Source organism: Henckelia pumila, chromosome 2 (genome assembly GCF_033568475.1).
Source record: "Henckelia pumila isolate YLH828 chromosome 2, ASM3356847v2, whole genome shotgun sequence".
NCBI classification, from domain to species: domain Eukaryota; kingdom Viridiplantae; phylum Streptophyta; class Magnoliopsida; order Lamiales; family Gesneriaceae; genus Henckelia; species Henckelia pumila.
The window spans coordinates 49,459,191-49,531,279 of NC_133121.1; the positions used below are offsets into that span (position 1 = coordinate 49,459,191).

The 72,089-nt window shown below is 39.9% G+C and overlaps 2 protein-coding genes across 2 annotated transcripts; both read left to right on the top strand.

The window, feature by feature from the left end:
• Positions 1 to 10,799: 10,799 nt before the first annotated feature.
• LOC140877590 (uncharacterized) lies at positions 10,800 to 23,052 on the top strand. The gene is made up of 5 exons (XM_073281122.1): positions 10,800 to 10,941; positions 21,467 to 21,627; positions 21,976 to 22,198; positions 22,343 to 22,562; positions 22,701 to 23,052. Exons 1-5 carry the CDS (start codon positions 10,800 to 10,802, stop codon positions 23,050 to 23,052), a joined length of 1,098 nt encoding a protein of 365 aa, XP_073137223.1.
• Positions 23,053 to 23,106: 54 nt separating this feature from the next.
• LOC140877591 (uncharacterized) lies at positions 23,107 to 23,442 on the top strand. The gene has a single exon (XM_073281123.1). It carries the CDS (start codon positions 23,107 to 23,109, stop codon positions 23,440 to 23,442), a length of 336 nt encoding a protein of 111 aa, XP_073137224.1.
• The last annotated feature ends 48,647 nt before the right edge of the window (positions 23,443 to 72,089 follow it).

Consider the following 72,089-nt stretch of genomic DNA (forward strand, 5'->3'; position numbering starts at 1 on the left):
CAATTCACGATTGAGTATGAATCAACGAGCTAGATCAAATACTCATAGCTTCTAAAATCTCTTTCTGAACCTAATGATGCTCGAAAAAGAAATTCTTAACTGATCATTCTATTCAGGCTTCACATTTCTATCTGTTACTCATTTGCTCATTCTGTCTATGCTGTTCTGTTCTTATTCTGTTCAAAGCCATCTTCACATTCGCTATCATTTCGTGACTCATAGCTGGTCTGATAGCTGATATTTCTGAAATTTTATTTCAATATAAAGACAATTCTGTGTTTCTGATCAATCAATCATCAAAATACTATCTTTATCTCTATAAAATAGCTGTCACAAGAATCATGGTAATCAAGTGGCAAATAATATATCAACTAGTACCGAATCTAGTACTATAGTTCTGAGCATATCATCGGAAATCTGGATAATCACATCTGATAGTCCACTAATCAGAGGATGGTATAATGAAATCTCATACAACCAAACACTCAGAACATCTGACAATCAATGCCAAAATCTAGAAAACAAATCTAAAGTCTTTATCTTGACAATAGATTTCCATAATTCCTGTAATCTGATCATCTTGCTAAATGCATGACAAGTATCTTTTATGTTAGTATCATATCTAATACAACATATTCATAAATCTGTCGAAATCTACTACACTCTAAACCGCAAAATCATGACGATTCGAGTAGATTCAAACTAAAGTCGTTCATAAAATTGATCTGTTTTCAACTCTTATGTAACTAATCTGTTACATAAACCACTTGCGTTCTTCTTTTCTGCTTCTTTTACTAGAATTTTAGTATTGGTACTGTCAATTCTGTCGTATCTGTTTCCATTGCTTTCACCAATACTGATTTCCAAGTAATGACTACATGTAAGTCATACATGTTTAGACAACTGAATGGATATTAAATCTGTTGTCATATGCTTCTTTCAGAATCTGATATTCCATATCTAGAATATCTGGCATAATCAAAAGATTATTCACCGCAAAAATTCATCTGTTCTGCTCTGCTGTCTTATCTCTTATCTTAATCTAGCATTCTCAATCAATATTCTATTGCTTGATCTTAGATCAATGTTACTTTTATCGTTCCAAACCAATCGAGTTTAGCTTGGATCGCAACAATTCTGATCGTTTAAGTATCTGTCAAGCATAAACATTCAACAAGTACAGATCTGTACCCAATAAATCTATCACTTATCTAAAACACATAAATCGTGTTGATGGTTTGAATCTGAATTTCTATGAGTTACGAGCCAAATTCTTCAAGATACACTGAATAAACACATCAAATAATCAATAATTCTCAAATTTCAAATCAAAGGAACTCGCTCAAGGAAATGTCAGTCAAAATCAAATATTCTGAATGACAGCGAGTAAATCAATGTAGACTCTAGCAAAGAATAAGAATCAATCAACATCAATCGAGGTCAAATAACACAACCTCTGAATCGATATCAAGAAATTCAAGAATCATGATTTCTATGATGTAATAGCTTCAGCAAAATTGAATATAAAGCTCAACTGTAACTGATTTTTCTTATTCTCTCTTGATATGAGTTCATTTATTAATTCTTAATTCTCAGTTGACAATAGCCAAATATACTCTTTTCGATTTAACTTATTGTCATAGAATTAATCATTATTTCGGTACTATATAACTCTTTTCTACTCAATCTTCTAGCTGTTTCTGGAGTTCTTCAGTTCAAGTAATGCTCTTCTATACAAGTTGTCATAATACCATCGTACTAGACACGAATCTATATAGAATTGCATTCATATTGTAGAAAGGTCGAAATATGTCATTGAACTATGTCTGTACATTCTAACCACTGACATAGCTGTCAATTCTAGGTTAATTCTGCACTAGTTCAATATATCGACTAGACTTCTACTGACATTCTTCCACGGTCAAACGTGATATAACCAGTACCGAAATAACAAAATCTAATTTCTAAAACTCATATCATAAATTGCTAGTCATGTCTATTTCTTTATCAGTGCACGGATTCAATTAACTGGTAACTGGTACTCAGTTATTGCATTAATCTCTATATTGCATTCTCGCTTAATATCTCACATCTGATATCAGCACATTCAATCTTATTTCCTCAATTATGTATTTCATCTTCTATGACTACGCAAAGGCAAAATCCCAGCAAATACGATGAATAAAGGCTCATCAGATACAGATTATAGCATAACAAATCACTAATCTATGACTGTATTCTATGCAATTAATATACAAACGGTTAACTATAATTAACTCACTTACCTGTAATATTCTTATCTGATACAACTTGAGCCTCATTTTCTGTACTTGCTTATTGCTTATGACATTATCTGTCATTCAAATTTTCTCTTGATCTGTTTCAGCTTGGGGAGTTATGCTTATATGTCTTCATCTGCTGGCGTTTAGACTAACTCGATCTTTGCTGTTGTTATTGTCACTATCGCTTGCTTCATAGCTATACTGCTATGAAAGTTTAGTGAAGGTGATGATTATAGTGTTTCCACAATTACAGAGGCGTGAATAAAAATTCAACTCTGCCTCGCACTATCGGTTCATGATTTCGTTCGTCTATTACTGTCTTGAAATCACCTTATGCTTCTAGTCTGCAAAGTCTACTGTTCTATCTTTTTTAGCATATACGGAAAGAAACAATTCTGTTTACTTACCTGCCAAACAAGTTCAGTACTTCTTCTGGCAATTTCACCAACTTCTTGCTAAGTCCTGGAGTTGATATAAAATCAAGCTGATTCCATGTTCATCTGAATATTCTTCTCTTGAACAACTGATCCAGCTCTTCAAATCAACCCCTTTCTAGACATAGCATATTTTGTATCTTTCTGAGTTGATGATTCATAGCTTTTGAGTTGTTCAACTCACATACTCCTCAGTGCATCGGCTCAAAAACTTACCTCAACACTGTTCTGTTCTATCTGCGGTTCTGTTCTGTCTGAGGTTCTCATGCTCTCTGCATAATCTATCTTATTCAATAACAGAAGAAATATATATGGCAGAGATTATAACATACAATGTCAGTATATCATACATATAATCTCATGCTTCTGAATAGAACACTTGCTTGCAAATTCTCATGAGTTTTCACATAGTACATGCTTTCAACGAATTACTTATTCTAATGAATTAAATAACTCAGGCATACATATCAGCATATAAGCATGTAATTCTATCAGTAAAGCAAGCAGTGGCAATCAATACTCATCGTCGCATACAATGCTGTAAAGCAAGTAAAGCATACTCATGCAATACTATAAATGCATGCAACTCAATCTACCCCGCTCAACTTCTATCTTAGTCCAAGACTTTACGTTCTGATACCACCTGTTGTGGAGACCCGGGTTGCTAATCTCATCTTAGGGCAATTAACGATTAATAGACAATTAATCGAACAATAAAAGAATATTCAAACCAAGAGCTAAATTTTTTTTATTTTTTTTTAAAACTGAGCACCTCGCTCGATCAGGTAAACTTGCCCGATTGAGCGAGCAAGAATATCCTGCTCTCGGTCTGAACATAATTGGCCTCGCTCGATCGGTGGAACTCACCCGATCGAGCGAGCCCCAAATCCTTATTTCTCTGTTTTGAACAAACACAGGCCGCGCTCGATCCGTGGAGTTTACCCGATCGAGCGGGCACCCTGTCCAGAAAAATAAAAATGTATCTTTGCTATACAAGGTGATTCAAAATCTCATACAAACTTCAAATAAACTTCTCAACATCATGCTAAATACTTTACATGCATTCAAACTAATAGCAAGTGATCTAGAATACATGAACTCTCAAGTATAAATCAATACTTGGCAAAAACAACATATACAAAGGTTCTTGCTTTCTAACATGTTTATCAAATCATAAATAAATGTCATCTGCTTAAAACCCGAGTCACTACATTCTATGACTCTTCTCGAGCTATCCAAGCCAACTCTAGCTTGATCATGCCCCAACCTGATGCAATGCACACATACAAACAAAGCAACAGCCGAATAACTCCGGTGAGAATAAATCTCAGTATGAACAACATGCATATACATCAAATAAACATATGATAGTATATTTGTTCATCTCAATAACAAGCATATAAACTCATTCAAATCCTTAATGTCATAACATAGCATGCTAGAATTTATAAACACATATTCTAAACCATAGAAATCTCTAGGTTAATGCATAAATGCAATGCATGTGCCAAGGAATAGGCTATCAAATCTGATATCAATAAGCTTAGTTCTTGGGATCCCGGGGAATAAAATCTTTAACTAACCACCGACTCTCCCAATCGAGGTGGTGTTAATATCTCAATTTCCCTGACTTTTGTGCAACTATAGTGAGTCATCTAGCTCTGGATATAAATCTATATTCCGTGCCATGAGTCATCTGACTCTGGAAGTAAATCTACATTTCATGCCACTCACTACAGTTCTCCAAACATCATCTGCACTCTAGGCCATTCTGCCCTCTGTGCTATTCAGGCTGGAGTTCAAGATGTATGCAACACAATCTGGATGCATTAAATATACTTAAGCTACAACAACATCTTGAACATATCAATCAAAAAATCATATGATCATATAGTCACTCAAGGATACCAACATATCTGTAAGTATCACATCATATATTGAAAACATATTCAATACAGACCATAATACAAATCAAAGAAGACAAGTAAACATTTACATAAATATTCTGGAAATTCAAGAAAATAGCTATCTTGAATAATCTATCCCATTTATGTAAACGTAAACCATAACATATATGAAAACATGCATGTATGTGATTTTAGGCAACTCGATAATCAAAAATAATCTCGAGTTATTCTGCCCATCTTATTAATGTCTATTCATACCTGTATTCTGAATAACATATCTGACACTCTTGCACTTCTTGATCAACTACAAGCTGCCCAAATCTGTCATCAACTGCTGCTCATTTCAATCTTTGCTAATTGAAGGTGTTCTTGATTCAATCTTAAACACTTCAAGTCATTAGAACTCGAACTCGTCGATTCGACTTCGATAATCTGTACTTCAAATCTGAAATAGATTATAACATAACTAAAAATCAATTTTCAATCTGAATCGATGTTTCTTTAAAGCTTATACAGTTCAAATTTTGCTAATACAATCAGAATTCAAACCGACATCGCAACTATTCAAGTCCGATAAATCTTTCGATTCTAATATCATTATATCTTCATTCTAAACATAATCTCATATTCAATTCATCCACAATAAACTTGAAGATGAGCTCTAGACCTTTAGAATGCATATCAATTCAAAATCTTGAACCGACGGCGTAACAGTATGAAAACCGGAAATTGCAAAAGCATAAACATCATCTTGTTAATCATTTAAACTCAATATCATCACCAATTCAATAGCATAATCTCGAAATCATCAGCCTCATAAATTCAGAATTTCGAAAATTGTTTTAAAATTCCAAAACATGTCCAAACGACAATCTTTTCTCGATCCGTCTTAGATATGCTATCGTCATATATGCTAGAACATGTTTATACAATCAAATCTTAATTCTAACAACAACTTAAAATTCAAACATGGTAGAACTTCATAAAACTTACGTCAAAATATAGCACTCAGAGCTGTGATTGCAAATATACGATCAATCGGAAATTCTACCGGGCGGATCAATTTTTATCGGGACTTGAAAGAGCAACATTGGCTTGGAACCCTTTCTGCCCTCTTCTCTCGTTCTTGGCTGGGAATATGATCCCTTTTCACGTTTTTAATGACCAAGTTTCAAGGGAATTACATTTTGGTCCATGAACTTTGGCCTAATTGCAATTCAGTCCCCGGACAAGCGATTTAATTCAATTTCAATCCTAAATAATTTAAGAATATTAGAATTTAATTCTAAACTCTAAATATTCTCAAATTAAATATTCTCGGATTACAATTTCGGAACTTATCGCATTTTAGTCCTTGAACTTCTCAATATTTGCAAATGGGTCCTTGCTCGGATTTCATCCTCAAATTCAATCTTTGATATTTATCATCTTGGAATTACATATTAAATTCCATAAATATCAATTCAAATATTTTTAGTCTTTTAATTTAAAAATTCCGGATATTAAAATCTTAAAATCCGAAAATCCTCAAATTAAATATTTATGACCCGAAATTGAAATTTCTAATTTCCATAAATTCTTATATTCATATTTTCACTTTTATTTGGAATTTAAATCTTAAATCCCATAATTAAGATTTTAATATTTTCGGGCCTTACAGGCGAGCTACTGAGTCTGCGACAGGGAGCCATGTCTATTGACGAGTATCAGCAGAAGTTCTTCGATCTGTTATCCTATTGCCCCGAGATTGCTGACAACTCTGAGATGAAGTATAATCTGTTCCTTTAGGGCCTTAACCCTGAGATTCATGACCGTGTGGTGGTTGGTGATGAGATGACCTACGAGGGTTTGGTGAGCCGTTGTCACCAGGCGGAGGATAGCATTCGGCGGAACAGGTCTTTCTCTCAGTCTAGGCCTGCGAGTTCTTTGGGTCCCCGTGCTCAGACTTTCAAGAAGTCTGGATCTACTTCTTTTTCCTCTGGTTCTGCTGGTGTTGTTCGTTTTGGGAAGAAGGACAAGTGTGATCATTGTGGGAAGAACCATCCGACCGACCGATGTCGCAAAGCTTCTGGAGCTTGTTTCCGATGTGGAGAGGTTGGTCATCTCCGGAAGGATTTTCCATTGTCTGGGGGAGGCGGTTCTGGTTTTGGTTCAGGATCGGGTTCTTAGGCCACCGTTCAGCAGAGGTCGCAGGGACAGGCTGCTGGGAGTAATCATTTGAGGCCGCAGGCTTCTGGCCAGGTGTTTGCCTTGAGGCACGACCAGGCAGTGGAGGAGAATGAGAAGGTCATCGCAGGTACATTTCTGTTATATGGCATACCTGCTCTTGTACTTATTGATACTGGTGCATCTCATTCCTTCATTTCTGAACGTTTTGTTAAGAGGCATAAGTTACCATGCATTGCACTAGACGTAGTAGTTTCGTTTCTACTCTGACGGGCCAATCTGCTTTGGCTAAGCGTCTAGTGATGGGTTGCCCTTTAGAGTTCGAAGGGAACATTTTGATAGCGAATCTCATGGTTCTTGCGATGGATGACTTCGATTGTATTCTAGTGATAGATATGCTGACTACCTATCGAGCTTCAGTGGACTGTTATCAGAGATTAGTACGCTTTCATTCGGATAGGAGTGATAGCTGGTTTTTCTATGGTGAGGGAGCGCGACCCCCGATGCCTTTGGTATCATCTTTGAGAGCCTGTCGAGCTCTAGAGTCTGGCGGGGAAGGCTACCTTATCTATGCAGTTGATTTGTCCGCTGAGAGCGTTGGGATAGTGAGAATTCCTGTTGTGGATGAATTCCCTGATGTATTTCCAGATGAGATTCCGGGTTTTCCTCCTGCTAGGGAAGTCGAGTTTGGCATAGAGTTGATGCCGGGTACTTCGCCTATTTCTCGAGCACCGTATCGTCTGGCTCCGTCAGAGATGAAAGAGTTGAAGAATCAGTTACAGGACCTTTTGGACAAGGGGTACATCCGTCCTAGTGTATCTCCTTGGGGAGCTCCTGTTCTTTTCGTGAAGAAGAAGGATGGGTCTATGCGGCTATGCATTGACTATCGTCAGTTGAACTGAGTTACTGTGAAAAACAAGTATCCTTTGCCTCGTATCGATGACTTGTTTGATCAGCTGCAGGGTACTTCGGTTTACTCCAAGATCGACTAGCGGTCTGGGTATAATCAGATGAGAGTCCGAGATCAGGACGTAGCCAAGACTGCATTTCGCACGCACTATGGGCATTACGAGTTTTTAGTGATGCCATTTGGTTTGACTAATGCACCGGCTATGTTTATGGATCTGATGAACCGTGTCTTCAGGGAGTACTTGGACAAGTTTGTCGTGGTCATCATTGACGATATTCTGGTGTATTCGCATAATGCGGATGAGCATGTTTCTCACTTGCGGTTGGTACTACAGACTCTTCGGGATGAGTAGTTGTACGCCAAACTGAGCAAGTGTGAGCTCTGGATGGATCGAGTGGTCTTTCTTGGCCATATCATATCCAGGGAGGAAATTTCTGTTGATCCGAGCAAGATTGAGGCTATGCTTAATTGTTCGCGTCCGACGACAGTTGCTGAGATCCGTAGTTTTCTGGGTCTAGCAGGATATTATCGTCGTTTCATTCTGAACTTCTCTCAGTTAGCTCGACCATTGACGCAGCTTACCCGCAAGGGTGTTGATTTCGAGTGGTCCTCAGAGTGTGAGGAAAATTTTTGTGAACTTCGACGATGGTTGACTTCTGCGCCAGTGCTGGCATTACCGTCAGGATCTGGAGGGTATGTGGTTTACACGGATGCTTCTATTCTGGGGTTAGGTTGTGTCCTGACTCAGAATGAGCATGTGATCGCATATTCTTCTAGACAGTTGAGTTGCACGAGGGCAATTATCCAGTCCATGATTTGGAGTTAGCAGTCATTGTGTTTTCTCTGAAGATCTGGCGTCATTATCTGTATGGCGAGAAATTTGAGATCTTTACCGACCATAAGAGTCTCAAGTATTTGTTCACTCAGGCGGAGTTGAACATGAGACAGAGACGTTGGATGGACTTGCTTAAGGACTATGATTGCGAGATTAAGTACCATCCGAGAGCTGCTAATCTCACTGCTGATGCCTTGAGTCGCAAGGTGCGACTATCCGCACTTCAGACTTGTTCGATGTATAGTGCGATCGAGGAGTGTTGTTCTAGGGAGGTTTGACTTACTTGCAAACAAGTCATGGCAAATTTTTTTTATTTTTATTTTTAAAATCCGTACTTTCATTTATTATTTATTTAAGTTTAGAGGTTAGGGTCATTTCAGTTGGTATCAGAGCACGGTCTTGGTTTGGGCTGAGCCTACTGCCGGTTGCTGAAACTCAAGGAATCTCGCCTCGAAGTCTGTAAGATTTATGTTTTGCTTATTACTATTTGTTTAGATTAGTAGCATTAGTTTCTTAAATTATTTTAGCATGTTTTAAGTTTAAATAAAAAAAAATCTTTTTCTTAAGGCATGAAATTTGAATTTTTCAAATTTGAACTTGCGTTCAGATGGCACCTCGATGAGATCCCCATGCACCTCCGCCGCCACCTCCTCCACCCCCTCCACCAGTTGATGTTGGGGCTCAGGTGCTAGCTGGCCTGGCTCGTATCTTAGAGCAGCATGCCGAGGCCCCGAGGGCTAGAACTAGCGGTCTATGAGAAGTTCAGGAAGATGGATCCTAAGGACTTATCTGGTACTACGGATCCGATGGTAGCGGAGGGATGGAAAAGCTTGCTAGAGGCAATTTTCCGCTACATGGAGTTGGGAGATGCGGACCGAGTTCGCTGTATGACTTTCCTTCTCAAGGATGACGCCACCTTGTGGTTTGAGGGAGTGGAGAAGAATGTTGACATTACCACGCTGAATTAGGAAGCATTCAAGACTCTCTTCTATGAGAAGTACTATACAGCTGAGGTGAGGGCGCAGTTGAAGAAAGAGTTCATGAGTCTCCGGCAGGGAGATCTGTCTATATCCGAGTTTGTTTGGAAATTTGAGAGGGGATGCCACTTCGTGTCGTAGATAGGGAATGACGAAGTGGAGAAGTTGCAGTATTTTGTTGCGTGTCTGAGGCCTACTATTCGTAGGGATGTGATGATGGCTGAGCCAGTGGATTATGCAGCTGCCGTCAGGAAGGCTATGAGGTCCGAGCAGTCCTTGAAGGAAATCAGTGCCGAGGTTCATGGCAAGAGGGCCTTCACTCATCAGGGTCACCAGCAGCAGCATGGCAAGAAGCCATATCAGGGATAGCAGAGGTAGCAGAGGCCCAAGGGGCACCATCAGGCCCAGAGACCTGCTCCTCCTAGGACTGAGGATAAGCCTATTTTCCAGACATGCCTCCATCCACACTTTGGGAAGTGCTTGAAGGAGGCAGGAGTTTGCTTCAAATTCAAGAAGCCGGGTCATGTAGCTAAAGACAGCCCGGAGTTGAGGAGGCCCATGCAGGGTCGAGTGTTCGTGATGCAGGCCGAGGAAGCCGACCCAGACACCACACTCATCACAAGTAACATCTTAAGTTTTCTTGGGATAGAGCAGTTGATCGATTTACTGATGCATGTGGTTTTATGTTTTCTTGTTTGGGGTCAATAATTTTGTAGCATGTTGCATGTTTGGAGAATTTGACTGTATTAGCATGCGTAGTATCTTGTTTGGAGAATTTGACTGTATTAGCATGCGTAGTATCTTGTTTGGGAATTTGATGACTTAGAATGAGCCAAAGTAGAACTTGTGTTATTTAACTTCAATCTTTTCTGTGGATGTATACACCATTAATGCAGGTAGGATTGTAGTAGCTGGTGTAGCCATTAGAGCCTTGTTAGACTCGGGAGCTACACATTCTTTTATTTCAAAGGCATTTACCCATAAGCGGAGTATTGAGTATGAACAGTTGTTGGGTGGTTTCACAGTGACCATCCCATCAGGGGAAGAGCTGTCCACGAGGAATATAGTGAGGAATCTTGAACTCTTGTTGCAAGGGAAATCAGTGAGTGTCGATCTGATAGTGCTGCCCATGCCTGATTTTGACATGATACTTGGGATGGACTGGATGACAAAGAACGTTGTGGTGATTGATTTTCAGCAGCGATCAGTGATGGTTAGACCGGAGGGAGAGGAACCATTCGGGTTTGAGGCTACTAGGAGTTCGAAGAGGAATTAGCTTATATCTCTCATGCAAGCTAAGAAGTTGGTGCATGATGGATGTGAGGCATTCTTAGCCAGTGTATCTTTGTCAGAGTTGCCAACACGTCCAGATATTTCAGATGTGGACGTGGTCAGCAATTTTGAGGATGTGTTTCCGGATGAGGTTGCAGGTATTCCACCAGATAGAGAAGTCGAGTTCTCTATCGACTTGATACCGGGTACTGTGCCAATCTCTAAGGCACCATAAAGACTATTGTAAGAGTGGGTGCCCAGTGAGCCAACTGTGTGGCTATGGGCTTTGTTGACTCTTTGTATAAACAATCTTTTGTTTAATATTATTTACACTTTTATGGCAATGACTTTATATTACTTCATATTGTTATATTGTGATATACTATTGTTGTTTTGATAAAGACCTTGAATATACTATAGTGTATGTAAGATGTGGTAGAACATGGAGATGTCTATCATGAAATACATCTTATAGTCACTGTATATTCTAAAACCGTTCCTAGTCGATTGAGCCGTCCGATAATAAGGATAAGGATCGCTCGAGTTTGAGACTAGCATTTGCGATGCGGAGTACCACGTTTCATTGGTAGGGAACATGGAGATGTTCGAAGCATGCAAATGGATATTCATAGGATGAATAGTCGAACTACCCTATCCGGACTTTCCAAGTGGTTATCACTTATCGAGTGGATAAAGTCCGCGGTTTTGGTTGTACACCATTAGTCCTTACGACTTGAAACATCATGGAGACTCTATATGCTAGTACTGTGCTTTGACTCGTTTACCGACTCTGAGGGGGTCATCAGGTGTCGAGATTGGGTACAGTTACGACACATATAGGAGTCAATGCATTGTTGTCAAGGATTCACCACATACTTGCGAGTGTGGATATCCTATGCGATCTGAGGAGATATTAGTGTGACAAATCTCTGGCCAGAGTACTTGATGTGATTTAAGAAATGGTTTCTTAGTAGCACATGCGATGTCACTAATTTGATCTTCAAGATGCATTGCATAGTTATCGAATCTTGAGCGACTCTCGATATACCAATGGTTGTTGATTCGATCGGGATATATGGATGAAGGGACCGTACTGTACGTTAACCAAAATCTACTGGTTCTTGTAGGCACTATCAGTGATACCTAGGGAATCATGGGGCGATGTTGCTAGGCGCTTTACCATGATTCGTTGGGCAAGTCGGAAAGTGTTGTTCCGAGTCACAAGGAGTTGTGAGCCCACGGCTAGCTGTATCCCTGAACCATTGAGGGTCACACAGTGTAATGGAGTTTTAATCCCCGTTGAGATAGTTAAATTTAAAGAGTTAAATTTAATGAACTAAGGAGTTGGACTTCTTAAATAAGAGTAAGGGAGTAGGATTTCCTAAAATGACATAGGGATGGACATTTTTGGAAACCACTGAATTCGGATTCAGGAAAATTTATTTTGACTTTAAAACATGCAGAAATAGTTTCTGTGCACATTGGTGAAATCGTTTCATCAATCGGAGTCACGATGAATTTTATATTAATTTCTGAACGAGCGGGCTTTGCTTGTCGGGCCCCAGCTTATGACTAATGGGCCCTAAGGTGTTAGTGGCCTGCATTATAAATAAGTTATTTCAGTACAGAAATTACACACAACAGGTCATTATTTTGAGAGCAATTTTCGAAAACCCTACCCTCTCAAAACCGATCGGCCGTCCCCTCCCTTTGCTCTGCCCGAGAAAATTCCGGTCTGTGATTTTGAATCGCAGTAAGGAATAACGAATCAGATTCGTGTAATCTCTTCGCAGAAAACTTCTGATAGATTTTCTAGTGCAATCTATCAGAGGGATTAAACCTCTGTTCGTGGACCTGATTGAAGGCGTTCATCGGTTCCAGGGAGAGACAACAAGAGCAGAATTGTTCTGTTGGTGTCCATTAATCTCGTTGCGAGATTTGAGGTAAAATTTATTTAATTGTTATTTAAATTTTACACATACAGTAATTCAATCGATGAACGGTTGATACCCACACCATGGAATCGTTCCATGAGAAAATTTTAAACTTCCGCTGCACCGGGTATCAATCGTAATTGGTCTGGGAACTCGCCAGTTTTCCAACAGTGGTATCAGAGCCAGGTTGCTCAGATCAATCGATTGAATTAATCAATTGTACAAAAATTTTTGAGTCTCGGTTTTTGAAACAAAATAAATATTTTTAATAAAAAAAAAATTTTTTTTTCCGGGGGGCGAAACCCGGGCAGCGATTGGATCGCTGCCCGGAGGGGGCAGCGATGGTCGCTGCCCCCAGGGGCGGCGCACGGCGCCGCCCAAAGGGGGCGCACGGCGCCGCCCAGGGCGGCGACCGTCGCCGCCTAGGGCGGCGCACGGCGCTGCCCAGGGCAGCGCTGTGCGCTGCCCAGCGCAGCGCTGGGCGCTGCGCAGGGCAGCGCTCGGCGCTGCCCAGGGCGGCGCACAGCGCCGCCCAGGGGCGGCGCTCGGCGCCGCCCAGGGCGACGCACGGCGCCGCCCAGCGGCGGCGCCAGGCGCCGCCAGGGCAGCAAACGTTGCTGCCCTAAGGGGGCAGCCGGGCTGCCCCGGCCCGCGCCCCGGGTGCGGGCCGGCCCGGGAGTGTCCCGGGCGGCCCGCGGGAAAAATTATATTTTTATTAATTTTAATATTTAAAATTTTATTTTTGGTCCGGTCAAAAATTGTTTTTGATTGGTTCACGAGATTTCGGATCGAATTGTTCGAGTCCGTAAATTTTAAAATTGATTTTGGATAAATTTGAATTTTTGGAAAATTTTAATATTTTATCCGTAAATTGAATTTTGAAATCAATTATTTTGTTACAATTGATGATAAGATATGATCTTATGATATATTAGATAAAATATGATTTTATTTGTAAAATTGGATTTTATAGATAAAATATGATTTTATTTGATATGGAGATAAAATATGATTTTATATGTGAAATATGATTTTATATATAAAATATGATTTTATCTTGTTTAAATTTGAATTGCCACAGCATGTTATCCAATAAATTAATTTTGAATTAAATGTTATTGGATAAGGATGATCGATTGCCATGACCAATTTTGTAGGTGTATGTTAGGAATTTACATTTTGTCTTTATTGTTGTTGGTTTTATTAATGGGCCTGGTTTATGGCCCGATATGAATGTCATATGTAATAAAAGTGGGCTTGGTTTATAGCCCGTTCCCACCCCCTAAAATGTATCCCCTACTTGTCATTGTTATTTAATTGTAAATACATTAGATTTAGTGGGAGATCAAGATTTGAAGATGGTGGGCCCAGCAGACAATGAAGACTGAAGAAATGTAAATTGGAAGCATATGTAATAGGATTGCATTTGCATACTGCATATTACCTAGGATTGGACTAAGACCCGTGATTGGCAACCACGGGTCAATTAGAAATGGAATCGATCATCCTATATAATATGTGATATTATGATTGTATGCATGTTTAGACATAAATTGCGTGAATCCGGCAATGCATGCAATAAATTAAATATGATGAGACAAATATTTTTATAAATAAAATCCCTCATTTTAAATATGATTTAAAATTTATATCAAGATAAATAAAGGAAATTTAAATATTGTTTAAATGTTCCTACCTTCCATCAACGGTCAATGTATGTGATGCTACCCGCGGATACGGTCCGGCTCATATTATTGGGGGGGCCCGTCCGTCGGAAAGCTGTACATTGGATCGACAAATGTTGTAAGTTGGGTGGAACTCCCATGGGATCGGCTCATATTATTGGGGGATCCACATGGCGACCGTCCATCACAACTTAATATTGATGGGTCATCTTGACATGTCACTTTAAACGGCGTCATATTATTGGGCCCTTATTGGACATGAGGTAAATACATGGGGGTTGCTTTGGAAGCAATTGGGCTCTACCTTTTGAGAATTATGGTTGGCTGATATTATTCGGGACCATAAGTTTGTCAATTGGACTCCATGTTCTCACTAAGGAAAAAGTTTCCCGTTTTCACTAGAGGGTGGTGAAATCGTTAAAATAGTGGGAGTGAGATTCATAAAATTAAATTCGCCTATTTTATGTCTTAGTAAATTGTTAAACAATCATTGATATATGTCTGTTTTTCCTTTTCAGTATTTCATACAATGAATTCGCGAAATCCTTTATTCTCGATCCTCGAACAAAACAAGCTGACTGGCGCCAACTATACGGAATGGTTCCGGAAGTTGAAGATTGTCTTAACTTCGGAGAAAATGCTCTACGTGTTAGAGAAAGCACCTCCGAAGGAAGCACCAGCTGACATAAGTCCGGAGGAATTGGCCAAACTTGATGCATGGTGTGACCATGACATCAAGACCAAATGCTATATGCAAGCCTCGATGTCTGATGAACTCCAGAGGCGATTTGAGGACACGGTGAATGCTGCTGACATTCACACGCAACTCAAGGAACTTTTTGGGGCTCAGTCGAGGGCTGAAAGGTTCTCTACTGTTAAGGAGTTGATGACGTGCCGCATGCGTGAAGGGACTTCGGTCCGTGATCATGGGGTACGAGTGATTTGGCTCATACAGAAGTTAGCGACCCTTGATTTGGTGTTGGAGCATGAACTCAATGTGGACTTGCTGCTTCTATCTCTTCCTTCTTCATTTGATGGATTCGTGATAAATTTTAATATGAACAAGATAGAGGCCACCCTTGAAGAGATGGTCAATATGCTCGTTACATATGAATCCACACTTAAGAAGGATAAGCCAGCTTTCTTGGTGGGCTCCTCATCTTCTGCAAAGAAGGGGCCAAGTATGAAGGGCAAGAAACGTTCTGCCCCACCCAAGAAAGTGGAACCCGAGAAGAAGCAAAAGACAAAGGCTTCAAACGATGGAAAATCCAAGGATGTTTGCCATTACTGCAAGAAGCCGGGTCATTGGAAGCGCAACTGCAAGGAGTATCTTGAGCAGTTGGGAACTGCAAAGGGTATGTTCTATATCGAAATAAACATGTCACTTAATACAACTTCTTGGGTATTGGATACCGGATGTGGTTCTCACATTTGCAATGATTTGCAGGTGATGACAAGAAGTCGCAGGCTTAGAATGGGTGAGACCCAGCTGAGGCTCGGGAATGGTTCCAGAGTTGAAGCTACGGCCATTGGAGATGTTTGTTTGATTTTGCAGAATGGTTTTAAATTATTGTTGAGAGATGTTTTATTTGTGCCAGATTTAATTAAAAACATTATTTCTATTTCTATGCTTGATAGAGATGGTTATTCTTGTAATTTTGTGAATGGGATTTGCAGTATTTACAAGAATGAATGTTTAATTGGAAATGGACAACTTGAAAACGATCTATATAATTTAAAACTAAAAGACGTTCCAGTGAATTGTATTGACAAACCGGCAACAACAAACAAAAGGAAAATCGATAGTCAAAACCCGGCAAACCTTTGGCACGCTAGACTAGGTCATATTTCCTCAAGGAGGATGAACAAGCTAGTGGGAGAGGGCATGTTTGATATGTCTGATATTAACTCTCTACCTACTTGTGAATCCTGCCTAAAAGGGAAAATGACTAAATCTCCTTTTAAGGGGAAGCCTGAACGTAGTCAAAATCTGTTGGATTTGATCCATACAGATGTTTGTGGTCCATTTAGAGTAGGGACTCAACATGGCCACACCTACTTCATTACCTTTACTGATGATTATTCTAGGTATGGGTATTTATATTTAATGAAATATAAGTCTGAAGCATTTGAAAAGTTCAAAGAATTCAAGGCTGAAGTAGAAAACAAGCTAGGTAAAAGTATTAAAGCACTTCGATCGGATCGAGGTGGAGAATACTTGAGTACCGAGTTTTTGGACTATCTAAAAGAGAATGGGATTCTCTCTCAGTGGACTCCTCCTATGACACCACAGCTTAATGGTGTATCGGAGCGTCGTAATCGAACTTTGTTGGACATGGTTCGATCTATGATGAGCTTCACTGAGCTTCCACCTTCGTTTTGGGGCTATGCGCTTGAAACGGCGGTATTATTGTTGAATAACGTCCACACTAAAGCAGTGGACAAAACACCATACGAGTTATGGAATGGCAAAGCTCCTAAGTATTCATACTTGAGGATTTGGGGATGTCCTGCTTACGTGAAGAGGACAGTGGGAGATAAGTTGGATAGTCGATCCAGCTTGTGTTATTTTGTGGGGTATCCGAAGAATTCAATCGGATATTATTTCTATTATCCTGCTGAAACAAAGGTGTTTGTTTCACGGAATGCCACCTTCTTGGAGAAGGAGTTCTTATTGGATAAGAAAGGCGAGATGATGGAACTCGAAGAAGTTCGAGAAGAACCCGAAATACAAAATAACGATCCCACACCTCAGGAACCATTGCTGGACACGCCTGCACCTAGAAGATCCGAGGACTTCTAGACCTCCAGTTCGATATGGTCTTCTTCTTGAAGAGGGTCAAGATGAACCCGACATTGGATGTGATCCAAGAAGCTTCAAGGAAGCAATTTCTGATGCGGATTCGAATTTATGGCTTGAAGCTATGCAATCAGAATTGGATTCGATGCATACTAACCAAGTCTGGACTTTAGTGGATCCTCCCGATGGAATTGTTCCAATAGGGTGTAAATGGATCTACAAAAGAAAGCTTGGGCCTGATGGTAAGGTATTGACCTACAAGGCGCGATTGGTGGCTAAAGGTTATACTCAAAGGCAAGGAGTTGACTATGACGAAACCTTTTCACCAGTTGCAATGTTCAAGTCCATAAGAATCCTTATTGCCATAGCTGCATGGTATGACTATGAGATATGGCAAATGGATGTGAAGACTGCTTTTCTTAATGGAGACATTAAGGAAGAAATCTATATGAAGCAGCCTGAGGGGTACACATCCATGGGAAGCGAGCATAAGGTATGCAAGCTTCAGAGATCAATTTATGGTCTAAAACAAGCATCAAGAAGTTGGAACCAGAAATTTGATGAAACAATTAAAGACTTTGGTTTCATCAAGAACCCGGAGGAACCTTGCGTGTACAAGAAAGTAGTTAAGGATGCGGTGACATTCTTAGTACTTTATGTTGATGACATCCTACTCATTGGGAATGATGTAGGGATGTTGCAGTCAACAAAGATATGGTTATCAGGTAGATTTTCGATGAAGGATTTGGGTGAGGCATCCTACATTCTTGGGATACAGATCTATAGGGATAGATCTAAGAGAATGATAGGACTCACTCAATCAACCTACATCGATACCATATTGAAACGGTTTTCAATGGATGGGTCCAAGAGAGGACATCTACCCATGTGTCATGGAGTTTCTCTATCCAAGTCTATGTGTCCCAAGACTGATGCAGAGATAGAGAATATGACACATGTACCATATGCGTCAGCTATAGGTAGTATCATGTATGGGATGATATCTACCAGACCGGATGTAGCATTTGCTCTGAGTGTCACGAGCAGATATCAGTCTAATCCTGGTCAGATGCATTGGAAAGCCGTGAAGGACATTCTTAAGTACTTGCGAAGGACTAAGAATATGTTCATGGTTTATGGAGGACGAGAACTCAAACTGGAAGGCTATACCGACTCTAGCTTCCAAAGTGATGTGGATGACTCGAAGTCAACCTTTGGATTTGTGTTCATGCTCAATGGCGGTGCTGTCTCTTGGAAGAGTTCCAAGCAGGACACCACAGCGGATTCCACCACTGAGGCTGAATACATTGCAGCATCAGCTGCTGCTAAAGAGGCCGTTTGGATGAGGAATTTCGTCCAAGAGTTGGGCGTCATTCCTGAATTTGTTGGTCCAGTCCCGGTGTACTGCGACAACACGGGTGCCGTTGCTCAAGCAAAGGAACCAAGGTCTCATCAAAGATCCAAACACGTACTGAGGAAATACCACATAATCCGGGAGATTGTGGAAAGAGGAGACATCAGTGTCGAACGAGTGGCCTCTGCAGACAATATCGCTGATCCACTTACTAAGCCTTTGCCAGGACCATTGTTTGACAAACATCGCGAAGCAATGGGTCTACGTAGTATGACTAGTTGGCTATAGGGCAAGTGGGAGATTGTAAGAGTGGGTGCCCAGTGAGCCAACTGTGTGGCTATGGGCTTTGTTGACTCTTTGTATAAACAATCTTTTGTTTAATATTATTTACACTTTTATGGCAATGACTTTATATTACTTCATATTGTTATATTGTGATATACTATTGTTGTTTTGATAAAGACCTTGAATATACTATAGTGTATGTAAGATGTGGTAGAACATGGAGATGTCTATCATGAAATACATCTTATAGTCACTGTATATTCTAAAACCGTTCCTAGTCGATTGAGCCGTCCGATAATAAGGATAAGGATCGCTCGAGTTTGAGACTAGCATTTGCGATGCGGAGTACCACGTTTCATTGGTAGGGAACATGGAGATGTTCGAAGCATGCAAATGGATATTCATAGGATGAATAGTCGAACTACCCTATCCGGACTTTCCAAGTGGTTATCACTTATCGAGTGGATAAAGTCCGCGGTTTTGGTTGTACACCATTAGTCCTTACGACTTGAAACATCATGGAGACTCTATATGCTAGTACTGTGCTTTGACTCGTTTACCGACTCTGAGGGGGTCATCAGGTGTCGAGATTGGGTACAGTTACGACACATATAGGAGTCAATGCATTGTTGTCAAGGATTCACCACATACTTGCGAGTGTGGATATCCTATGCGATCTGAGGAGATATTAGTGTGACAAATCTCTGGCCAGAGTACTTGATGTGATTTAAGAAATGGTTTCTTAGTAGCACATGCGATGTCACTAATTTGATCTTCAAGATGCATTGCATAGTTATCGAATCTTGAGCGACTCTCGATATACCAATGGTTGTTGATTCGATCGGGATATATGGATGAAGGGACCGTACTGTACGTTAACCAAAATCTACTGGTTCTTGTAGGCACTATCAGTGATACCTAGGGAATCATGGGGCGATGTTGCTAGGCGCTTTACCATGATTCGTTGGGCAAGTCGGAAAGTGTTGTTCCGAGTCACAAGGAGTTGTGAGCCCACGGCTAGCTGTATCCCTGAACCATTGAGGGTCACACAGTGTAATGGAGTTTTAATCCCCGTTGAGATAGTTAAATTTAAAGAGTTAAATTTAATGAACTAAGGAGTTGGACTTCTTAAATAAGAGTAAGGGAGTAGGATTTCCTAAAATGACATAGGGATGGACATTTTTGGAAACCACTGAATTCGGATTCAGGAAAATTTATTTTGACTTTAAAACATGCAGAAATAGTTTCTGTGCACATTGGTGAAATCGTTTCATCAATCGGAGTCACGATGAATTTTATATTAATTTCTGAACGAGCGGGCTTTGCTTGTCGGGCCCCAGCTTATGACTAATGGGCCCTAAGGTGTTAGTGGCCTGCATTATAAATAAGTTATTTCAGTACAGAAATTACACACAACAGGTCATTATTTTGAGAGCAATTTTCGAAAACCCTACCCTCTCAAAACCGATCGGCCGTCCCCTCCCTTTGCTCTGCCCGAGAAAATTCCGGTCTGTGATTTTGAATCGCAGTAAGGAATAACGAATCAGATTCGTGTAATCTCTTCGCAGAAAACTTCTGATAGATTTTCTAGTGCAATCTATCAGAGGGATTAAACCTCTGTTCGTGGACCTGATTGAAGGCGTTCATCGGTTCCAGGGAGAGACAACAAGAGCAGAATTGTTCTGTTGGTGTCCATTAATCTCGTTGCGAGATTTGAGGTAAAATTTATTTAATTGTTATTTAAATTTTACACATACAGTAATTCAATCGATGAACGGTTGATACCCACACCATGGAATCGTTCCATGAGAAAATTTTAAACTTCCGCTGCACCGGGTATCAATCGTAATTGGTCTGGGAACTCGCCAGTTTTCCAACAACTAGCTCCCACATAAATGAAGGAACTGAAAGTGCAGATTCAAGAGTTTCTTGATAAAGGGTTCATACGCCCTAGCTTCTCTCCATGGGGCGCACCGGTCCTCTTTGTGAAAAATAAGGACGGAAGTCTGACAATGTGCATAGACTATCGAGGGTTGAATGGTATAACAATTAAGAACAAGTACCCACTTCCTAGGATTGAGGATCTCTTTGATCAGTTACAAGGAGCTTCTGTATTTTCGAAGATTGATCTTCATTCTGGATATCACCAGTTGAAGGTGAAGGAGTCTGATGTATTCAAGACAGCCTTTAGGACTCGCTATGGCCACTACGAGTTCCTTGTGATGCCGTTTGGGATGACGAACGCGCCAGCGGTCTTCATGGATCTTATGAACCGCGTGTTCCAACCGTACTTGGATCAGTTTGTCATTTTCTTTATTGACGATATCCTCATTTTCTCAAAGGATAGAGAAGAGCATACCCAGCATTTGAGGACAATTCTAGGAGTACTCCGAGAGCGTAAGTTGTATGCCAAGTTCGACAAGTGCAAATTTTGGTTATGGAGAGTACCATTCTTGGGTCATATTATTTCCAAGGATGGATTGGAAGTAGATCCTTCCAAGGCTCAAGCAGTGAAGGATTGGTCTATGCCAAGAAGCGCATCGGAGATTCGCAGTTTCCTCTGATTGACCGGTTACTATAGGAAGTTTATCAAGGGTTTTTCATCGATTGTTGTGCCCTTGACAGCGCTAACCAAGAAGAATGCCAAGTTTATTTGGAAGCCAGAGTGTCAAGAGAGCATTGATGTGTTGAAGGAGGATCTCACGACAGCACCAGTGTTAGCTATGCCATCTGGAGAGGGAGATTTTGTGGTTTACACTGATGCTTCCAAGTTGGGACTTGGGGCAGTACTTATGCAGCGATATAGGGTTATCGCTTATGCTTCTAGGCAGTTGAAGGAGAATGAGAAGAACTACCCTACTCACGTTTTGGAGTTAGCAGCAGTGGTGTTTGCTCTCAAGATTTGGAGGCACTGTCTCTACGGAGAGAAGTGTAAGATATTCACCGACCATAAGAGCCTCAAATACTTCTTCACCCAGAAGGAGTTGAATAGGAGACAGCGGAGATGGTTAGAGTTGGTGAAAGATTATGACTTCGATATTAGCTACCACCCGGGTAAAGCTAATGTGGTCACAGATGCATTGAGTAGGAAGTCAGCAGTGATTGCCTCTTTGACGGTGTCTAGACCTTTGCAGGATGAGATTCAGAGATTCGGACTAGAGTTCTATGCCGAGAGTAGAGCTCCCATATTTTCAGCTTTGTCAGTGCAGACTTCGTTGTTTGACCGTATCAGAGTTTCTCAAGCGGTTGATGAGCAGTTGAGTAAGTGGAGACGGAGAGCCGACGAGAGAGGTAGTGATTTGTACTCCGTGGTAGATGGGATTATGAGGTTCAAGGATAGAATTTTGGTGCCCGCAGGTGATTCTCTGCGAGCTACTATCATGGCAGAGGCTCATACATCACCGTACTCTATCCACCCAGGCAGTACCAAGATGTATCGAGACCTTCAGCAGTTGTATTGGTGGCCGGGCATGAAGCGTGACAATGCCTGATTCGTGTCAGAATGTCTGACATGCCAGCAGGTCAAGGCTAAGCATCAAAGACCTGTAGGATTGCTTAAGACACTCCCTATTCCCGAGTGGAAATGGGAGAATATTACCATGGATTTCGTTGTTGGCTTGTCGAGGACAGTGAGAGGTTCGAATGCTATTTGGGTTATTGTTGACCGTCTCACTAAGTCGGCGCACTTTTTTCTAGTGAGGAAAAATTTCTCCATGACTCAGTATGCGGAGTTGTATATCCGGGAGATAGTCAGACTACATGGTGTCCCTGTTTCCATAGTGTCTGATAGAGATCCGCGGTTTACTTCGTCATTTTGGAAGAGTCTTCATTTAGCTTTGGGGACGAAGCTTTTGTTTAGCACTGTCTTCCACCCCCAGACGGATGGACAGTCCGAGAGGGTGATTCAGATTCTAGAGGATCTTCTGAGAGCTTGCGCTATTGACTTTCATGATAGTTGGGAGTCGAGGTTACCCTTGGTGGAATTTGCATATAACAACAGCTATCAGGCCACCATTTGTATGGAGCCTTACGAGGCACTCTATGGGAGACCTTGTAGATCACTGGTATTATGGACCGAGATCGGTAAGAGGACGGAGTTGGGACCCGAGATTGTTCAGCAGACTGCTGAAGTTGTAGGCAGGATCGATGATAGGATGAGGACTGTGCAGAGCAGGCATAAGAGTTACGCCGATCATAGGAGAAGAGACTAGGAGTTCTCCGAGGGTGATCATGTTTTTATCCGAGTAGTTCCTTTGAAAGGCGTGATGAGATTCGGGAAGAAATGGAAATTGGCTCCGAGGTTCGTTGGACCTTTTGAAATTTTGGACAGAGTGGGGATGTTAGCCTATAGGGTGGCTTTGAAGCCTAATGTTGTTGGATTACACAACATCTTCCACGTGTCCATGCTGAGGAAGTACATCTCGAATCCTTCTCATGTGCTCAGCCTCAAGCCTCTTCCGTTGTCGCCTCATATGACTTATGAAGAGAGACCTGACCGAATTATGGAGAGGCAGGAGAGGAGACTCCGTAACAAGACTATTCCAATGGTCAAGGTTAAATGGTTGTATCATTCCGATGAAGAGGCCACTTGGGAGAAATAGGCAGATATTAGGACTCGCTATCCAAAACTATTTGGTAATTTCTAATTTCGAGGATGAAATTTCTTATTAGCGAGGGAAGAATTGTAGCAACTAAGATTTCATAATTTAAAATTCCATGCCTAAAATTCTCTTTTTAATAATTATGATTTTAATTGCTTGGAATTAATATGAAAATGATGATTTTCTAAACTATTATTTTGAACATAATTAATTAATTCAAGAGTTGAATTAATTTAACACTAGTAGACTTTGTAATGTACAAATAATTAAATTAATTCAAGTGTTGAATTAATTAAATACTATTGAGTCTAGTAGAGCTCAAATTAATATAGTGTTGAATAATTATATACTTGTGGACTTGAATGAGTTCAAGCTAGATTAAATTAATTATTTAAACTTAATTGGGAGTAATTAAGTTTAATGTTTAACTAAATAAGTTCAAAAACATGTATATATAATATATATATTTTTTCAAAATATATATATATATGCATATAAAATATATGTGTGAGGTAATTGAAGGGTTGGAAGGATGGATGCAATTTTCCATGCTAACCTTTAACTTTTCTATGCATGATTTTAATTGTATCATTTTAATTCTTGACAAAAATTATATTATAATCAATTTTTACAAATATATTCATTCCATTTTTGATAGCCTTGACGGTGCACTTCATTCTCCGTATTATCCAAGTTTTTTTTTCTTTTGAGGAAGAAAGAAAAGGAAATATCAATGCAAAATACTCTAAATATTCTAGTGCATATTTCGAGCGGATCTAGATCGTCTAGTTGTGGACCTAATTCGAAGGCTTGAAGTGTTGAATCCATTTTGAGCAAGGTGTGCTCTTGGAAGCTTGTAGATAGTGTCTACTACTTCAAGATTCAAGTTGTTAACAATTTGGTTGGAGCCATAAATCAATCTATTGAGATTGATAGGTAAAATTCTTAAATACCCTATGGTTGTTTGTTTTTTGATTGCTACACAAGTGCTCGGTTTTTTTTTGAAAAAATTTTAAATTTCCGCTGCGTATCCGGGCACGAGTTAACCGATCACCAACAGATATAACTCATCTCAGAGCCTCTATTGATATCATCACCGCCCGTCCCAACCTCACTAGGTGGAACTTATTGATCCTAGAAACTAAATCACAACAGACTCAAATAGTCAACTCGTGTCGTTGCTGAACGCATCAGCCTAAGCACTGAGAGGACTAAATCATTGGTCATCGAGTCACTCCTGGAGTCACTTTTTGCTTGAAGTAACTTGTCCCAAAAAACACATCCGAATATCTTCCATCGCTAAAACGCAATATCCTTGACATATAGTCCTCACGGATGTGACTTGCTGACTAAAAAGAACGAATTCGATTCGTCACGATCTTTTCGAAGTATTAAATCCAAAAGGCAAACTTTTTTGGCTACTAATTCGATCATCGACTATCTCAATCACCTCAAAAGCATCATGCATCTCACGCTGGAAAAACTAGTGACACAACCTGCTAGATTTTGAGAACTAGATTCTAGCTAATGTCATGTATCATGATTAGACAACTGATGTCCCTTTGTTATTGTCAATTAGTCCAACACTCGTCGGATTCAACATAACAGTTCGACACAATAATACTCCATCAAAATGTTCGGTTGACACCCTTAACATCCTTGTTAGTGGACAACTCTTACACGAAGCAGAAACTTAATCCCTTCCGTTACTCAACCCGAGTATGCGATTGCTATCACTAAGCAATTGTTGGAATCAATATCAGTATCTTTTTAGCAAAAGACACTATCCTGGGAAACTACCAACTCCCTTGCTTGTCTCTACTGTCAAGTTATCGCCTAACTTGACCATACAAGTCCAATTTCAATCGACCCCGATTACAGCAATCCCAAAAGATCTATCTCTGGCAACCCAAGAGACTTCTAAATTACCTAAATCGTCGACTGCTCTGAGATTGTACCAAGTACAAATCCCCTTAAGCACTACGCGTCAAAATATTATCCCAATTATTTCTTAATTGCTACACCCTGATCATCACAGATTGGGCTCAAATAATCATCCTCGTCGATTCTACTGTGGCTCACACTTAGCTGGGTAGTGAAACTCAAATCAGACTACCTACATGGCTCGATCAGTAATCTTGACTCGACTGCCACAAGTCTAGTATTCCAAACACTTGAAATACCCAAATCGTTCTGGTTCCAACTCACCTATACTCGATAGCCAAACAATCGCTATTAGCAGTACATTGGAACCCTCTTGCGCCTTACTACTGATAGCTGCCTCGTACCCTGGAATATAATATTAATGCAAACTAAATCCAAGAAATTCTCGTGATCTATCAACCTAGATAATTTTTGTACACGCTCCTAATTATATCTTTTCACTAAGACTGCGTAACAATTTAAGACTGAGATAGCCTACCACAATGTCCCACCTGGAATCACGACCAAGTGTACAATGGCATAAGTCATGTTTCCTCCACGCCTCAAATAGTCTTGTGCAATCCTTAGCATCTGATAAAATCCACCACTGAGGAAAACTCTCCTCGTTGGAAAATACTCTTCTACGAGCCAATGACCGAAACAGTCTACAACCTCATCTCCTAGATAGTCCTATCACAAGAGAATCCAATCACCTACTAGATTCACTAGTCTAAGCAGTATCTCATAGGTAAAAACCTATCCATTCAGAGTACACACTTGTCAAGAAAATCCCTCCAAGACTGGTTCTCACAACAGAACACTCAAACTAATCTCTCTGACACATCAGACGAGATCTAACCATTGATATCAAACCTGATATCTAATTCAAGGTCATAACCCATCATGACTATTACCAAAGCTCTAGACTGAGTAGCCTTTCTGATAAGTGCATTTTGTGCACTTAATTTGTATTGATATTATTGGATAATTGTTTGGTTTCGAGAGGAATTACGTGGAATTTGCTGTTCTTTGTGTTGGATGTTAGTAAATAAAGCAAATACTGAATTTATGATAGATAGAGTCAAAGGAGTCAAGGAAGAGGCAAAACGAGCGAAGACGGTCCAAGATTTTAAAGGAGAATTGAAGAAGGACCCGAGCAGTATGCGCGCCCACGCTAGCCTTTTATCCGCGCCCGCACCTCCTGAAGAGTTTTTAGAGTGTTCAGGCAGAAAGTCATGCACCCCCGCGCGTGTTCGAGAATTTTGGAGTTTTGGAACAGAGTGTTATGCGCGGCCATGTGACTTATGAGGAGCGCACGCGCGTCGCAAAATTTCTGACGAAGTATTTATGTAATTTTGGAAACTTTAAGATATCTTTGGGTTGATTTTGGACGATTCTTGGGGAGTATAAAAGGGAGTTTTGCAGACCTAATGGACATATATCCACCACACACTACAATATCTTAGAGAGAAAAACTTTGAGAGAATTTGGAAGAGCTTGAGAATGAAGATTGCTTGGAACGAAGACAGAGATTTTCAACTGGACACGGAAGAAAGACTACGGCTTTGCTATTTTTTTTTTATTGTTATATTTTAGTTATTGAATTATGTTTGAGACATTAAACATGATTTTGGTTGTTTTGAATTTTACTATGAACTAAAGTTTTTTTATGTCTAGAGGTTGATGTAGCCTGGTCAAGACATGTTTATGAATTTTTGATTTTATTGAATTGAGTTTTTCTAAATTAATTGTGATTCTAGTTTTGAATGTCTTTTCAATTTTGTGGTCATAAATTGATTTCTCATATTTATTTAGAATCCGACACTCGGGAGAGGGGATTTAGAATAGGATCGATAGAATTCACACTATTAATTGTTTATATGACTCGGGAGAGCTTATAACTTTATTAGAGTCTAGAAAAAACATTGTTTTACACTTATCATTACAAGTAGATTTTTAATAGGGATATTGGAATCGATCTATAATTGATACACTCTATTTGATACTCGGGAGAGGAAAATAGAACCATTTATGTGTTTTTGGTTAATAATTGAAATGAACTCATGAAAATAGATTAATTAGGAATGAATATTGTCGAGACAAGGTGAAATCAAAACCTCTAGACTATTTCTCTCTGATTGATAATCTCTTAAGGACTGTGTGTGTGCGCATTTTACAAACATCATTATTTATTTATTTTGTCAGCAAATATCTAAAGTTTTATTTTCTAAATAAAATTAAGACTATTTTTGTTACAAGTATTGAATATTTTAAATTTAATCCTTGTGGGATCGACACTCTCTCTATCACTATATTAAAACTTGACACTCGTACGCTTGCGAGTATTTTTCACAACAAGTTTTTGGCGCCGTTGTCGGGGAGTAATTTTTTATTTTGTTTAGTCTTGTTACCAAATAGTCTAAGTTTTAATTTAGAGCGTTTATATATTTTATTTTAAGTTACTAATTGACTTCTGTTATCTTGACTGCTGTTTATGCGAAGATCTCAAAGTGCGAATTCTTTAATCTTTGATCCAGAGATCGAACGAACCGCACGTTCTTTGAGAAGAGCAAGAAGAGAAGAACAACAGAACATGACTGAAGAAAATGTCAATGAATTTCCCCTGGTGCCAAGTAGAGATCATTTCAAGCCGACGATCCAGGCTCACTATTCTGGAATCGGTCGAGGGACAATAAATGCCAACAATTTTGAGTTGAAGCCGGCATTAATCAACATGGGTCATCAGAACCAATTCAATGGAAGCGCCACAGCTGATCCTCACTTACACTTGCGCACCTTTTTAGAGATTACTGATACGGTAAAAATGAATGGTGTTTTTGAGGATATAATACGTTTACGCTTGTTTTCTTTTTCTCTCAGGTACAAGGCACACAGCTGGTTGCAGTCATTGCCGCTAGGAAGCATAACAACTTGGGAGGACATGGCTGTGAAATTTTTAGCAAAGTATTTTCCACCGGCCAAGTCCACCCAGTTGAAGATTGAAATCAACACCTTTCAACAACATGATTCAGAACAGCTATATGAGGCATCAGAAAGGTATAAAGATTTATTGAGGCATTGTCCTAATAATAATTTTGCAGATTGGGAAGAAATAGAGATTTTCTACAATGGGTTGAACACGCCTACAAGAATGTCCGTGGACTCTGCTGATGGTGGTACCATATTTGCCAAGGACCCCATTCAGGCTTATGAGATGCTAGAACAAATGACTATCAATAGTTATAAATGGCCATCTGAACGTATGGGAGTCAAGAAGGGAGTGTATAGTGTTGATCCTCTCACTTCCATCACTGCACAGCTATCTGCGTTGAGTACAGAAGTTGCTGCTCTGAACAAGGTGAATGTAGCAGAACCTGCAGGTGTGTAGGTTTCCATATAAGAGTCTCATCCACCTGAGGAAGCGCAGTATATAAATCCCAAAGGCTATGGAAATTATCGAGGTAACCCTCAGCCCAATACTTATCATCCTAGTTTACGTAACCATGAGAATTTTTCCTATGCCAACAACAAAAACGTGTTGAATCCCCCTCCGAGATTCAATATAAACAAGGGCGAAGGAAAGGCGTCATTGGAGGATGTTGTTGCTACATATGTTAATGAGTATAACAAGAAGATGTTGAGGACTGAAACTTGAATGGATAGAATGGAGACACATATGTGCAGTTTGGGGGCTATGATGAAATCCATGAAAACACAGATTGGACAGCTTGCAAATGCTTTGAAGGATCAAAACAAAGGACAGTTTCCCAGCAATACTGAAGCGAATCCAAAAGAGCATTGCAAAGCAGTGGAGTTAAGAAGTGGTAAGAAGTTAGAGGCTAAGGATCAGAGCAAAGAAAAGGAAGTGGAAGAACTAGTGGTTGAAGAAATCATTGTTGAAGAGCCCAAGAAATAATCAGTTTCAAAACCAATGTACAAGCCACAACTTCCATACCCACAGCGGTTCAAGAAGAAAGCACTTGATGAGAAATTTTCCAAGTTCCTAGACATCTTCAAGAAGATACACATCAATATCCCGTTTGCAGATGCCTAGGAACAAATGCCCAATTATGCCAAGTTCATCAAAGATGTGTTGTCCAAGAAGAGGAAACTTCACGACAATGAAATGGTGAATCTAACAGAAGAGTGCAGCGCAATCCTGCAGAAAAAGTTGCCACAAAAGCTTAAGGATCCAGGGAGTTTTACTATCCCTTGTTTTATTGGTGGTTCTAAGGTAAATAAAGCTTTATGTGATTTAGGAGCAAGTATAAATTAAATTCCTTTTTCTATATACAGGACTTTGGAGTTTGGAGAAGTCAGGGTGACCACCATCACATTAGAGCTAGTCGATCAAAGTATCACATACCCACGGGGTATTGTGGAGGATGTTTTTGTGAAAGTGGACAAGTTCATATTTCCAGAAGACTTCGTAATTTTAGACATGGATAAGGATGAAAAAACTCCCTTGATTTTTGGGAGTCCCTTTTTAGCCACTACACGTTCGATAATTGATGTCCACAAGGGAGAGCTCACACTTTGAGTTGGTGATGAATCTGTGATTTTCAATATTTTTCACATTATGAGGGGACCAAATGAGGTAAGCACATGTAGAAGTATTAAAATTATTGATTCTCATAATTCTTTTCATGTGCAGGAATCACTGTTCCACTAGAAAGATGTTTTGTGGCGAATGATGTATTTGATAAGGAAGAGGATTGGGAGCTACATGAACAAGAAGCATTCTTTGAGGGAGCTCCGAAAGAAAAAAATGATGAGTACTAAGGAATCTGAAGCATTGGAAAATAGTGCACCAGAGGTATCTGCTGAAACTCATGATCTTAAACAATTGCCTGCCCATCTATGTTATGCATTCCTTGGTGAAAATTCTACTTGTCCTTTTATTATTTCAGCTTACATGTCTGCTGTAGAAAAAGATAAGTTGTTGAGAGTATTGAGAAATTTTAAAACTGCTTTAGGATGGTCAATTTCTGATATTAAGGGTATTAGTCCAACAATATGCATGCATAAAATTTTGATGGAAGATTCTTATACTACTTATGTTGATCATCAGAGGCGGTTGAATCCCGCTATGAAAGAGGTAGTTAAGAAAGAAGTTTTAAAGTTGTTGAATGCGGGTGTGATTTATGCTATTTCTGATAGTAGTTGGGTATCTCCTGTTCAAGTGGTGCCTAAGAAAGGTCGGATTACTGTGGTAAAAAATGAAAATAATGAGTTAATCTCCACACGTACAGTAACTGGCTGGCGAGTCTGTATAGATTATAGGAAGTTGAACAAAGCTACTCGTAAGGATCATTTTCCACTTCCTTTCATTGATAAAATTATTGATAGACTTGCTGGTTATTGTTATTATTGTTTCTTAGATGGTTATTGGGGCTATAATCAAATTGCTATTGCACCGAAGAATCAGGAGAAGACTACTTTTATGTGTCCCTATGGCACGTTTGCTTTCAGTAGGATGTCTTTTGGCCTGTGTAATGCACCGATGACGTTTCAGCGGTGTATGATGGAAATTTTTGCAGATATGTGTTGGAAAACTGTGTTCAGATCAATTAGAATTGATACCCGGTGCAGCGGAAGTTTAAAATTTATTTTATTAATATGGAACGATTGCATATCTGGGTATCAAAACTTTTACGATTAAATTCATACAAGTAAAACAAATAATCACAATTAAAGTTTTACCTTAAATCTCGAAACGAGATTATGGACTCCAACAGAATTTAATCTGCTCTTCTTGTATATCCCGGGAACCGATGACGTCACGATCAATCATTGGAATCAGGTCCACGAACAGAAAACAGAAACCCTTTGATTGACTGCACTAGAAATCAATCAGAAGTTTTGCGTAGAGAATAAACAGGTATGATCTGTTAATTCAGAATTGTAATTTTTCACAAAAATCACAATCCGAATTTTCTCAAAAGGAGCAAGGAATTTTCAAAAAATCCTTTAGAATTATTTATGCAGTGTTCGAAAATTATAAGACACCATGTTGTTGATTTTCGAACCCAACACCTCTATTTATAGATAATTTCTAGTTATAATTGTATCAGGACTCTAACTCCTTAAAGCCCACAATCCATAACTTAAGCCCAACAAGCCAAGCCCGTTGTTATAGAAATTAATATAAAATTCATCGTGACTCCGATTGATAAACTGATTTTACCAATGTGCACAGAAACCATTTCTGCATCTTTTAGAGTCAAGATAATTTTTCTGAATCCGAATTCAGTGGTTTCCAAAAATGCCCATCCCTATGTCATTTTAGGAAATATCACTCCCTTTAGTTAAGAAGTCCAACTTCACTTTCATTAAATTTAACTCTTTAAATTTAACTATCTCTACGGGGTTTTAGTAATCCATTACTTGTGTAACCCTCAATGGTTCAGGAATACAGCTAGCCGTGGGCTCACAACTCCTTGTGACTCAAAACAACAATTTCTGACTTACCCATCGAATCATGGTAAGAGCGCCTAGCAACATCTCCCCATGATTCCCTTGGTATTACTGATAGTGCCTGCAAGAACTAGTAGATTTTGGTTAGTGTACAGTATGGTCCCTTCATCCATATATCCCGATCGAATCAACAACCATTGGTATATCGAGAGTCGTTCGAGATTCGATAACTATGCATTACATCTTGAAGATCAAATAGTGACATCGCATGTGTTACTAGGAGATTCGTCACACTAATATCTCCTCAGATCGCATAGGATATCCACACTCGCAAGTATGTGGTGAATCCTTGACAACAAAGCATCGACTCCTATATGTGTCGTAACTGTACCCAATCCCGACACCTGATGACCCCAATAGAGTCGGTAAATGAGTCAAAGTACAGTACTAGCATATAAAGTCTCAATGATGTTTCAAGTAATAAGGACTAATGGTGTACAACCAAAACCGCGGACTTTATCCACTCGATAAGTGATAACCACTTGGAAAGTCCGAATAGGGTAGTTCGATCATTCATTATATGAATATCCATTTGCATGCTTTGAACATCTCTATGTTCCATACCAATGAAACGTGGTACTCGGCATCGCAAATGCTAGTCTCAATCTCGAGCGATCCTTATCCTTATTTGCGGATGACTCAATTGACTAGGAACAGTTTAGAATATACAGTGACTATAAGATGTGTTTCATGATAGCCATCTCCATGTGCTACCACATCTTACATACACTATAGTATATTCAAGGTCTTTATCAAAACAACAATATTATATCATCATATAACAATATGAAGAAAGATAAAGTCAATACCATTATAAAAGTGTAAATTATATTAAACAAAAGATTGTTTTACATAGAGTCATAAAAGCCCTTAGCCACAAGTTGGCTAACCGGGTACCCACTCTTTCAATCTCCCACTTGCCCTAAAGCCAACTAGTCATACTACGTAATCCCATTGCTTCGCGATGTTTGTCAAACAATGGTCCTGGCAAGGGCTTAGTAAGCGGATCAACGATATTGTCTATAGAGGCCACTCTCTCGACACTGATGTCTCCTCTTTCCACAATCTCCCGGATGATGTGGTATTTCCTCAGTACGTGTTTGGACTTCTGATGAGATCTTGGCTCCTTTGCCTGAGCAACGGCACCCGTGTTGTCACAGTACACCGGGACTGGACCAACAGCTTCAGGAATTACACCCAACTCTTGGATGAATTTCCTTATCCAAACCGCCTCTTTAGCAGTAGCTGATGCTGCAATGTATTCTGCCTCAGTGGTGGAATCCGCTGTGGTGTCTTGCTTGGAACTCTTCCAAGAGACAGCACCGCCATTGAGCACGAATACAAATCCAGAGGTTGATTTCGAGTCATCCACGTCACATTGGAAGCTAGAGTCGGTATAGCCTTCCAACTTCAATTCTCTCCCTCCATAATCCATGAATAAATTCTTAGTCCTTCGCAAGTACTTAAGAATATCCTTCACGGCTTTCCAATGCATTTGACCGGGATTTGCTTGGTATCTGCTCGTGACGCTCAGAGCATAGGCCACATCCGGTCTGGTAGATATCATCCCATACATGATACTACCAATGGCTGATGCTTATGGTATGTGTGCCATCTTCTCTATCTCTTCGTCAGTCTTGGGACACATAGACTTGGATAAAGAAACTCCATGACACATAGGTAGATGTCCTCTCTTGGACCCATCCATTGAAAACCTTTTCAATATGGTTTCGATGTAGGTTGATTGAGTAAGTCCTATCATTCTCTTAGATCTATCTCTATAGATCTGTATCCCAAGAATATAGGATGCCTCACCCAAATCCTTCATCGAGAATCTACCTGATAACCATATCTTTGTTGACTGCAACATCCCTACGTCATTCCCCATGAGTAGAATGTCATCAACATAAAGTACTAAGAATGTTACCGCATCCTTAACTACTTTCTTGTACACGCATGGTTCCTCCGGGTTTTTGATGAAACCAAAATCCTTTATTGTTTCATCAAATTTCTGGTTCCAACTTCTTGATGCTTGTTTGAGACCATAGATTGATCTCTGAAGCTTGCATACCTTATGCTCACTTCCCATGGATGTGTATCCCTCAGGCTGCGTCATATATATCTCTTCCTTAATGTTTCCATTATGAAATGCAGTCTTTACATCCATTTGCCATATCTCATAGTCATACCATGCTGCTATGGCAATAAGGATTCTTATGGACTTGAACATTGCGACTGGTGAAAAGCTTTCATCATAGTGAACTCCTTGTCTTTGAGTATAACCTTTTGCCACCAATCGTGCCTTGTAGGTCAATACCTTTCCATCAGGCCCAAGCTTTCTCTTGTAGATCCATTTGCACCCAATTGGAACAATTCCATCGGGAGGATCTACTAAAGACCAAACTTGGTTAGAATGCATCGAATCTATTTCCGATTGCATAACTTCAAGCCATAAATTTGAATCCTCATCAGAAATTGCTTCCTTGAAGTTTCTTGGATCACATCCAATGTCGAGTTCACTTTGATCCCCTTCAAGAAGAAGACCATATCTAATAGGAGGCCTAGAAGTCCTCTCGGATCTCCTAGTAATAGGCGTGTCTTGTGATGATTATTGAGGTGTAGGATCGCTATTTTGTATCTCGGGTTCTTCTTGAATTTCTTCGAGTTCCATCATCTTGCCTTTCTTATCCAATAAGAACTCCTTCTCCAAGAAGGTGGCATTCCTTGAAACAAACACTTTTGTTTCAGCAGGATGATAGAAATAATATCCGATTGAATTCTTCGGATACCCTACAAAATAACATAAGGTGGATCGACTATCCAACTTATCTCCCACTGTCTGCTTCACGTAAGCAGGACATCCCCAAATCCTCAAGTACGAATACTTAGGAGCTTTGCCATTCCATAACTCGTATGGTGTTTTATTTACTGCTTTAGTATGGACGTTGTTTAACAACAATAGCGCCGTTTCAAGTGTGTAGCCCCAAAACGAAGGTGGGAGCTTAGTGAAGCTCATCATGGATCGAACCATGTCCAACAAAGTTCGATTGCGACGCTCCGAAACACCATTAAGCTGAGGTGTCATAGGAGGAGTCCACTGAGAGAGAATCCCATTCTCTTTTAGATAGTCCAAAAACTCGGTACTTAAGTATTCTCCACCTCGATCCGATCGAAGTGCCTTAATACTTTTACCTAGTTTGTTTTCTACTTCAGCCTTGAATTCTTTGAACCTTTCAAATGCTTCAGACTTATATTTCATTAAATATAAATACCCATACCTAGAATGATCATCAGTAAAGGTAATGAAGTAGGTGTTGCCACATTTAGTACCAATCCTAAATGGACCGCAAACATCTGTATGGATCAAATCCAACAGATTTTGACTACGCTCAGGTTTCCCTTTGAAAGGAGATTTAGTCATTTTTCCCTTTAGGCAGGACTCACAAGTAGGTAGAGAGTTAATATCAGACATATCAAACATGCCCTCTCCCACTAGCTTGTTCATCCTCCTTGAGGAAATATGACCTACCTAGCATGCCAAAGGTTTGCCGGGTTTTGACTATCGTCCTTCCTTTTAATTGTTGTTACCAGTTTATCAACATAATTAATTGGAACGTCTTTTAATTTTAAGCTATATAGATCGTTTTCAAGTTGTCCATTTCCAATCAAACATTCATTCTTGTAAATATTGCAAATCCCATTTACAAAATTGCAAGAAAAACCATCTTTATCAAGCATAGAAATAGATATAATGTTTTTGAACAAATCCGGAACATATAAAACATCTCTCAAAAATAACTTCAAATTGTTATGAAAAAGTAAATAAATGTCTCCTATAGCTTTGGCTTCGACTCTAGAACCATTCCCGAGCCTTAGCTGGGTCTCACCCATCCTTAGCTTACGACTTCTTGTCATTACCTGCAAATCATTGCAAATGTGAGATCCACATCCGGTATCCAATACCCAAGAAGAAGTATTAAGCGAAACATTTATTTCAATGTAAAACATACCCTTTGCAGTTCGCAACTGTTCGAGGTATTCCTTGCAGTTACGTTTCCAATGACCGGGTTTCTTGCAGTAATGGCAAACGTTTTCATCTTTTATCTCAATTGAAGCCTTGGCCTTTCCCTTCTTATTTGGTACTATCTTCTTGGGCGGGGCAGAACGTTTCTTACCCTTTCCACTTGGTCCTTTTTTAGAGTTAGAAGAGGAGCCAACCAAGAGTACCGGTTTATCCTTCTTTAGTGTGGCTTCATAAGTCACAAGCATATTGACCATCTATTCAAGGGTGACCTCTATCTTGTTCATATTGAAGTTCATCACAAAGCCGTCAAACGACGAAGGAAGTGAAAGAAGCAACAAGTCCACATTGAGTTCATGCTCTAATGTCAGTTCGAGTTTTACCAACTTTTCAATGAGCCCAATCATGTGTACCCCATGCTCACTGACCGAAGTCTCATCTCTCATGCGGCGTGTCATGAGCTCTTTGACAGTCGCAAATTTCTTGGCCCTTGACTGAGCTCCAAAAAGTTCCTTGAGTGCGCTGTGAATGTCAGCAGCATTCACCGCATCCTCAAATCGCCTCTGGAGTTCATCAGACATTGATGCTAGCATATAACTCTTTGCCTTGACATCATGGTCCCACCAATCGTCAATCTTTTTCAACTCTTCCGGACTAGTGTTAGCTGGGGCTTCCTTCGAAGGACGCTTCTCTAACACGTAGAAAGCCTTCTCCGAATTTAGAATGATTTTTAACTTACGGAACCATTCCGTATAGTTAGCGCCAGTCAACTTGTTTTGATCAAGAATTGAGAGTAGTGGATTACGCGAATTCATAGTAATGAAATACTGAAAAAGAAAACAGACAATAATCAGTGATTTGTTTAATTAATTTACTAAGAAATAAAATATGGCGAATTTCATTTTATGAATTACACTCCCACTATTTTGACGATTTCACTACCCTCTAGTGAAAACGAGAAACATTTTCTTTAGTGGGAACATGGAGTCCAATTGACAAACTATGGTCCCGAATAATATCAGCCAACCATAATTTTCAAAAGGTAGAGCCCAATTGCTTCCAAAGCAACCTCCATGTTTTTACCTCATGTCCAATAAGGGCCCAATAATATGACGCTGTTTATTGTGACATGTCAAGATGACCCATCAATATTAAGTTGTGATGGACGGTCGCCATGTGGATCCCCAATAATATGAGCCAATCCCATGGGAGTTCCACCCAACTTACAACATGTGTCGATCCAATGTACAGCTTTCCGACGAACGGGCCCCCCCAATAATATGAGCCGGACCGTATCCGCGGGTAGCATCACATACATTGATCGTTGATGGAAGGTAGGAATATTTAAACAATATTTAAAATTCCTTTTTGTTTATCTTGATATCAATTTTAAATCATATTTAAAATGAGGGATTTTATTTTGAAAATTTGTCTCATCATGCAAATTATGTATGCTTGCGGGATTCATACAATTTATGTCTAAACATGCATACATCAATAATATCATATATTATTAAAGGATGATCGATCCCATTAACTATTCGACCCGTGGTTGCCAATCACGAGTCTAAGTCCAATCCTAGGTGATATGCAAGTATGCAATGCAATCCTATTACACTGTGCTTCCAATTTACATTTCTTCGGTCTTCATTGTCTGCTGGGACCACCATTTCTTCAAATCTTTGTCTCCCACTAAGTCTAATAAATTTACAATAAATTTCGATGACAAATATGGGATACATTTTTAGGGGTGGGAACGAGCCATAAACCAGGCCCACTTTTATTACATATGACAATCATATTGGGCTATAAACCAAGCCCATTAATAAACACCAACAACAATAAGACAAATGTAAATCACCTAACATACACCTAAAACATTGGTCATGGCAATCGATCATCCTTTTTCCATTAATTAATTCAATAATTAAATAATTGGATAAACATGCAATGGCATCATAATTAAAAGATAAAATCATATTTTATCTTATCCATCCATAAGATCATATCTTATCATCAATTGTACCAAAATAATTAATTTTATAAAATTCAATTTAACGGATAAAATTTATAAATTTTCCAAAAATTCAAATTTATCCAAAAATCAATTTTTTTTTAAAAAAATTTCGGACTCGAACAATTCGATCCGATGCCTCGTGATCCAATCGAAAACAATTTTCGATTGGATCAAACACTAGAATTTCAAAAATTCAAAATTTTTTAAAAAATAAAAATTTAATTTTCCCGGGCTGCCCGGTACAATCCCGGGCAGCCCGTCGCTGCCCATTGGGCAGCGACAATCGCTGCCCCGGGCAGCGATCCGATCGTTGCCCGTGTTTTGCCCATCAAAATTTTGATTTTTAAAAATTTGTTTTGTTTCAAAAACGAGGCTTAAAAATTTTGTACAATCGATTAATTTAATCGTTTGATCTGAGCAACCTGGCTCTGATACCACTGTTGGAAAACTGTGTTCAAATCAATTAGAATTGATACCCGGTGCAGCGGAAGTTTAAAATTTATTTTATTAATATGGAACGATTCCATATCTGGGTATCAAAACTTTTACGATTAAATTCATACAAGTAAAACAAATAATCACAATTAATGTTTTACCTTAAATCTCGAAACGAGATTATGGACTCCAACAGAATTTAATCTGCTCTTCTTGTATATCCCGGGAACCGATGGCGTCACGATCAATCACCGGAATCAGGTCCACGAACAGAAAACAGAAACCCTCTGATTGACTGCACTAGAAATCAATCAGAAGTTTTGCGTAGAGAATAAACAGATATGATCTGTTAATTCAGAATTGTAATTTTTCAGAAAAATCACAATCCGAATTTTCTCAAAAGGAGCAAGGAATTTTCGAAAAATCCCTTAGAATTATTTATGCAGTGTTCGAAAATTATAAGACACCATGTTGTTGATTTTTGAACCCAACACCTCTATTTATAGATAATTTCTAGTTATAATTGTATGAGGACTCTAACTCCTTAAAGCTCACAATCCATAACTTAAGCCCAACAAGCCAAGCCCGTTGTTATAGAAATTAATATAAAATTCATCGTGACTCCGATTGATAAACTGATTTTACCAATGTGCACAGAAACCATTTCTGCATCTTTTAGAGTCAAGATAATTTTTCTGAATCCGAATTCAGTGATTTCCAAAAATGCCCATCCCTATGTCATTTTAGGAAATCTCACTCCCTTTAGTTAAGAAGTCCAACTTCTCTTTCATTAAATTTAACTCTTTAAATTTAACTATCTCTACGGGGTTTTAGTAATAGGTATTACTGATAGTGCCTGCAAGAACCAGTAGATTTTGGTTAGTGTACAGTACGGTCCCTTCATCCATATATCCCGATCGAATCAACAACCATTGGTATATCGAGAGTCGTTAGAGATTCGATAACTATGCATTACATCTTGAAGATCAAATAGTGACATCGCATGTGTTACTAGGATAACCAATTAACCTAAAACATATCATGTACTCTGGCCAGAGATTCGTCACACTAATATCTCCTCAGATCGCATAGGATATCCACACTCGCAAGTATGTGGTGAATCCTTGACAACAAAGCATCGACTCCTATATGTGTCGTAACTGTACCCAATCCCGACACCTGATGACCCCAATAGAGTCGGTAAACGAGTCAAAGTACAACACTAGCATATAGAGTCTCAATGATGTTTCAAATAATAAGGACTAATGGTGTACAACCAAAACCGCGGACTTTATCCACTCAATAAGTGATAACCACTTGGAAAGTCCGAATAGGGTAGTTCGATCATTCATTATATGAATATCCATTTGCATGCTTTGAACATCTCTATGTTCCATACCAATGAAACGTGGTACTCGGCATCGCAAATGCTAGTCTCAATCTCGAGCGATCCTTATCCTTATTTGCGGATGGCTCAATTGACTAGGAACAGTTTAGAATATACAGTGACTATAAGATGTGTTTCATGATAGCCATCCCCATGTGCTACCACATCTTACATACACTATAGTATATTCAAGGTCTTTATCAAAACAACAATATTATATCATCATATAACAATATGAAGAAAGATAAAGTCAATACCATTATAAAAGTGTAAATTATATTAAACAAAAGATTGTTTTACATAGAGTCATAAAAGCCCTTAGCCACAAGTTGGCTAACCGGGCACCCACTCTTTCAATATGGTGGAAGACGTGATGGAAATTTTTATGGATGATTTTTCAGTATTTGTTTCCTCTTTTGATCATTGCTTGCAAAATATGTCTCTTGTTTTGCAGAGGTGCTAAGAAAAGAATTTAGTTCTTAATTGGGTGAAATTCCATTTTATACTTCAAGAGGGCATTGTCCTTGGACATAAAGTGTCATCAAATGGATTAGAGGTGGATCGAGCCAAAGTGGTTGCAATTGAGAAGCTTCCACCTACGAAGAATATCAAGGGCATCAGAAGTTTCTTAGGCCATGCGGGGTTCTATAGGCGTTTCATCAAAGATTTTTCAAAATCACAAAACCCCTATGTAATTTCTTGAAAAAGATTCTACATTCATATTTGATGATGATTGTATGCAGGACTTTGAAAAGATCAAGACGACAATGATCACAACACCCATCATGGTTGTACCGGATTGGAAGGAAACTATTGAGCTGATGTGTGATGCTAGTGACTATGCATTAGGGGCTGTTTTGGGCCAGAGAAGAGAGAAAATGTTTTGAGCCATCTATTATGCCAGTCGCACCATGGATGCCGCACAACAAAACTACACTACTACAGAAAAAGAGATGCTTGAAGTAGTTTTTGCTTTGGATAAATTTTGTCCGTATTTAATTGGCACTAAAGTAGTTGTTTACACTGACCATGCATCGATTTGCTATTTATTTGCCAAGAAGGCAGGATGTCAAGCCACACTTGATAAGGTGGATTCTGCTTCTACAAGAAATTTATTTTTAAATCAAAGATAAGAGGGGTAGCAAAAATCAGGTTGCTGATCACTTGTCGAGATTGAAGCTAGAAAATGTTAAGGATGTGGAAAGCAAAAAAGAATTATTTCCAGATGAACAGATCTTTCAGGTAAGTTCCTCTATTCCATGGTTTGCTGATATTGCTAATTTTTTGTCTTGTGGTGCTATGCCTCCAGAGTTGAACCGACATCAGAAAAAAAAAGTTTTTCCATGGCGTTAAGTTCTACTTATGGGATGATCCTTACATTCTCAAACGTTGTGCCGATCAAGTGATTTGGAGATGTGTGGCGGGGAAAGACACAAATGAAATATAGAACAATTCCATTCAGCGCCATATGGAGGACATTTTGGAGCAACCCGGACTGCTTCTAAGGTACTACAATCTGGTTTTTATTGGACTACGTTGTTTAGAGATAGTTATACATTAGTGAAATCATGTTATAAGTGTCAACGAACGGGAAATATATCTAGAAGGCATGAATTACCCCTCACAAATATTTTAGAAGTGGAATTATTTGATGTGTGGGGTATTGATTTTATGGGTCCCTTTTCCCCTTCTTTTGGGTACACTTATATTTTATTAGCAGTCGATTATGTTTCGAAATGGGTGGAAGCCATTGCCACCTCTACTAATGATTCTCTTGTTTTAGTAAAGTTTCTGCAAAAGAATATTTTTACAAGGTTTGGAACTCCACGAGCGATAATCAGTGATGAAGGTACGCACATTTTCAATAAAAATTTTAATACCTTGCTCACTAAGTATGGTGTCAGGCATAAGGTGGCTTGTGCATACCATCCTCAAACCAATGGCCAGGCTGAGATTTCTAACCGGTAAAACAAGCTAATCTTGGAGAAAACGGTTAAGACGAATCACAAAGATTGGGCAATAAAGCTAGATGAAGCTATTTGGGCCTACCGCACTGCATTCAAAACACCTATTGGGATGTCTTCCTATAGGTTGGCTTTTGGTAAGGCGTGTCATTTTCCTTTGGAATTGGAGCACAAGGCGTTTTGGGCTGTCAAAAAGCTGAACATGGATCTCGAAGCATCCGGAGAGTTGTGTAAATTACAGTTGAATGAACTTGACGAGTTTCGAATGAAATCTTATGAGAATGTAAAGATATACAAGGAAAAAACAAAGAAGTGGCATGACAAAAATATTGTACCTCGGGAATTCGAATCAGGTCAGAAAGTATTGTTGTTTAACTCCCGTCTGAAATTGTTTCCAGGAAAATTAAAGTCCTGATGGTCTGGGCCATTTAATGTGGAGACGGTGTATCCGCACGGTGCAATTCAGCTTCGATGTACAGATGGAAGGGTATTCAAGGTGAACGGGAAAAGGGTTAAACACTCTTTTGGTAATGAAGTACGAAGTACTGAGAGAAATTTGCTAAAATTCAAGGCCTAAATCTAGTGAAAGTTCGACTGAGGACTATAAACCAAGCTCTATTTGGGAGGCAACCCAAATTTTCTTTTTGTCTTTTCTTAATTATCTTTTGTTTTTGCGTTTAGTTGTTTTTTGCGTTTTTTTTTCTGATCGTCTTGCTTATTATTTTTTTTCAGGAACGAATTTCTAGCAGCTTATGCGTGCCCGCGCCTCAAGAAATTTTAAAAAAACGAAGGAATGGACCAACCTTTTATGCGCGCCCGCTTAGATCCAAGGCACGTCCGCGCGTGAAATTTATAACAACCAGGAGAAGAAAAGAGACCAATACGCGCCCACCTCTTCTGTATGTGCGCCACCGCATCCCTTTTGCACAAAAAAATACTCGGCCCGATGCCTATGCGCACCCGCCTCTCTTGAATGCGCCCCCGCGTCACCTGTTTTAAACTCGATTTCTTTCCATTCCTCTCCCAATCTTCATCCCTATTTCTTTTTTTTTCCAAACCCTTCACATTTTTCTTCCCCCAATCGCCGATTACTCTCTAGATTCTATCTTCCAATCCTCCTCCCTCCTCCATCTCATTTTTTTCCCTTCTTCTTTATCCATCATCTATTTCTCTTCTCCTCCGCGGGCACCTATCGATCTACATGTAAGGAATTTCTTGTTGGGGGGTTATTGCTGCGATTACTCTTTATTAAGTGGTAAGTTTCTCTGATTAAGGGTTTTCAAATTCTCATCTTTATTGGTTAGCCGGGATAGTAGGGTTTGTGGCATGGTCTTTTATCCGATTTGTGGGATTTATTGAGTTATTTTTTGTGTTGGTGCTCGTTTGACATTTGCGTGAGGAGTGTGTTTGTGGCTTGGGTTGATAAGTTTGGGGGAGTCACGGCCGCTGCTTAATATTATTGAATTTTGGCTTGTTATTTCGCCCTCTAAGTGTTTGTACTATGGCCCCAAAGAAGAAAAAAAAGTTTGGTGAATCCTCTTCTTCGGCCCCTGATTTTGATACTAATCGTTTCCGGTATGAGAAAACTACAGAGAATTATCACACGCTTTTATCTAAGAGCATTCTACCTGAGCGGGGGTTTGATACTTCCATTGGATTTGATCCGACTGGGATTATTCGGAGTAATGTTGGTGATGAAGTAATAGAGCTTTAGTGGCATCAATTTGTTAAACAACCACAAGAAGTAGCAGTGTCCTTGGTCAGGAAATTTTATGCGAATTTGAAAGTAAAACACGTAGAGTTCAAGGTGTTAGTGAGGGGAAAAATGGTGCCTTTTGACTCCGTGTCGATTAATACTTTGTTTCAAATCCCACCAGTGGAAATTGATGAATATGATGCTTAAATGTTTGGGGAGATTGATTATGATGACATTATTCAAACAATCTGTGTTGCAGGTGCCGAATGGCGGATGGGCAGTGTTCACAAACCATCAAATCTGCGAAAGACTGACTTAACTAGTGACGCCAGGAGGTGGTACAATCTTGTTTGCGCTAGACTTAAGCCCACTGATCACGACCATGAGGTCACCAAAGAGAGGGCGATTCTTGTGTTTTGCATTGTTGAGGGAAAAGCTATAGATGTCAGTCAGATATGCCAAGAAACTATTCAAAGTGTTTTTACTGGCCGTTCGCGGGGTGGGCTTGCTTTGCCTTCTATTATTGCTGATCTATGTGAAGCGGTTGAGTTGACTGGAGCCCTACTGATGAATTGCTGAAGCCCACGGCTCTCATACCTTGTGGTTCTACCACTCGTCATCCATCTGAAAGTGAATTGAGAGAACGTGAGGCCAGAAGAGCATAAAATGTTAGAGCCGCAGCCCATCGAGTTTCTGAACCACAACTTGTACCACCTCCCTCTTTGGAAGCACGTGTTACATCTCTTGAGGTGGATCTTCGCCAGCACCGACAGGAATTCCAGCAATTTCAGCACAGGAATGATATGTTTATGGACTATATGTTGAGTTTCAATGATGCCTTGAGCCACCGGTTTTCTCACGCTGCGAGCTCAGCTCATCCGTTTCCTCCCTATCCTCAGTGGCCACCGACTTTTGGTGGTTCGGACCCTGACCATGGTGTTGATGGTGATGCGGGCGGCGACCACTGACGGTCGTCATTTGAGGTACATGTCCTTATTCTTTCTTGTTAATTCATTGAGGACAATGAATTTACCTAGTTTGGGGGGGTTTTTTTGATACCATCATGTTGGAAATTGTTGCTGAGTTTTATTCTTGTTTTTGTGTGTTTTCTTTTAGTGTTTCTGTTTTTTTTTTTAGAATTTTCTGTGTTGTGTCGGTGGTTGGCTGGCTTATTTTACACGAATAGTGTGTGATGCTAGTAAATTGAAAATTTTTGTGTGGATGTGAGTTAAGTTCAAGAAACCATGAAAGAAATTAAAAAATTGGCCAATGATGCAAATTTTTGCTTTTATCTCAAATCCATGATCGTACTTAAAAGAATTTTTGTTGGTGAACTAATTAGATGAATGAATTCCTATATATTCTGTGATTGTGTTTAAGTCTGAGTTAAAACATACAAACATAGAAATGAATGAGGCATTTTTGGGATCCTTGGGCCTAATTTTCATTGGAACTTAATTGCCCTTTGAGCTGTCACGAGATTAACATGAGTACTTTAGGTACATGTTCTGAATTTTGTTGAAGATCATCGTTTACTGCTGATGATTACTTCTTTTCTGCACTGGTTAAAATTCATGTGATTTACTTGGGAATTGAGATTGTCTAGAACTAGTTCGGACACCCTTTGAGGCGCAATACGGGCATAACTGTGATTAGGAATGATTTAGGCAATTTTTTATGAAATCGTTTGAGTCTTTCAAGCTACATATTGATTCAACTATCCCTAGTATCTAGTTTGAGCCTTATTGAAAATCGAATGACATGAGTGTAAACGTGTGACAAACCCCATTCGTCATCGTTTCAAGGTCCTACATTGACTACATATGAATAGTATAAACACTAATTCCTACCTTAAATGGAGTAATTTGAATATTAACATTTTATGTGATCCTAAGTGATATTTGTAAATATGGAATGGTGTGGTGGAAGAGCTGTAAAAAAAATGTTTGTGAAAAGAAGAAAAAGAAAAATGATGAAAAATTGAAGTGAAGAAGAGGTGCGAAAGTGAATGAAAAAAGAGTGGAAATTAGAGTTGAGCATAAATTAATCCTTCTTTTGAATTCTTATTCCTTCATTTGTAGCCATGAGACAGACCTTACGTTACAAGCCAATTAATTCCAATTGACCGAGTCACAGTTGCCCAATATACTAGTGGAGAAGGGTTGCGAGAATCTAGCCTATGGATGATTGATTAACACTTTTAAGGAATATGAATTTTTGGCCGAAACACACACACACTTATATTTTGTGAAATAACCTGATTATGAGCGTTTTCAATTGCAATTTATCCTTTTGGTTGATCCTTTTACCTTATAAAGTCCTCATAATCTACGAATGTGTGAATTGATTTGGATAAGAGTATTTTGAACGTGAGTTGAGGGATTTGTAAGTTTTTGAGGTTCACTAGCATGTGTTTGTTTGATGATAAAAATTGATAGTTTGATATGATTGGATGAAAAAATGTTTTTTGAATATATTGTTAAGGCCATTGATTCATAGTACTTCTTGGTTGGTCTTGATTTATTTTGAGCGAGTGTTTGTGTAGTAACCCGCATTTCTAATTAGTGATTAAATGAGTAATTAATCACGTGATCATATTTAGATTAAGTAAAACATGATTAAGTAAGTTCCTGTTGGGATAACGGACTTCAGAAATTGATTCAGAGCACTCGAACTAGTTGAATTGGTTCAGCAGGACCGGACGGTCCGATGAGGAGTTCGGACGATCCGAAGTGGATCGGAAGCTCCGTGCCAGGATCGGAAGCTCCGATCGAGATCGGAAGCTCTGTCGGCAAGATCGGAAGCTCCGATCTTACTCAGTGAACACATCATTGCTTACGTCAGTAAGGTGACATCATGGCTGACATAATATTGAGCGATCGGACGCTCCAAAGTTGTGATCGGAGGTTCTGATCATGATCGGACGTTCCGAACAGGGATCGGAGGTTTCGATCGTCGTCTATAAATAAGGGGTCCGAGCCCTCATTCTGTGCACCGATTTTCCCTTCTTTCCTCTGGTTTTCGAACCTTCTTACTTAGATCTACGGAGTTCTAGGCATCCTATTGGGAATCCGGAAGTTTCCTAGCAATCCCGGCGTCGTAGCGGAGGTGTGCCTTAGTTTTGAGGCGATTCTACACCAGCGGGCTGATGACGGACGAAGGTATAATTTGGCTTCCTAAAAATATTTAGGAGTATGCAATAGCTTAGTTAAGGTTTTTAGAGCTTAATTGTTGATGCATGGATATTTGCATTGTAGTAGCTAGTAGACTGGACTAGTAGGCTTTGAGTCTAGACCAGTAGAGCTGGGTTTGACCAGCAGTGTTAGAGGTACGTAAGTACTGACCGAGATAGCCGACATGATATATTTGCTTATATGTTGCATGAGTATGTGCTATATGTTTTATCATGTTTTAGCATATTTTACCGCCTTAGCACATACACGATTTTACGTGTGACTGCATCCGGAGAGATGTGAGTCATTGACAGTCTCCATAGGGAACGATGATCTCATTTTGGACTCGAGTCAGGTATGACAGCTTCCATATGGGACTTGTATCCTGTTTTGGATTCGGGTCAGGATGGGGTTGGCTCAGCCCTGATATGGAATATACGAGTACCCCGCGGAGTAGCTCTCTAGCCGGTACTGTATATTCCCGGCGCCATGAGCAAGTATTCTCACTTGAGTTTTAAATCATCTGTGTGCGCATATTTTTATTTATATCATTGCTTCGTATTGAGCGTTCTAGCTCACGCCCCTGTGGTTGAGTATTGTGTACCTTGTGGCGGGTCAGGTTTGAGGCTGGACGGTTCAGGCGGCTCCCAGCAGGATTGAGCTTTGGAGAGTCCAAGGTAGTAGAGGGTAGGGATTTATTTACCCTGAACCTTCGATTTGGTTGTATAACAGTATTTATACTTGTGACAGCGTCGGTTGTATTCTGCCGATTGGATTTGTTGTATTTTAATTATCAGCTCTTTACGCTTTAATCTTATTGCGTGCGCTTTTACTATAACTCTGATTAGGTGGTGGATCCGGGTTGGGTCACTACATTTTTGGTATCAGAGAGACGCATTGCACTGGGAATATCGTAAAGCGGATTAAGTAATTATCTGTTCTTATATAACAGATGGCAGATTACGACAAAAGTCACGGTAGCGTAGACGGCGGTCGTTGGGGCGATCCAGATGATCGTAGATGTCGGGGACAGCCCGAGGAGCGCAGGCAAGTCAGCATGCGTAGGTTTAAGGAAGTTAGCCCGAAGCCTTTGACGGGTGGGGAGACAGCTGAAGAGGCGGAGGATTGGATGGAGAGGATGGAGCAGTGCTTTCAGGAGTTCCATTGCACGGCTGAGGATAGGATGGATATTCTTGCCTTTATGCTTGAGGTCAGAGCGAGGAAGTGGTGGAGATCTACTTCCGCACCGTTCATAGCAGCCAGAGGTGTAGCTACTTGGGTTGAGTTTCGTACTGCTTATCAGAGATTTTATTTTCCTCCAGCTCTTCCTCAGGCGAAAGCCAGTGAGTTGTTGAGTTTGCGGCAGGGGACGATGACGATCGAGGAGTACCAGCAGAAGTTCTTTGATCTGCTACCTTTTTGTCCTCATATTGCAGATAGTTCTATGGCGAAGTTTGATCATTTCCTTCAGGTTCTGAACCCTGACATTAATCGTATGGTTGCTGTGGGCGGCGATGGGACTTACGAGGATTTGGTGGACCGTTTTCGCCAGGCCGAGGACAGTATTCGGAGGAACAGGGGACTTTATTCTTCATCCAGGCCAGCGAGCTCTAGTCCTTTAGGTCCGAAAGGACAGTCCTTCAAGAAGCCAGGAGGTACTTCTTCTTCTTCCTCTGGATCTGGTGGAGTGCATAACTTTGGTGGCCAAAGGCCGAACCGTTGCCGTCCGTGCCGACGCAGACATCCGCCAGGGCAGTGTGGTCGATCGACCACTGCATGTTTCCAGTGTGGCCAGGAGGGTCACATGAAGAGATATTGTCCTATGCTGATTAGGGCAGCGAGTGGTTCTGGAGGTTCTCAGGCATCTGTTCAGCCACCTCAATACCAGCAGCCACCTTTCCAGCAGCAGTATTCGTAGCAGCGCCAGCATCCGCAGCAGTCTCAGAGACAGCCTACTCAGACTCCTTCTCGGGGTCATTCTTCGTTGAGGCCACGTGCCCAGGGTCAGGTCTTTGCGCTTAACCAGGAGCAGGCAGAGGCTAACAGCGATCGGATGATTGCAGGTATCTGTAGTTTATGTGGTTTTCCTGCATATGTTTTAATTGATACCGGTGCATCGCATTCTTTTGTCTCAGCACGTTTTGCTAAGAAGTATAAGTTGCCATATATTCCTCTAGATGTGTTATTAGTGGTTTCTACTCCTATGGGGAGCGAGGTTTTAGCCAAGCGTCTAGTTGTGGGTTGTGTTTTGGATTTCGAGGGACATCAGCTTAGTGCGAACCTAATGATTCTAGCGATGGAGGATTTCGATTGCATCATTGGGATAGATCTATTGACTACCTACCGAGCGATAGTGGATTGCTATCAGAGGTTTGTCCAGTTTCGTCCAGAGAATGAAGAGTCATGGTATTTCTATGGTGAGGGAGCACGACCCCCAATTCCAGTGGTTTCAGCTCTGAAGGCCCGGCGTGCGTTAGAGTCTGGCGAGGAAGGCTACCTTATCTACGCCATTGACGCTTCCTTAGGAGAGCCAGATATCCAAGAGATACCAGTGGTTCGTGACTTTCCAGATGTGTTTCCGGAAGAGATTCCAGGTTTGCCACCAGTAAAGGAGATTGAGTTTGGCATTGAGTTAGTGCCAGAGACTGCACCGATTTCCAGAACTCCTTACCGATTGGCACCGTCAGAAATGAAAGAGTTGCAGAAGCAATTGCAAGATCTTCTTGATAAGGATTATATTAGACCTAGTGTTTTGCCATGGGGAGCCCCAGTACTGTTTGTCAAGAAGAAGGATGGTTCGATGCGATTGTGTATTGACTACCGTCAATTGAATCAGGCGACAGTGAAGAATAAGTATCCTCTTCCGCGGATAGATGATCTCTTTGATCAGTTGCAGGGTACTTCTGTCTATTCGAAGATTGATCTTCGGTCTGGGTATCATCAATTGCGAGTTCGACAGGAGGATGTTCCAAAGACAGCATTTCGTACGTGGTATGGGCAATATGAGTTTCTAGTGATGCCGTTTGGTTTAATGAATGCTCCAGCTGTTTTTATGGATCTGATGAACCGAGTTTTCCGCGACTTTCTGGATAAGTTCGTGGTGGTGTTCATCGATGACATTTTGGTGTATTCTCGCAGCATGGATGAGCATGCCTACCATCTCTATACTGTACTGCAGGTCTTGAGGGAGAGACAGCTGTACGCGAAGCTGAGTAAGTGTGACTTCTGGATTGACCGAGTTGTGTTCCTTGGTCATGTCATTTTTCAGGAGGGCGTATCTGTGGATCCTAGTAAGACAGAGGCTATTTTGAATTGGTCGCGTCCGACTACAGCTTCTGAGATTCGTAGTTTCCTTGGTTTAGCAGGATACTATCATCGTTTTGTGGAGAATTTCTCTCAGATAGCTAAGCCTTTGACTCAGTTGACGAAGAAAGATGTTTCTTTCATTTGGTTTGATGCTTGTGAAGATAGTTTTTGTGAGTTGAGACGTCGTCTGACGACAGCTCCAGTTCTTGCCTTACCGTCTGGATCAGGTGGATTTGTAGTCTTCACTGATGCTTCTCTCCAGGGTTTGGGTTGTGTGTTGACTCGGAATGGCCACGTGATTGCTTATGCCTCCAGACAGCTGAAGACTCACGAGGAGAACTATCCCGTACATGATTTAGAGCTTGCAGCCATTGTCTTTGCTCTTAAGATATGGCGTCATTATTTGTACGGAGAACGATTCGAGATCTTCACCGATCATAAGAGTTTGAAGTATCTGTTCACTCAGGCTGAGTTGAACATGCGGCAGCGTCGTTGGATGGATCTGTTGAAGGATTACGATTGTGAGATCAAGTACCATCCAGGTTCTTCAAATCCCGTTGCTTATGCGCTTAGTCGCAAAGTTTATGTGAGTTCCATTCGTACCAGTTCGGTTTCGAAGGCAGTGGAGGAGTGTTGTTCTTTGGGATTTACATTCCGTCATAAGAAAGATCAACAAGGGATTCGTGTCTCTTTTGTGCTTGCAGAGCCAGCACTATACAGACAAATCCGGGAAGCTCAGAATTCTGATATGAAGACTCAGAAGTTGGCCCGGCTGGCTGAGGGTGATAACACTTCTGGTTTCCATTTGTAGGGAGACGATCTGTTATGTCTTTCTGGTCGAGTTGTGGTACCCGAGGATTCTACTTTGAGGGATGAGATCTTATCGCAAGCTCACCGTAGTCGATTTTCTGTACATCCAGGCAGCATGAAGATGTATAAGGATCTTCGCACTCGATTTTGGTGGAAAGGGATGAAGAGCAGCGTTTATCAGTTTGTATCCCGATGCCTTGTGTGTTAGCAGGTCAAGGCAGAGTTTAGACGACCCGGAGGATTACTTCACAGCTTAGAGATTCCTGAATGAAAGTGGGAGCATGTAACGATGGACTTTGTCACCCACTTACCTATGTCTTCCAGGAGTTGTGATGCTATTTGGGTTGTCGTGGATCGATTGTCGAAGTCAGCGCATTTTCTTCCCTATAACCGCGATTACACTTTTGATAGGATGGCACAATTGTATGTGCGAGAGATTGTGCGATTGCATGGGATTTCGTTGAGCATTGTCAGCGATAGAGATCCGAGATTCACCTCGAGATTTTGGGGTAATTTCCAGCGAGCCCTTTGTACTACTTTGAGCTTGAGTACGGCTTATCATCTATAGACGGACGGATAGTTGGAGCGTACTATTCGTACTCTAGAGGATATGCTTCGCGCGGCGGTGATGGATTTTGGTCCAGCGTGGCATGACCATTTACCCTTGGTAGAGTTCGCCTACAATAATAGTTTCCACCGCAGCATTGACATGGCACCATTTGAGGCTCTTTATGGACGCCGTTGTCGTACACCTTTGTTTTGGGACGAGGTTGGCGAGCGTCATGTTGAGGGTCCTCAGATGATTCAGCAGATGATTGATGCAATAGAGTTGATCCGACGCAGGGTTAAGGCAGCCCAGGATCGACAGGCTAGCTACGCGAATACTCACCGCAGGCCAATTCATTTTGAAGTAGGGGAATATGTTTTCTTGCGTGTGTCACCTTTCCGGAAGGTGATGAGGTTTGGTCGCAAGGGTAAGTTGTCACCAAGATTTATTGGTCCTTTCGAGATTCTCGAGAAGGATGGGGATGTTGCTTATCGTCTGGCCTTGCCACCCGATCTTTCGGAGATCCACGATGTGTTCCACGTATCCTTGTTAAGACAGTATGTGGCACACGAGTCGCATATTCTGCATCCGACTGAGGTAAAAGTGGATCGAGATCTATCGTATGTGGAGAAACCCCTACAGATTCTTGACAGGAAGGACAAGGTACTTCGTAACAAGCGTATACCGTTGGTGATGGTACAGTGGCAACGCAGAGGTACAGAGGAAGCTACTTGGGAGTTGGAGAGTCGGATGTTAGCCGAGCACCCCGAGTTATTTTGAGATTTTGTACTTCATTGTATCAAGTTTATACTTGTTCAGTTGTAATAAAGAACATTGGTTAGCTATTTATGTTTTTTTCGTCTAAGGCTTAAAATTTCGAGGATGAAATTTCTTAAGTGGGGGAGAATGTAGTAACCCGCATTTCTAATTAGTGATTAAATGAGTAATTAATCACGTGATCATATTTAGATTAAGTAAAACATGATTAAGTAAGTTTCTGTTGGGATAACGGACTTCAGAAATGGATTCAGAGCACTCGAACTAGTTGAATTGGTTCAGCAGGACCGGACGGTCCGATGAGGAGTTCGGACGATCCGAAGTGGATCGGAAGCTCCGTGCCAGGATCAGAAGCTCCGATCGATATCGGAAGCTCCGTCGGCAAGATCGGAAGCTCCGATCTGAATCAGTGAACACGTCATCGCTTATGTCAGCAAGGTGACATCATGGCTGACGTAATATTGAGCGATCGGATGCTCCGAAGGTGTGATCGGAGGTTCCGATCGTGAACGGACGTTCCGAACAGGGATCGGAGGTTCCGATCGTCGTTTATAAATAAGGGGTCCGAGCCCTCATTCTGTGCACCGATTTTCCCTTCTTTCCTCTGGTTTTCGAACCTTCTTACTTAGATCTACGGAGTTCTAGGCATCCTATTGGGAATCCGGAAGTTTCCTAGAAATCCCGGCGTCGTAGCGGAGGTGTGCCTTAGTTTTGAGGCGATTCTACACCAGCGGGCTGACGACGGACGAAGGTATAATTTGGCTTCCTAAAAATATTTAGGAGTATGCAATAGCTTAGTTAAGGTTTTTAGAGCTTAATTGTTGATGCATGGATATTTGCATTGTAGTAGCTAGTAGACTGGACTAGTAGGCTTGGAGTCTAGACCAGCAGAGCTTGGTTTGACCAGTAGTGTTAGAGGTACGTAAGTACTGACCGAGATAGCCGACATGATATATTTGCTTATATGTTGCATGAGTATGTGCTATATGTTTTATCATGTTTTAGCATGTTTTACCGCCTTAGCACATACACGATTTTACGTGTGACTGCATCCGGAGAGATGTGAGTCATTGACAGTCTCCATAGGGAACGATAATCTCATTTTGGACTCGAGTCAGGTATGACAGCTTCCATATGGGACTTGTATCCTGTTTTGGATTCGGGTCAGGATGGGGTTGGCTCAGCCCTGATATGGAATATACGAGTACCCCGCGGAGTAGCTCTGTAGCCGGTACTCTATATTCCCGGCGCCATGAGCAAGTATTCTCACTTGAGTTTTAAATCATCTGTGTGCGCATATTTGTATTTATATCATTGATTCGTATTGAGCGTTCTAGCTCACGCCCCTGTGGTTGGGAATTGTGTACCTTGTGGCGGGGCAAGTTTGAGGCATGACGGTTCAGGCGGCTCCCAGCAGGATTGAGCTTTGGAGAGTCCAAGGTAGTAGAGGGTAGGGATTTATTTACCATGAACCTTCGATTTGGTTGTATAACAGTATTTATACTTGTGACAACATCGGTTGTATTCTGCCGATTGGATTTGTTGTATTTTAATTATCCGCTCTTTACGCTTTAAGCTTTTATTGCGTGCACTTTTACTATAACTCTGATTAAGTGGTGGATCCGGGTTGGGTCACTACAGTTTGTGCTTTCATTTTGAGTCTTGTTTGGTTTTGCTTGGGACTAGCAAACATTTAAGTTTGGGGGAATTTGATAAGTGCATTTTGTGCACTTAATTTGTATTGATATTATTGGATAATTGTTTGGTTTCGAGCGGAATTACGTGGAATTTGCAGTTGTTTGTGTTGGATGTTAGGAAATAAAGCAAATACTGAATTTATGATGGATAGAGTCAAAGGAGACAAGGAAGAGGCAAAACGAGTGAAGACGGTCCAAGATTTTAAAGGAAAATTGAAGAAGGACCCGAGCAATATTCGCGCTCGCGCCACGCTTTTATGCGTGCCCGCGCCTCCTGAAGAATTTTTAGAGTGTTGAGGCATAAAGTCATGCGCGCTCGCACCAAACATTACGCGTGCCTGCGCGTGTTCGAGAATTTTGGAGTTTTGGGACAGAGTGTTGTGCGCGGACGCGTGACTTATGAGGTGCGTCCGCGCGTCGCGAAATTTCTGACGAAGTGTTTCTATAATTTTGGAAACTTTGAGATATCTTTCTTGGGGAGTATAAAAGGGATTTTTGCAGACCTAATAGACATCTAGCCGCCACACACTACAATATCTTAGAGAGAAAAACATTGTGAGACTTTGGAAGAGCTTGAGATTGAAGATTGCTTGGAACGAAGACGGAGATTTTCAACCGGACACGGAAGAAAGACTAAGGTTTTGTTATTTTTTCTTTATTGTTTTATTTTAGTTATTGACTTATGTTTGAGACATTAAACATGATTTTGGTTGTTTTGAATTTTACTATGAACTAAATTTTTTTATGTCTAGAGGTTGATGTAGCCTGGTCAAGGCATGTTTATGAATTTTTGATTTTATTGAATTGAGTTCTTCTAAATTAATTATGATTCTAGTTTTGAAAGTCTTTTCAATTTACTGGCCATAAATTGATTTTTCATATTTATTTAGAATCCGGCACTCGGGAGAATGGATTTAGAATAGGATCGATAGAATTTACACTATTAATTGTTTATATGACTTAGGAGAGCTTATAACTTTAATAGAGCCTAGAAAAAACATTGTTTTACACATATCATTACAAGTAGATTTTTAATAGTGATATTGGAATCGATCTGTAATTGATACACTCTATTTGATACTCGGAAGAGGGAAATAGAACTATTTATGTGTTTTTGGTTATTAATTGAAATGAACTCATGAAAATAGATTAATTAGGAATGAATATTGTCAAGACTAGGTGAAATCAAAACATCTAGACTATTTCTCTCTGATTGATAATCTCTTAATGATTGTGTGTGCGCGTTTTACAAACTTCATTATTTATTTAATTTGTAGCAAATCTCTAATGTTTTATTTTCTAAATAAAATTAAGACTATTTTAATTACAAGTATTGAATATTTTCAATTTACTCCTTGTGGGATCGACACTATCTCTATCAGTATATTAAAACTTGACACTCGTACGCTTGCGAGTATTTTTCACTACACTTCCCACCACCACCCCTGAAGCACAAAGGCTCCCAGGTATGTCGGCATAGGGTCACACCTCCTCATGTCTAATCATGGTCATAGTCCATAACTCTTGGCATATACTTGACCTGGAATCCCGATGAAATCCCATCATCACGAAGTCTCAACCTATGAAGATCATCAGAATATTGTTCTAAGGAAACAACCTAGAACAAAACTCATGCCCACTGATGAATCAACTCATCATAGGCACTAATTCAGCCCACTGACTAAATTGGTCAATCCTAGGAAAACGCCTAGACTAAACATAAGTAAAACAGTTACAATCGGCTCAAGTAAAACCTATGAGTTAGAATAATTGCGCACTAATCAACTAACACCATGACAAACTTAGCAAATATTGCAATCATACATGAATTGCTGGATAAATCTCAAATAATTCATGTATCATTGCTTCAAGTTTATGTACAATTTCTTTATTACAATCCCATGTAATACAATTACAATGTCCAAAATACACGAAAATGCACAACCAACAACTTGAAATGATACAACCGGATTTTGATGATTTATTATAACTGAAATACTGTTTACAATTACAAAAATACAGTATTTAAATTATCGTACTCGTCTTGATTTTCTTGAGCATGAAGCTTCTAATCAATACACGCATCAATACAAGCATACTCCTACCCAAATCTCTCGGTATCTCATCCCGTCAAGACTTCTGAAGAAATAACTCGAGCTCGCTAACCAGCTATGCTCTGCATCAGTGCACGTCAGCCGATATTTTCTGCTCACGATCTACCGTCAGTTTTTTTCTTGTATTCATTTCATGATTTTGAACATGAAGTTTCCCGTTTTGCCTAACGAACGCATCGATATAAGCATACAGGCAGAATAATGTTTTTCATGATTTTAATGACCTTACATTCGAAACCAGTCATACCTTAGACACTTGAGGCATTCCCTGGTGAAGGTCTATCTGACAATCTCTCCAACTACGATTGGAGGATCTTCAGAGTAGTGTCATCATGGTATGGACAGTACAGATGCAAACATCAAGTATGTCCCCAACCAATCCTCTGCCACAACCTCTAGCATCCGGTACTCGATCCAAAGCTAGGATCCACATGAATGGAAGTCTCAAAAGCTCAGACATGATCCATCGCTCCTGTCCGCACTTGCTGGAATCCCATAAGCTAAATATTTAGAAATCCTGCCGATGATGATAGTCTTCGGGCAAACTAATCGCTTCATCATCATTTCTTTAAAGGTCTCATCAATCCTGCAAGGATAACCCAAAGTCTCAATACTATATCCCAAGTCTCTTTGCATGCGGCTCTAATACCAATAAATGTAGTGACCCAACCCAGATTCACTACCTAATCATAGTTAGAGCATAATTAGGCATTCATTAAATAAATTTTTATGGAAAACTTAAATAAATGAAGACCGACAGAATACAACCTGTTAAACAAATTCGATTATACCACCCAATCAAATAATCTTAAATAAAAACTACAGCAAATCCTGTTGTCTTCAAAGGTCATTGGCCACTCCAAGCTCCTGGTGCTCAATCCTGCACCTACACCTCCCCCGTCGAATGGGGTGTCTATATACACAGAAAATACTTGACATGAGCTCTAAGTTTAATACGTAAATATGGGTACACATACAAACATGATTAATTCAAATGACAGGCTATCCATATCTGGGATAACTGTATACAACTGCACAGAATGGCGCCTAGGACATGAGTGGCACAACCCGAGAATCAAACCCTGCGTACATTGCTCATTCCTATCGGACGTGGTGTTGGAGAACGCGGCGATCAGATCAATCAGAATTGATACCCGGTGCAGCGGAAGTTTAAAAATTTTATATGGAACAATTCCATAATGGGTATCAACCTTACGATTAAATTGTGTGTGTAAAAATTAAATAACAATTATAAATTTTTACCTTCAATCTCGAATCGAGATTTTGGACACCAACAGATTGCTCTGCTCTTGTTGTATATCCCTGGAACTGATGGACGAACAGTTCTTCAATCAGGTCCACGAACGGATATTTAATCCCTCTGATAGATTGCACCAGAAAATCTATCAGAAGTTTCTACGAAGAGATTAACGAATTTGATCCGTTAAACCAGACTGCAATTCAAAATTCACAGACTGGATTTTCCGAGCAGAGAGGGAAGGGGGGGCGGCCACTTTGAGAGAAAATCAGCTAGGTTTTCAAAAATTTGTGACCTGTTATGTGTAATTTCTGTACTGCAATAACTTATTTATAATGTAGGCCACTAACAGCTTAGGGCCCATTAGTCATAAGTTCAAGCCCGACAAGCAAAGCCTGCATGTTCAGAAATTAATATAAGATTCATCATGACTCCGATTGATAAACCGATTTCACCAATGTGCACAGAAACCATTTCTGCACCTTTTAAAGTCAAGATAAATTTTTTTGAATCCGAATTCAGTGATTTCCAAAAATGCCCATCCCTATGTCATTTTAGGAAATCTTACTCCTCTACTCTTAAATAAGAAGTCCAAATTCTTTGTTCATTAAATTTAACTCTTTAAATTTAACTATCTCAACGGGGATTAAAAATCCATTACTCTGTGTGACCCTCAATGGTTCAGGGATACAGCTAGCCGTGGGCTCACAACTCCTTGTGACTCGGAACAACAATTTCCGACTTGCCCATCGAATCATGGTAAGAGCGCCTAGCAACATCGCCCCATGATTCCCTAGGTATCACCGATAGTGCCTGCAAGAACCAATAGATTTTGGTTAGCGTACAGTACGGTCCCTTCATCCATATATCCTGATCGAATCAACAACCATTGGTATATCGAGAGTCGTTCGAGATTCGATAACTATGCAATACATCTTGAAGATCAAATAGTGACATCGCATGTGTTACTAAGAAACCATTTCTTAAAACACATCATGTACTCTGGCCAGAGATTCGTCATACTAATATCTCCTCAGATCGCATAGGATATCCACACTCGCAAGTATGTGGTGAATCCTTGACAACAACCTATATGTGTTGTAACTGTACCCAATCCCGACACCTGATGACCCCAATAGAGTCGGTAAACGAGTCAAAGCACAGTACTAGCATATAGAGTCTCAATGATGTTTCAAGTAGTAAGGACTAATGGTGTACAACCAAAACCGCGGACTTTATCCACTCGATAAGTGATAACCACTTGGAAAGTCCGGATAGGGTAGTTCGATCATTCATCATATGAATATCCATTTGCATGCTTCGAACATCTCCATGTTCCTTACCAATGAAACGTGGTACTCTGCATCGCAAATGCTAGTCTCAAACTCGAGCGATCCTTATCCTTATTATCGGACGGCTCAATTGACTAGGAACAGTTTAGAATATACAGTGACTATAAGATGTGTTTCATGATAGACATCTCCATGTTCTACCACATCGTACATACACTATAGTATATTCAAGGTCTTTATCAAAACAACAATAGTATATCACAATATAACAATATGAAGAAAGATAAAGTCATTGCCATTAATAAAAGTGTAAATTATATTAAGCAAAAGATTGTTTATACAAAGAGTCATCAAAGCCCTTAGCCACAAGTTGGCTCACCGGGCACCTACTCTTTCAATCTCCCACTTGCCCTAAAGCCAACTAGTCATACTATGTAGACCTATTGCTTCGCGATGTTTGTCAAATAATGGTCCTGGCAAGGGCTTAGTAAGTGGATCAGCGATATTGTCTGCAGAGGCCACTCTTTCGACAGTGATGTCTCCTCTTTCCACAATCTCCCGGATGATGTGGTATTTCCTCATTACGTGTTTGGATCTTTGATGAGACCTTGGTTCCTTTGCCTGAGCAATGGCACCCGTGTTGTCACAGTACACCGGGACTGGACCAACAACTTCAGGAATGACGCCCAACTCTTGGACGAAATTCCTCATCCAAACGGCCTCTTTAGCAGCAGCTGATGTTGCAATGTATTCTGCCTCAGTGGTGGAATCCGCTGTGGTGTCCTGCTTGGAACTCTTCCAAGAGACAGCACCGCCATTGAGCATGAACACAAATCCAGAGGTTGACTTCGAGTCATCCACGTCACTTTGGAAGCTAGAGTCGGTATAGCCTTCCAAATTTAGTTCTCTTCCTCCATATACCATGAACATATTCTTAGTCCTTCGTAAGTACTTAAGAATGTCCTTCACGGCTTTCCAATGCATTTGACCGGGATTAGCTTGATATCTGCTCGTGACACTCAGAGAAAATGCTACATCCGGTCTGGTAGATATCATCCCATACATGATACTACCTATGGCTGACGCATATGGTACATGTGTCATTTTCTCTATCTCTTCATCCGTCTTGGGACACATAGACTTGGATAGAGAAACTCCATGACACATGGGTAGATGTCCTCTCTTGGACCCATTCATTGAAAACCGTTTCAATATGGTGTCGATGTAGGTTGATTGAGTGAGTCCTATCATTCTCTTAGATCTATCTCTATAGATCTGTATCCCTAGACTATAGGATGCCTCACCCAAATCCTTCATCGAGAATCTACCTGATAACCATATCTTTGTTGACTGCAACATCCCTACATCATTCCCAATGAGTAGGATGTCATCAACATAAAGTACTAAGAATGTCACAACATCCTTAACTACTTTCTTGTACACGCATGGTTCCTCCGGGTTCTTGGTGAAACCAAAATCCTTTATTGTTTCATCAAATTTCTGGTTCCAACTTCTTGATGCTTGTTTTAGACCATAAATTGATCTCTGAAGCTTGCATACCTTATGCTCGCTTCCCATGGATGTGTACCCCTCAGGCTGCTTCATATAGATTTCTTCCTTAATGTCTCCATTAAGAAAAGCAGTCTTCACATCCATTTGCCATATCTCATAGTCATACCAAGCAGCTATGGCAATAAGGATTCTTATGGACTTGAACATTGCAACTGGTGAAAAGGTTTCATCATAGTCAACTCCTTATCTTTGAGTATAACCTTTCGCCACCAATCGCGCCTTGTAGGTCAATACCTTACCATCAGGCCCAAGCTTTCTCTTGTAGATCCATTTACACCCTATTGGAACAATTCCATCGGGAGGATCTACTAAAGACCAAACTTGGTTTGTATGCATCGAATCTATTTCCGACTGCATAGCTTCAAGCCATAAATTTGAATCCGCATCAGAAATTGCTTCCTTGAAGTTTCTTGGATCACATCCAACATCGGGTTCATCTTGATCCCCTTCAAGAAGAAGACCATATCGAATAGGAGGTGTAGAAGTCCTCTCGGATCTTCTAGGTACAGGCGTGTCTATCAATGGTTCCTGAGGTGTAGGATCGTTATTTTGTATTTCGGGTTCTTCTCGAATTTCTTCGAGTTCCATCATTTCGCCTTTCTTATCCAATAAGAACTCCTTCTCCAAAAAGGTGGCATTCCTTGAAACAAACACCTTTGTTTCAGCAGGATGATAGAAATAATATCCGATTGAATTCTTCGGATACCCTACAAAATAACATAAGGTGGATCGACTATCCAACTTATCTCCCACTGTCTGCTTCACGTAAGCAGGACATCCCCAAATCCTCAAGTACGAATACTTAGGAGCTTTGTCATTCCATAACTCGTATGGTGTTTTGTCCACTGCTTTGGTGTGGACGTTGTTCAACAACAGTACCGCCGTTTCAAGCGCATAGCCCCAAAAAGAAGGTGGAAGCTCAGTGAAGCTCATCATGGATCGAACCATGTCCAACAAAGTTCGATTATGACGCTCCGATACACCATTCAGCTGAGGTGTCATGGGAGGATTCCACTGAGAGAGAATCCCATTCTCTTTCAGATAGTCCAAAAACTCGGTACTTAAGTATTCTCCACCTCGATCCGATCGAAGTGCTTTAATACTTTTACCTAGATTGTTTTCTACTTCAGCCTTGAATTCTTTGAACTTTTCAAATGCTTCAGACTTATATTTCATTAAATATAAATACCCATACCTCGAATAATCATCAGTAAAGGTAATGAAGTAGGTGTGGCCATATTGAGTACCAACTCTAAATGGACCACAAACATCTGTATGGATCAAATCCAACAGATTTTGACTACGCTCAGGTTTCCCCTTAAAAGGAGATTTAGTCATTTTTCCTTTCAGGCAGGATTCACAAGTAGGTAGAGAGTTAATATCAGACATATCAAACATGCCCTCTCCCACTAGCTTGTTCATCCTCCTTGAGAAAATATGACCTAGCCTAGCATGTCAAAGGTTTGTCGAGTTTTGACTATCGATTTTCCTTTTGTTTGTTGTTGCCGGTTTATCAACATAATTTATTGGAACGTCTTTTAGTTTTAAGTTATATAGATCGTTTTCAAGTTGTCCATTTCCAATCAAACATTCATTCTTGTAAATATTGCAAATCCCATTCACAAAATTGCAAGAATAACCATCTCTATCAAGCGTAGAAACAGAAATAATGTTTTTAATCAAATCTGGAACAAATAAAACATCTCTCAAAAATAACTTAAAATTGTTCTGCAAAAATAAATGTCTCCTATAGCTTTGGATTTATCTCTGGAACCATTCCTGAGCCTTGACTGGGTCTCACCCATCCTTAGCCTATTACTTCTTGTCATCATTTGCAACTCATTGCAAATATGAGATCTACATCTGGTATCCAATACCCAAGAAGTAAAACATTTATTTCAATGTAAAACATACCCTTTGCAGTTCGCAACTGTTCGAGGTATTCCTTGCAGTTACGTTTCCAATGACCGTATTTCTTGCAGTGATGGCAAACTTGTTTAGAATTGTCCAATTTTGTATGTAACATTTGGCCTTGAGATCATGGTCCAACCATTTCTCTAGTTCGGCCAACCTTTCGGCAGTTACATCAGCCAGGGCTGTTTTCGGAGAAGCCTTTTCTAACACTTAGAAAATCTTTTCCGAACTTAGGACAATCTTAACTTATGGAATCATTCTGTATTGTTGCGCCAGTAAGTTTGTTTTGTTGGAGAATTGAGACATGTGGATTACGAAGATTCATCATAATGATATACTGAGATGAAACAGACAATTATCGATGATTGTTTAATTAATTTACTAAGACATAAAATAGGCTAAATTTATTTTATGAATCTCACTCCCACTATTTTAACGATTTCACTACCCTCTAGTGAAAACGGGAAACTATTTTCCTTAGTGGGAACATGGAGTCCAATTGACAAACTATGGTCCCGAATAATATCAGCCAACCATAATTTTCAAAAGGTAGAGCCCAATTGCTTCCAAAGCAACCTCCACGTTTTTACCTCATGTCCAATAAGGGCCCAATAATATGACGCCATTTATTGTGACATGTCAAGATGGCCCATCAATATTAAGTTGTGATGGACGGTCGCCATGTGGATCCCCCAATAATATGAGCCGATCCCATGGGAGTTCCACCCAACTTACAACATGTGTCGATCCAATGTACAGCTTTCCGACGAACGGGCCCCCCCAATAATATGAGCCGGACCGTATCCGCGGGTAGCATCTCATACATTGATCGTTGATGGAAGGTAGGAACATTTAAACAATTTTAAATTTCCTTTATTTATCTTGATATCAATTTTAAATCATATTTAAAATGAGGGATTTTAATTTTGAAAATTTGTCTCATCATTTTTAAAATTTTGTATGCTTGCCGGATTCACACAATTTTGTCTAAAACATGCATACAACTATAATATCACATATTATATAGGATGATCGATTCCATTTCTAATCGACCCGTGGTTGCCAATCACGAGTCTTAGTCCAATCCTAGGTAATATGCAGTATGCAATGCAATCCTATTAGATTGATCTTCCAATTTACATTTCTTCTGTCTTTATTGTCTGTTGGGCCCACCACCGTCTTCAAATCTCCATCTCCCACTAAATCTAATGTATTTACAATAAATAACAATGACAAGTAGGGGATACATTTTCAAGGGGTGGGAACGGGCCATAAACCAAGCCCACTTTTATTAAATATGACAATTCATATTGGGACATAAACCAGGCTCATTAATAAAACCAACAACAATAAAAACAAATGTAAATTCCTAACATACACCTACAAAATTGGTCATGGCAATCGATCATCCTTATCCAATAACATTTAATTCAAAATTAATTTATTGGATAACATGCAATGACAATTTAAATTTAAAAGGATAAAATCATATTTCATACATAAAATCTTGTTTTACATACAAAATCATATTTTATCTTTTTATGAAATAAAATCATATTTTATCTATAAAATCCAATTTTATACATAAAATCATATTTTACTCAATATATCCATAAGATCATATCTTATCATCAATTGTACCAAAAATAATTAATTTCAAAATTCAATTTAACGGATAAAATATTTAAATTTTCCAAAAATTCAAATTTATCCAAAAATCAATTTTAAAATTTTCGGACTCGAACAATTCGATCCGACGCCTCGTGGACCAATCAAAAACAATTTTTGATCGTACCAAAAATAGAATTTTAACAGAATTTTCGATCCGACGCCTCGGGCCGGGCAGCCCGGCTGCGCTGCGCTGCGCTGGGCAGCGACCATCGCTGCCCCCCCGGGCAGCGATCCAATCGCTTCCCAGGTTTTTGCCCGAAAAATATTTTTTTTTTATTTTTAAAATATTTATTTTGTTTCAAAAACCGAGGCTTAAAAAATTTTTGTACAATCGATTAATTTAATCGCTTGATCTGAGCAACCTGGCTCTGATACCACTGTTGGAGAACGCGGCGATCAGATCAATCAGAATTGATACCCGGTGCAGCGGAAGTTTAAAAATTTTATATGGAACAATTCCATAATGGGTATCAACCTTACGATTAAATTGTGTGTGTAAAAATTAAATAACAATTATAAATTTTTACCTTCAATCTCGAATCGAGATTTTGGACACCAACAGATTGCTCTGCTCTTGTTGTATATCCCTGGAACTGATGGACGAACAGTTCTTCAATCAGGTCCACGAACGGATATTTAATCCCTCTGATAGATTGCACTAGAAAATCTATCAGAAGTTTCTACGAAGAGATTAACGAATTTGATCCGTTAAACCAGACTGCAATTCAAAATTCACAGACTGGATTTTCCGAGCAGAGAGGGAAGGGGGGGCGGCCACTTTGAGAGAAAATCAGCTAGGTTTTCGAAAATTTGTGACCTGTTATGTGTAATTTCTGTACTGCAATAACTTATTTATAATGTAGGCCACTAACAGCTTAGGGCCCATTAGTCATAAGTTCAAGCCCGACAAGCAAAGCCTGCATGTTCAGAAATTAATATAAGATTCATCATGACTCCGATTGATAAACCGATTTCACCAATGTGCACAGAAACCATTTCTGCACCTTTTAAAGTCAAGATAAATTTTTCTGAATCCGAATTCAGTGATTTCCAAAAATGCCCATCCCTATGTCATTTTAGGAAATCTTACTCCTCTACTCTTAAATAAGAAGTCCAACTTCTTTGTTCATTAAATTTAACTCTTTAAATTTAACTATCTCAACGGGGATTAAAAATCCATTACTCTGTGTGACCCTCAATGGTTCAGGGATACAGCTAGCCGTGGGCTCACAACTCCTTGTGACTCGGAACAATAATTTCCGACTTGCCCATCGAATCATGGTAAGAGCGCCTAGCAACATCGCCCCATGATTCCCTAGGTATCACTGATAGTGCCTGCAAGAACCAATAGATTTTGGTTAGTGTACAGTACGGTCCCTTCATCCATATATCCCGATCGAATCAACAACCATTGGTATATCGAGAGTCGTTCGAGATTCGATAACTATGCAATACATCTTGAAGATCAAATAATGACATCGCATGTGTTACTAAGAAACCATTTCTTAAAACACATCATGTACTCTGGCCAGAGATTCGTCATACTAATATCTCCTCAGATCGCATAGGATATCCACACTCGCAAGTATGTGGTGAATCCTTGACAACAAAGCATCGACTCCTATATGTGTTGTAACTGTACCCAATCCCGACACCTGATGACCCCAATAGAGTCGGTAAACGAGTCAAAGCATAGTACTAGCATATAGAGTCTCAATGATGTTTCAAGTAGTAAGGACTAATGGTGTACAACCAAAACCGCGGACTTTATCCACTCGATAAGTGATAACCACTTGGAAAGTCCGGATAGGGTAGTTCGATCATTCATGATATGAATATCCATTTGCATGCTTCGAACATCTCCATGTTCCTTACCAATGAAACGTGGTACTCTGCATCGCAAATGCTAGTCTCAAACTCGAGCGATCCTTATCCTTGTTATCGGACGGCTCAATTGACTAGGAACAGTTTAGAATATACAGTGACTATAAGATGTGTTTCATGATAGACATCTCCATGTTCTACCACATCTTACATACACTATAGTATATTCAAGGTCTTTATCAAAACAACAATAGTATATCACAATATTACAATATGAAGAAAGATAAAGTCATTGCCATTAATAAAAGTGTAAATTATATTAAACAAAAAATTGTTTATACAAAGAGTCATCAAAGCCCTTAGCCACAAGTTGGCTCACCGGGCACCTACTCTTTCACGTGGACCGTATCCTACAGATGCCAGTGCCGGCTAACCCATCGGTCGCGGGGCGCTCGACATCAACCGTCCAAACAGGGCTGAGCGGCCCTACATGGCTCATCTCAAAAGATGGACATGCACAATATGATATGCACATGCTGCAAAATAAAATGGCACACAATGAAACACATAAGCATGCAAACCCGCTGGCTATCTCAGTCAGTACTTACGTGCTTTACTATAGGCTGTCCTAGCAGTCTCACTCTAGGTTTCAAGCCTATCATCAGCTCTACAATGCAATACTCATGCATCATTCATTAAGCTCTAAAAGTCTTAACTAATCTACTGCATACTCCTAAATAATTTCAGAAGACCATCGCTATACCTGCGTCCTTCGTCAGCCTGTTGATGGCAACTATCCCGCAACTAGGGGCACACCCCTGCTGTAGCTCCACAGCCTTGAGTACGGCTCTGTTACACGAGCACTGCTCTACAACTAGGTCAGACACTGTCTAACTATACAATGATATATTTCCCACTCCAACTCTAAAATAAAAGTACTCAAAGCCCTAAAATAGAGCCACGCGGGCAAAGGAGATGAAGTTGGTGTGATTCTGAAATGAGATCCTCGGCACCTTGTTATAGACAAGGGTTCAGATCGTCCGAACCTACATTCGGACCATCCAAACTCTGCATGTGTGACAAGTGTCACCTGATAGCACTTCAGACTGTCCGATTGGGACTTCGGAACGTCCGATCCCGATATTACGTCATCCCTGGCGTCACTCCTTCGAACACCTGTCCGGACCACTGTTTGGACCGTCCGATCCGGACATCGGATTGTCCGAACTCTAGTCTTGGCCAATAAAATAATTCCTTATCTTATCTTATCTGAGGGTGATCGGACCATCCGATCCTAGTTCGGAGCGTCCAAACTCTACCCATCCGAACTGTAACAGGCCCTCCGAACTCAGCCACTTCGGATCATCCGATCCTAAGTTCGGAGCCTCCGATACTGTCTAAGACTTGAAACCTCCCCAAATTCTTTCGAGTGTTCTGGATCCATTTTTGGACTTTGTTAATCCATCAATAATTTTATTAATCATGTTTTACTTAATCTAAACATGATCACATGGTTAATATACTCATAAATTGTTAATTATGGATATGGGCCACTACAATTATTATCCATGGCAGGATAATCAATATTCTCATTTTCATGTGTTATATCAAGTTATGAGATAGATGTCATTATATTATTATTAGGGATTGTACTAATCGACTTTTGAGTCAACATAATATTTATATTGATATTTCCAAGAAAAGAACTGAAGGGTTCTGGAAATCAAAAATTGTGGACGAGGACGTTATCACATGTGATATGACAAGTGTTAGTCATTAAGTATGAGAATCCTTTCGGTATACAAGGATTTGCGTACTAGGTTTTGGTGGAAAGGAATGAAGAGAAGTGTGTATCAGTAAGTTTAGAGATATTTTTTGTGACAGCAGGTCAAGTCAGAACACCGACGACCTAGAGGGTTGCTTCAAAGTTTTCCTATTACTGAGTAGAAATGGGAGTTGATCATGATGGACTTCGTGGCCCATTTACAAGTTTACTCGAAGAATTGTGATGCTATCTGGGTTGTGGTGGACCTACTCACCAAGTCAGCACACTTCATTCCTTATAACCGGGACTACAGATTTGACAAGATGGTACATTTGTACATCCAGGAGATTGTTCGATTGCACGGTGTGCCTGTGAGCATAGTCAGTGATCGAGACCCCAGGTTTAATTCAAGATTCTAGGGGAGTCTTCAGCGCTCTTAGCTTGAGTACTGCATATCACCCAGAGACTGATGGGCAGTCAGAGCGTACGATTCTTACTCTTGAGGATATGATACGCTCTTGTTCCATGTATTTTGGTCCAGCATGGAAAGATTAGTTTCCATTGATTGAGTTCGCGTACAAAAACAGTTACCATATATCGTAGTATTGGGATGGCCCCATTTGAGGATTGTATGGATGATGATGTCGTACTCCACTGTTTTGGGAAGAAGTAGGGGAATGACAGGTAGAGGGACTAGAGCTAGTCCAGCAGGCTGTTGATATTGTTGGACAGATCAAGAAACAAATTGAGACTGTGCAGGATCGGCATGCTAGTTATGTGATTGTTAAGCGCATGCCTTTGAAGTTTGAGGTGGGTGAGAAGGTATTCTTGAAAGTCTCACCATTTCTCAAGATTTTGAGATTCGGTCTCAAGGGTATGCTATCTCCTAAGTTCATTGGTACATTTGAAATGTTGGAAAGTGTTAGAGATTTGGCTTACAGGTTGCCGTTACCGCTATATGGGTCTAGTGATATGAATCTGGTTGACTAATGAAAAGTAAACACGAAAATAATCCAATTCATGCCCTCAGATAAATTAAAACAAGACTCAATTGAAGTTTACGATCTTTTTAAGACAAGTATAAACTCGCATAAAATAATAAAAGATAGAATTTGAATTGAAACGATCCTAACTCTACTTTAAATTAAACTAAATAAAAATACGGGTTTTCAAAAAATTTCGACATGACCACTTTATAAATATTCAAACCCTCCTGTCACATACAACAACTAAAAAAAAATACGACCGACAATACCAAGAAAAACTAGACCGAGAAAGGAAAGTTAACTAGAGGAAAATATTCGTCATATCAAATAACCAAAAAATTAAAAAATCTAATGTTTACATGCCCAAAACAATTCTAACAAAACATTACATATACATTTGTCATATAAGAAAAATAAATGCTTCGTAACATATAAATTCGAGTAACTATGCGGAAGACGAACATAGGTCGGAGGGATGTATCATGCCCGCATCGTATTCCACTCGAAGGTCCTGCCCCTCAATCTCAATGATAATGTAAACCTGCCTGAAAACAAATAAGTGTATAGTCTAAAAGACTCAGCAAGTATGTTGTATTTCAAAGCACAAGGAGATCAATTTATAACATTCACGGCAACCACTATCAATAGACGATTCACCAAAATCCAGCCAACATTCGAAGAATAAGAACACACGCAAGAGAAATAATAACAACACGACAATTTACTTGGTTCGGATTGAGATCAATCCTACATCCAAGGATCTGGGAAACTCCCACAGAATTCACTAAGAATCGAGACAAAATCAGTTCAATACAATCCTCTCAATCGATTTTATGCCACGAACTAAAACAAGTAAATAATGAAAGAGTAGGTGCCCGGTGAGCCAACTTGTGGCTAAGGGCTTTGATGACATTTTGTATAAACAATCTTTTGTTTAATATAATTTACACTTTTATTAATGGCAATGACTTTATCTTTCTTCATATTGTTATATTGTGATATACTATTGTTGTTTTGATAAAGACCTTGAATATACTATAGTGTATGTAAGATGTGGTAGAATATGGAGATGTCTATCATGAAACACATCTTATAGTCACTGTGTATTCTAAACTGTTCCTAGTCGATTGAGCCGTTCGATAATAAGGATAAGGATCGCTCGAGTTTGAGACTAGCATTTGCGATGCAGAGTACCACGTTTCATTGGTAAGGAACATAGAGATGTTCGAAGCATGCAAATGGATATTCATACGATGAATTATCGAACTACACTATCCGGACTTTCCAAGTGGTTATCACTTATCGAGTGGATAAAGTCCGCGGTTTTGGTTGTACACCATTAGTCCTTACTACTTGAAACATCATTGAGACTCTATTGTTGGAGAACGCGGCGATCAGATCAATCAGGATTGATACCCGGTGCAGCGGAAGTTTAAATTTTATATGGAACGATTCCATAATGGGTATCAAAACTTTTACGATTAAATTTTGTGTGTGTAAAAATTAAATAACAATTATAAATTTTTACCTCCAATCTCGAAGGGAGATTATGGACACCAACAGATTGCTCTGCTCTTGTTGTATATCCCTGGAACTGATGGACGAACTGTTCTTCAATCAGGTCCACGAACGGATAATTAATCCCTCTGATAGATTGCACTAGAAAATCTATCAGAAGTTTTTACAAAGAGAATTAACGAATTTGATCCGTTAAACCAGACTGTAATTCAAAATTCACAGACTGGATTTTCCGAGCAGAGGGGAGGGGGGCGGCCACTTCAGAGAAAAATACTAGGGTTTTCGAAAATTTGTGACCTGTTGTGTGTAATTTCTGTACTGCAATAACTTATTTATAATGTAGGTCACTAACAGTTTAGGGCCCATTAGTCATAAGTTCAAGCCCGACAAGCAAAGCCCGCATGTTCAGAAATTAATATAAAATTCATCATGACTCCGATTGATAAACCGATTTCACCAATGTGTACAGAAACCATTTCTGCACCTTTTAAAGTCAAGATAAATTTTTCTGAATCCGAATTCAGTGGTTTCCAAAAATTCCCATCCCTATGTCATTTTAGGAAATCTTACTCCTCTACTCATAATTAAGAAGTCCAACTTCTTTGTTCATTAAATTTAACTCTTTAAATTTAACTATCTCAACGGGGATTAAAAATCCATTACTCTGTGTGACCCTCAATGGTTCAGGGATACAGCTAGCCGTGGGCTCACAACTCCTTGTGACTCGGAACAACAATTTCCGACTTGCCCATCGAATCATGGTAAGAGCGCCTAGCAACATCGCCCCATGATTCCCTAGGTATCACTGATAGTGCCTGCAAGAACCAATAGTTTTTGGTTAGCGTACAGTACGGTCCCTTCATCCATATATCCCGATCGAATCAACAACCATTGGTAAATCGAGAGTCGTTCGAGATTCGATAACTATGCAATACATCTTGAAGATCAAATAGTGACATCGCATGTGTTACTAAGAAACCATTTCTTAAAACACATCATGTACTCTGGCCAGAGATTCGTCATACTAATATCTCCTCAGATCGCATAGGATATCCACACTCGCAAGTATGTGGTGAATCCTTGAAAACAAAGCATCGACTCCTATATGTGTTGTAACTGTACCCAATCCCGACACCTGATGACCCCAATAGAGTCGGTAAATGAGTCAAATAACAGTACTAGCATATAGAGTCTCAATGATGTTTCAAGTAGTAAGGACTAATGGTGTACAACCAAAACCGCGGACTTTATCCACTCGATAAGTGATAACCACTTGGAAAGTCCGGATAGGGTAGTTCGATCATTCATCGTATGAATATCCATTTGCATGCTTCGAACATCTCTATGTTCCTTACCAATGAAACGTGGTACTCTGCATCGCAAATGCTAGTCTCAAACTCGAGCGATCCTTATCCTTATTATCGGACGGCTCAATCGACTAGGAACAGTTTAGAATATACAGTGACTATAAGATGTGTTTCATGATAGACATCCCCATGTTCTACCACATCTTACATACACTATAGTATATTCAAGGTCTTTATCAAAACAACAATAGTATATCACAATATAACAATATGAAGAAAGATAAAGTCATTGCCATTAATAAAAGTGTAAATTATATTAAACAAAAGATTGTTTATACAAAGAGTCATCAAAGCCCTTAGCCACAAGTTGGCTCACCGGGCACCCACTCTTTCATCTATATGCTAGTACTGTGCTTTGACTCGTTTACCAACTCTATTGGGGTCATCAGGTGTCGGGATTGGGTACAGTTACAACACATATAGGAGTCGATGCTTTTTTGTCAAGGATTCACCACATACTTGCGAGTGTGGATATCCTATGCAATCTGAGTAGATATTAGTATGACGAATCTCTGGCCAGAGTACATGATGTGTTTTAAGAAATGGTTTCTTAGTAGCACATGCGATGTCACTATTTGATCTTCAAGATGCGTTGCATAGTTATCGAATCTAGAACGACTCTCGATTTACCAATGGTTGTTGATTCGATCGGGATATATGGATGAAGGGACCGTACTGTACGCTAACCAAAATCTATTGGTTCTTGCAGGCACTATCAGTGATACCTAGGGAATCATGGGGTGATGTTGCTAGGCGCTCTTACCATGATTCGATGGGCAAGTCGGAAATTGTTGTTCCGAGTCACAAGGAGTTGTGAGCCCACGGCTAGCTGTATCCCTGAACCATTGAGGGTCACACAGAGTAATGGATTTTTAATCCCCGTTGAGATAGTTAAATTTAAAGAGTTAAATTTAATGAACAAAGAAGTTGGACTTCTTAATTATGAGTAGAGGAATAAGATTTCCTAAAATGACATAGGGATAGACATTTTTGGAAATCACTGAATTCGGATTCAGAAAAATTTATCTTGACTTTAAAAGGTGCAGAAATGGTTTCTGTGCACATTGGTGAAATCGGTTTATCAATCGGAGTCATGATGAATTTTATATTAATTTCTGAACATGCGGGCTTTGCTT

Bases quoted from the DNA above. Each gene is read 5' to 3' on its own strand.
- LOC140877590 (XM_073281122.1), top strand. From the start codon at position 10,800: ATGCAAGCTAAGAAGTTGGTGCATGATGGATGTGAGGCATTCTTAGCC. The intron at 21,628-21,975 runs GTACTTATGCAG...AGACCTTTGCAG, and splicing joins CCAAGTTGGGACTTGGGGCA to GATGAGATTCAGAGATTCGG. The intron at 22,563-22,700 runs GTATGCGGAGTT...GCTTTTGTTTAG, and splicing joins AAAAATTTCTCCATGACTCA to CACTGTCTTCCACCCCCAGA.
- LOC140877591 (XM_073281123.1), top strand. From the start codon at position 23,107: ATGAGATTCGGGAAGAAATGGAAATTGGCTCCGAGGTTCGTTGGACCT.